Below are 72,089 nucleotides of genomic sequence, written 5' to 3'. Positions count from 1 at the left end.
ATCCTTACATGCTAATGAAGGATTTTTCCTATGAAAGAAAAATTTACTCACTAAATTTGACATTAGTAGAATAAATTTTGATCTTATTGTAGCTGCAACTAAATACAAAGATAATAGTTATGTCTACTATTAATTAACTTAATGTGAAGATAATTAACAGATAGTCAACAGATTTAAGTTTTTTTTAAGATTGTGAACATTTTTAGTATTTTGTATTTGTAATTATTTGTATCTGTACATGCACAACCCCACCAGCTCTGCTGATCAACTTATCGTGTTTAAATAAAGTTATTAATTCATTCATTATGAGCTGGAAAATTATCCATCTATTGAGTTCCCCGACGGGCGGCACGGTGGTGTAGTGGTTAGCGCTGTCGCCTCACAGCAAGAAGGTCCTGGGTTCGAGCCCCGGGGCCGGCGAGGGCCTTTCTGTGTGGAGTTTGCATGTTCTCCCCGTGTCCGCGTGGGTTTCCTCCGGGTGCTCCGGTTTCCCCCACAGTCCAAAGACATGCAGGTTAGGTTAACTGGTGACTCTAAATTGACCGTGAGTGTGAATGGTTGTCTGTGTCTATGTGTTGGCCCTGTGATGACCTGGCGACTTGTCCAGGGTGTACCCCGCCTTTCACCCGTAGTCAGCTGGGATAGGCTCCAGCTTGCCTGCGACCCTGTAGAAGGATAAAGCGGCTAGAGATAATGAGATGAGAATGAGATGAGTTCCCCGACATCTCAAACTACCTGGTGCTGCGGACATCATTCTACACGGAGACACAGATGAAAACCTGGAAGAGTATGGAGGAGGACAACTTTTTATATGTGGCTTGGTTAAAGATCTGGGGACCAAGACACTACAAGATAAATCCTGTATCATTTTTGCCTGGGTAAGGAGGAAATTCTGGGCTTTTTGTACACATCTTTGCGATGGTTGCTAGGATGCTACAAGTTTTAGTATCGGGTGTAAACAAACCACAGCTGCTCGATTATCAATCCTCCCTGCCCTTCTCTTCCAGCAGGCATCACAGATAATTTATAATTAATTTAACCACAAACGGATTTATTTATTCTTTCCACTGCGTGCACACTCTGTGTGTGTGTGTCGTGGGTTAAATGCAAAGGAGGAATGTGACAATAATAAAGACCTGTTCTTCTTAATTTACCCACAAATATATTTATTCCACTTGAAAAGTGTACGGCAAACCAGCTACCAGATTTGGGACACTATGACATCCTGAACTATTTAGTATTTGGCTTCAAACTTGAACAAATTTCACAGCCCACTAGATGGCGCTTCACAGCCCACTAATGGGCCGCGGCCCAGTGGTTGAGAAATAGTGACATATGCCGCTTTTCCACTACAAACGCGGCTGAGTCGGGCTGAGCCGTGCCGTGCTGAGTCGGGCTGAGCGGGGCTGTTGGAGTTGCATTTCGACTACAACCGCGCTGAACCGTGCTGGCTGGAAGTGGGTGGACACATTGGGTGGAGTTAGCAAAAGTGGGTGGACGTCAGGTGATGTCGTTAAGCAGCGCAAACAGTGACATCAGTGAGCTTTTAAGCGGTAGTCTCACGACCCGAATAGTAAACAATAAACATGGAGGGCATGGAGTCGTTAGTGTTGCTGGTCTTGGTGCTGTGGCTTGTTGTCACCGACAACGCGGACAGATACTGGCAAGAGCGTATAGATGAGGCGAGGCGCATAAGGCTTCAGAAATTCTCGTAATTCGTAATTATTCTCCTTCCGGGTTTGCGGTGTTTACAGATCCCAGCGCGCTCGCGGGGCGTGTGTGGGCATGTGAGGACACTCCTCCTCACCAATCAGTGCACAGGGGAGTGTCTGCTCACGCCCCCAGCCTCACTCGGCACGGTTTGGCTCGCTTCAGCCCCACTCCAAAACGGTGCGAGTTTTAGGGGCTAAGCAGGGCTGAAACGAGCTGAGTCGTGCTGGTTTTTGGTAGTCGAAACGCGAGCCGTGTCGGGCTGAAGTGAGCTGAAGCGAGCTGAAGTGAGCTGAAAAAGGGTAGTGGAAAAGGGCCAAAAGATGACCAATGGTCAGTAATAAATCTTACTTTATCAAACAGGCAAAATGCTGCACCCTTAACAAAACACAGTGACAAATTCTGAGCAGGCCAGAAAGAGATTTAATTGTAAAAGCATACTGATTTAATCATGTTCATACTTCTGTGAACCAAGAAACGTTGGTGTGTAGTGTAGTAAAAATTCAGAAAAGTGTGACTCAGTATCATGTCATAAAGGAGGAAAGTGAGTGTAATCTGTTTGCACTTGGAGACCACCTAAAGCTCAAATACACAGCGTTAGCAACCCCCATCTACACACAGGACATCAGTCAGAAGATTTTTTTTTTTTGCCAAGAAGAGGCTGTGTCCAGCAAGGATATTTATTTTAAAAACTTGCGAACAGGACGGCTTTTAGTGTTCAGGAAATTTCCCAGACTGTGTTTGTTCTTTATAATGTAGCCTACACTTTAGTGAACAATCTTTGGTGCATTAGAATTACCTGTAATCATTGCTACCTTACAGCTCAGACTGTTCCAAACTCTGAATAACTTATGATTTGTTCATATCTATTAATGGTGTATTAATAAAGTTATTATAAAATGTTTGACAAAAATCTTCTACTTTATACACCCATGGTTTGATGGACTGCTACCTTCATATCGTAATATTTCCTTGATGGACTGCAACTAGGCAGCACGGTGGTGGAGCGGTTAGCACTGTCACCTCACAGCAAGAAGGTCCTGGGTTCGAGCCCAGTGGCCGAAGGGGGCCTTTCTGTGTGGAGTTTGCATTAGAGGTCTGTGCGGGTCGGATTTTTCAGTCCCGCACGTGCCCGCATTGTGCAGTCCCGCTCGCGCCCGCAAAGAATTATGATTTTCAGTCCCTCTCCCGCCTGCGCCCACAAAAAAATTATGATTTTCAGTACCGCTCCCACCCGTGCCTGCCATATTTTGTCCCGCTCCCGCCCGCAAATCCCGCATGATGCAGACGTTCGCGTTATTTCTCAGGAAAGTTCTTGTCTTGACACAGCGTGATGGTGCCCCGCCCCCTACTTTGAGTGGATTTGAGCATAAATATCTACAGCTCACGTTCACGTTTGTTATTATTTACCTTGTTTCTGAATTCAGCATGTAGTGTCTCTAATAATAATAATTAGTGCTGTCAAGTGATTAAAATATATAATCGCGAATCGCACATTTTTATCACAGGAGAAACCATTGTAATTCTCTGATCAGCATAAAAAAGTGAATGGGCTTGCTTTATACCAATGGTGTTTTTATTTTATTTTTTTTTATTGCAAAGCAGAGCTAGTAAGAGAAGTGAATTAATTTACTGCTTGAGTTAGTCTACAACTATAATCAGAGAGACAGGTTACACAGTGACGTTAGGCTTGACTCAATGCTATCCCAGAAATCCTTCCTGTAATATGCAAATTTGGCCGCCTCTGATTGGACAGCCAAATTTGCATATTACAGGAAGGATTTCTGGGATAGCATTGAGTCAAGCCTACCATCACTGTGTAACCTGTCTCTCTGATTAGAGTTGTAGACTAACGCAAGCAGTAAATCACTTCACTCATGGTTCTCTTGCTAGCTGGGTGTGAACTACGAGTCATTAGAGTGCTCAAAGGATTTCCCGTTAGGGTGATCAATGGTAAATTTAAGATGCCATTCCTCACTCAATCTGGCAATCTGACTCTCTCTGCAAATTTAGGCATCTTAAAATGTTTTTATTAATGCCAAATAAAATATCCAGTACAAATTATATATGATAGACATAAATTAATAATTTATAAAATTTATTTTAAACATGTTTTTAGTTAGCGGGACTGCAGCTTGCCACCGCTCCCGCCCGCGCCGCATATGTGCACTCCCGCCCGCGCGCGCATATGTGCACTTCCGGTCCCGCCCGCGCCGCATATGTGCACTCCCGCTCCCACCCGCACGCGCATATGTGCACTTCCGGTCCCGCCCACGCGCACATATGTGCACTTCCGGTCCCGCCCACATGCACATATGTGCACTTCCGGTCCCGCCCACGCGCACATATGTGCACTTCCGGTCCCGCCCACGTGCGCATATGTGCACTCCCGGTCCCGCCCGCGCCGCATATGTGCACTCCCGCTCCCGCCCGCGCCCGCAATGAGCTTTCAAAATTTGTCCCACGCCGCACTGCTTTGCGGCGGGTCCCGCGGGACTCCCGCGGGAGTGCAGGGCTCTAGTTTGCATGTTCTCCCTGTGTCTGCGTGGGTTTCCTCCGGGTGCTCCGGCTTCCCACACAGTCCAAAGACATGCAGGTTAGGCTAACTGGTGGCTCTAAATTGACCATAGGTGTGAATGTGGGTGTGAATGGTTGTGTGTCTATGTGCTAGCCCTGCGATGACCTGCCGACTTGTCCGGGTGTACCCCGCCTCTCGCCCATAGTCAGCTGGGATAGGCTCCAGCTTGCCTGTGACCCTGTACAGGATAAGCGGCTACAGATGATGGATGGATGGACTGCAACTATAATGTTGTAAAATTTCTTAACAAATTTTGCATTCAGGGTCCCATCCTGGCTGTATTTGTGCATTGCTCCCAGTGTTCCTGGGATACACTTCAGCTCCACGGCCACTCTGAACAGGAGAAAGTGCTTACTGAAGGTAAATTAAAAACAACAATAACAATAAAACATTTTGGCAGAAATTCACAACACTGCAGACCAAATCCAAACTGAGAAGCATGGTGGTGGGAGCATCATGGTTTGGAGTTGCTTATTTTGAGGTTAATAGGATTGATCCAAAACACACAAGTGTATCAAGAACAGCCCAACTAATATAATGTGATGTGACCAACATATGGCTGTTCATGCAAAAAAAAAAAAATTTGTAAACTCAAATAATTTTGCAAGAAGGACTGGTCGAAATTTCTCCTAATCATTGTGCTCTTCTGATCAGCAGCCACAGGAAACATTTTTTGGAAGTCAGTGCTACAAAAGGAAGTTCTGCCAGTTCTCTACCAGTTTCTTGAAACTGTATTAGTATAACGTAACAGTAACTGTATGACTATTTCATATTTCCTTCCTACAGTATAGATCCTGAGTGGAGAGGACATGGCTTTGCTGTGGATATAATACATATCTATAATAATAGCTGTTCGCTGCCATGCTATCAATTCAATCCAAGTCTGAGCTCTGTGGACGTCCATAGGGACTGTGTTGCAGCAGTCTTGACTTCAGAGGTCTATAGAGACTACACTGAGTGAGCTTGGGCTGTGGGAAATATTTTGGTTGGCAAACACAGAGAGACATTTTTACAGCATGTTTAGCGAATGACATTTTAAGAGAGTGAAAAGAGAGTTGAATTTAGTCTAGTGTTGGCTGGTTATTTATTTGGTTTACTTTGGCTTTTAAATTCCCATAGAGAAACTGCAGGCATACAAAGCATGACTCGTTATTATGCAGAATTAATTATTTAATTTGGATTTTAATCCTTGGACCAAAAACATACTGTTACTATCTGTTAGTTTGTTTGGGGGTAGCCATGGAGCTCTTCGTGATCTGTTTCACATTGCCTGAGAAAAAGATTCAGAACCAACTTCAATGAAAGCTGTACTCTTTAGGCGGAATAAATAAATAAATATCCTCATTTACTGAACTAAAATTCAGTAGTGAATTAAAATAAACCATCTAAACAGGAACAAGACCATGAGAATGGCTTCACTGATGTCTGCCGCTCTGGCTGCTGCTGCTTCACACAGAGCACGTCATAAAAGAAAAATAAATGTATTCCAGTGGAATGGTGTCTTAATTGATACCAGTTGTGCTTGTAAACTCACTCACTATGAGGAGATGTTAGTGGAAGGCAAGAGGTGTGCTGGATCTCAACACACCACCCCTTTGGCAAAGCGCAAAGCATGTTCCCTTTCAGACAGCGATCCATGTGAGCAATAAATATAGACCTATAGACCTATATGCTAGAGCTATGGGACAGGAAAAACAGTGAAGCATTGCTGCTGAAGTTGAACAGTGGTTTGTCATTTGGCCCCAAGGAGGAATAACCAAGTTATAATCAGTTGGAAGTAAGACAGATGCTGAGGAAGGGCTTTTTTGTACAGCTTTACACAGGTACAGCTCTAATCAAGAACAGGCTGCCAAGATCAACACAAAGAAATACAGCAACTAACATATGAAGTGAAACAATCAACTTGGCATGCAACTCAAAAATGTGGTATAGGAGAGAGAGTTCTGAAGCATTTATGTGTAATTTAAAAGACGTTGCTTTAAAAAGTGCCTCTGTAACATATGTAAATTTCCCCAGATGACAGATACCCTTATGGTGCCCTTTTGAAAAGAGCCCACTGGCGTCATGGTTAAATTAGGTATCCTTGACTCGTTTATTGTCTTGCAGAAACTCAAAATGAGAGTCTTGTGTGGAATATGTACATGTGGCAGCAGAAGAAAGAATCGAAAACAAAGCAATACAGATTAAATCAAATTTCTGATGAGTCATAACATTTTCTTTTGCTATTTCTGCCTTTTCTGTCTGCTATTTTCTTGGTTATTTCTGACTCACTCGTGGTGACATGGTTTCAAAAAGCAGAATGTAAAAAAGAAACTGCTTTTCACCCACTGCACCAATAATATAGGGCTTAATATATACCACGTATGCGCACACACACACACACACACACACACACACACACACACACACAAAAAAAAAAAATCTAATCGATTTAGAATAGAGCAGTTAGAGCTTTTCTTTAAATGTTATCATTTTAAAAAAATATATTAATTTATACTACTGCTGCTACAACTATTAGTACAAGCACGACTAATGTTACTCCATTCAGGGGAAAAAGGTGAAATAATAATAATAATAATAATAATAAAATCAACGAAACAGACTTCATGTTAAAACTGTTAAAAATGTTATAATCACGTTGTCTGTTATCACCCAAATGAGGATGGGTTCTCTTTTGAGTCTGGTTCCTCTCGAGGTTTCTTCCTCATGTTGTCTGAGGGAGTTTTTCCTTGCCACTGTCACCACAGGCTTGCTAATTGGGGATAGATTAGGGATAAAATTACCTCATGTTTAGTCATTAAAATTCTGTAAAGCTGCTTTGTGACAATGTCTATTGTTAAAAGTGCTATAAAAATAAACTTGACTTGACTAAGAAGACAGAGTCATCTATATCCCCCGCCCTATATACCAACTATATACCAAGTTTCAAGATATTATTTGTCACAATTTTTTCAAGTTCTGCTGCAGGAAATCAGCCCTACCTCTTTACACTGACCTCAGCAGCCCATGGCATAAACCCACCGTACTTTTGGTCCAGGTGAGCTAAAAATGAAAATTTCTCACATTTCTTAGTATCAAAAGGCACATATACATTACTTAATCAACACATACACCAACTTTCAAGACCATACCACTCATAGTTTTCAAGTTCTTTTCCAGAAACAAAACCTACCCCTAAGACTAACCTGAGAGACGAAGTCTGAAATTCTTTCCATGGAAACATGAAAAATTTAAATTTCTCAAATGTCTTAGTATGAAAAGGCACATCTACAATGAAAAGATGAATGGATGGACAGCCGGACGGATGGAACCCATTTCTAAAAGGCACATCTACATCACCTTGTTAACATGTATACCAAGTTTCAAATCGGTATCATGAATAGTTTTGGATATATGCTCTGGAAATGAACACTGCTCTTAAACTAAGTCAAAACCTATTTTTTATGTAACAATTTGAAAAATACTTCTTTTCAAAATGCCAAAATAGCACAAAGCACCAGTTCAAGTGTTGCTCGATATGTATACACAATTTCATGAAGATATCTTCAGTAGTTTTAAAAATATGGCCTTTAAATGAAAACGTGACCGACTGACCGAAACCGTTTCTACAGTGGTGCTTGAAAGTTTGTGAACCCTTTAGAATTTTCTATATTTCTGCATAAATATGACCTAAACCATCATCAGAATTTCACACAAGTCCTAAAAGTAGATAAAGAGAACCCAGTTAAACAAATGAGACAAAAATATTATACTTGGTCATTTATTTATTGAGGAAAATGATCCAATATTACATATCTGTGAGTGGCAAAAGTATGTGAACCTTTGCTTTCAGTATCTGGTGGGACCCCCATGTGCAGCAATAACTGCAACTAAACATTTCTGGTAACTGTTGATCAGTCCTGCACACCAGCTTTGAGGAATTTTAGCCCATTCCTCCGTACAGAACAGCTTCAACTCTGGGATGTTGGTGGGTTTCCTCACATGAACTGCTCGCTTCAGGTCCTTCCAAAATGTTTCAATTGTATTAAGGTCAGGACTTTGACTTGGCCATTCCAAAACATTAACTTTATTTTTCTTTAACCACTCTTTGGTAGAACGACTTGTTTGCTTAGGGTTGTTGTCTTGCTGCATGACCCACCTTCTCTTGAAATTCAGGTCATGGACAGATGTCCTGACATTTTCCTTTAGAATTCACTGGTATAATTCAGAATTCATTGTTCCATCAATGATGGCAAGCTGTCCTGGCCCAGATGCAGCAAAACAGGCCCAAACCATGATATGTTTGATACCATGATACCACCACTATGTTTCACAGATGGGATAAGGTTCTTATGCTGGAATGCAGTGTTTTCTTTTCTCCAAACATAACACTTCTCATTTAGACAAAAAAGTTATATTTTGGTCTCATCCGTCCACAAAACATTTTTCCAATAGCCTTCTGGCTTGTCCACGTGATCTTTAGCAAACTTCAGACGAGCAGCAATGTTCTTTTTGGAGAGGAGTGGCTTCCTCCTTGCAACCCTGCCATGCACACCATTGTTTTTCAGTATTCTCCTGATGGTGGACTCATGAACATTAGCCAATGTGAGAGAGGCCTTCAGTTGCTTAGAAGTTACCCTGGGGTCCTTTGTGACCTTGCTGACTATTACACGCCTTGCTCTTGGAGTGATCTTTGTTGGTCAAACACTCCTGGGGAGAGTAATAATGGTCTTGAATTTCCTCCATTTGTACACAGTCTGTCTGACTGTGGATTGGTGGAGTCCAAACTCTTTAGAGATGGTTTTGTAACCTTTTCCAGCCTGATGAGCATCAACAACGCTTTTTCTGAGGTCCTCAGAAATCTCTTTTGTTCGTGCCATGATACACTTCCACAAACATGTGTTGTGAAGATCAGACTTTGATAGATCCCTGTTCTTTAAATAAAACAGGGTGCCCATTCACACCTGATTGTCATCCCATTGATTGAAAACACCTGACTCTAACTTCACCTTCAAATTAACTGCTAATCCTAGAGGTTCACATACTTTTGCCACTCACAGGTATGTCATATTGGATCATTTTTCTCAATAAATAAATGACCAAGTGTAATATTTTTGTCTCATTTGTTTAACTGGTTTCTCTTTATCTACTTTTAGGACTTGTGTGAAAATCTGATGATGTTTTAGGTCATATTTATGCAGAAATATAGAAAATTCTAAAGGGTTCACAAACTTTCAAGCACCACTGTATGTGAAACCGTCTCTGCTACTGTATTGGACTAACATTACTGCTTGATTGCCCCATTTTAGTGAACAGGCCACAGATAAAAAGCTTGTTCATCGCTCAGCAAGCCTCGCTATCAACAAAGCAATGAACATAGCATGTCACTTAGGCTACGTTTACATTAGACCGTATCTGTCTCGTTTTCTTCGCGGATGCACTGTCCGTTTACATTAAACCGCCTGGAAACTCCGGGAAACGGGAATCCGCCAGCGTCCACGTATTCAATCCAGATCGTGTCAGCTCTGGTGCTGTGTAAACATTCAGAATACGCGGATATGTAGTGCTGAGCTCTAGCTGGTGTCTCATTGGACAACGTCACTGTGACATCCACCTTCCTGATTCGCTGGCGTTGGTCATGTGACGCGACTGCTGAAAAACGGCGCGGACTTCCGCCTTGTATCACCTTTCATTAAAGAGTATAAAAGTATGAAAATACTGCAAATACTGATGCAAATACTGCCCATTGTGTAGTTATGATTGTCTTTAGGCTTGCCATCCTTCCACTTGCAAGTAGTAAGTGATATGCGCTGGGATCACACACACAGCGGCTCAGTCCCGAATCGTGGCTTGTGCACTTCACTCGCGTGCTCTGTGAGCTGCGCAGGGCCAGAGTGCGCACCCTCCAGAGGGCACTCGCTGTTCAGGGTGGAGTGATTTGGAGCGCAGGATGCCTGCGGAGCCGAGCGTATCCGTGTATTGGCGTTGCTGTGTGCACGCGAATCGTGTATTGGTGTTGCTGTGTGCACGCTAATCGTTTTAAAAACGTTAATCTGATGATCCGCTGATACGGTCTAATGTAAACATGGGCTTACTTCTCTGGGTGAAATCTTGCCAAATGATGATTGAAGTTCGAGGTCGTCCCCGTCATCTCCTTGATAGTTCTTCTACATATGGAACACATAGCAGTGCAGTTTTTTCCACTGCACAAGAAGTCTGTATAAGCAAAGCGGACAATCCTAGGGGCTCCTCTCCAGGCATTTTAGCACCATTAACGTTAGTTTGGTCCTGAACATGACGTATGAACAGGTAAATGTGCGTTCTGTTGCACGAAATTAGTATAAAAATTAATGTAGCTATAAATATCTTATGGGGTGGCACGGCGGTGTAGTGGTTAGCGCTGTCGCCTCACAGCAAGAAGGTCCAGGTTCGAGCCCCGTGGCCGGCGAGGGCCTTTCTGTGTGGAGTTTGCATGTTCTCCCCGTGTCCGCGTGGGTTTCCTCTGGGTGCTCCGGTTTCCCCCACAGTCCAAAGACATGCAGGTTAGGTTAACTGGTGACTCTAAATTGAGCGTAGGTGTGAATGTGAGTGTGAATGGTTGTCTGTGTCTATGTGTCAGCCCTGTGATGACCTGGCGACTTGTCCAGGGTGTACCCCGCCTTTCGCCCGTAGTCAGCTGGGATAGGCTCCAGTTTGCCTGCCACCCTGTAGAACAGGATAAAGCGGCTACAGATAATGAGATGAGATATCTTATGCCAAATTATTATGGCATGTTACAAAAAATAAAGAAAGGATCTGAGTCCTCATCTCCAATTTACAAGTCCGAATGCAGTTAATGCACGAGTCTAAGTCTGAGTCATCAGTGCTCAAGTCCAAGTCAAGTCACGATTAAAATTATTTAGAACACAGGTCGGACTTGACTCCGAGTCCTGGACTTAAGTGCTAAAAGCCTGGCCCATATATTAGCAAAATGCAAAGTGATGGCACAAACTGAGTCCAAGAAATGGAGATACGATAAGGTTGCGCAAGTGTTCCATTGGGAATTATGGAATAAATATGGTCTCCCATTCAATGAAAAGTGGTATGAACATCAAGCCAAAGGAGTCCTGGAAAATGAAAAAGTGAAGCTGCTTTGCAATACCAAAATTCAGATGGACAAGGTTTTCGAACGCTCTAAACCAGATATTGTCGTGGTGGAAAAAGAAAACAACATCTGTGCAACATCATAGACATTACCTGCCCTTTGGATACACAGGTAAAAGACAAAGAAAAAGAAAAGCTTGAAAAATATAATGAACTGAAGCATGAAATAAAGAGAATTTGGCACTGCAAGAATGTTCTCATTATTCCTATCATTATGAGGTACTTGGCACAGTGAATACGAACTTCTCAGGTTGGCTGAAGAAAATTGAGTTGAGCACAATCTTTAGCGCTGTGCAGAAAGCTTGTCTTTTGGGATCAGCAAGGATCATAAGAAAGGTGCTGGATACCTAAGGTCATGGGAAATGACTCAATATCCAACAAAAGCAAACTCCAGCAGTTCACATCAAATGCTAAGACATGGAATAATAATAATAATAAATGGATAAAAGTTTGGATAAAGTTAATAACATTCAGAATAATATCCTGTATTTTCTGCGCATAGGGCTCAAAGTCTGTAACTCAATCCTGTTCTTCGTCAAACGTGGGTCAGAGACCTGTGGTAGTACACTAATCCATAAATGACGTTTTGGAATGTAAATGCACCTCCCATTCACACTCAGCAGTTAGTTTATAATGCACACAGCGTTTTTGAAGATTAATCACTTTTTAAACTCTGTAATGAGCCAACAAATACCAAGCTCCACTCACACACATCACTACGGCAGTCTGGAAGAGAATACCTTTAAAAAAAAAAAACCTAATTTGTGAAAATAATACACTAGTTTGATAGCTGATCATTCCACAAAGCTTTCCCTTGTCACTATGTCACCATTACTGTTTACCATCGAAAGAGTTTTGTGATCAGTTGTAGCTGTAAGTCAGATTCCTTTTCATGTGGTCAGTCGAGTCCAGTGGCTTGTTCAAAGACATTTCTGTATACGTCAGTATAATGTTTCACATTCATAACTTATAAATGTACATATACAGTAAGTAGTGAACACAGAGGTTAGTTGACAGCATTAGCTTTACTTAGTGTTCTTATCATTTTACCTTATATTGTAAGGAAATGTTTCTCCTACAAGAAACTACTGTTTCTGGAAATGTCATCTCATCTCATCTCATCTCATTATCTCTAGCCGCTTTATCCTTCTACAGGGTCGCAGGCAAGCTGGAGCCTATCCCAGCTGACTACGGGCGAAAGGCGGGGTACACCCTGGACAAGTCGCCAGGTCATCACAGGGCTGACACATAGACACAGACAACCATTCACACTCACATTCACACCTACGGTCAATTTAGAGTCACCAGTTAACCTAACCTGCATGTCTTTGGACTGTGGGGGAAACCGGAGCACCCGGAGGAAACCCACGCGGACACGGGGAGAACATGCAAACTCCACACAGAAAGGCCCTCGCCAGCCCCGGGGCTTGAACCCAGGACCTTCTTGCTGTGAGGCGACAGCGCTAACCACTACACCACCGTGCCGCCCTTCTGGAAATGTATGTAACTAAATTAATGTTGCCAATAATCTTAAATGTTTGGGAACTTGAATTAAAATAAAATATGTCTGGATATCTTGTCTACATGATGTTTGTTCAGTCCTGGAACTAACACAGAACATTAACCACAGATCCATCACTGTCCTCCTATTAATACAAATTAAATGAAATAAAACAGTATTATTATAGTCAAAGTCCCTCTTATGCCAGGCTCTGGTCTTCCCAGGCAGTCTCCTGTCCCAGTACTAACCAACTCTTTAAGGCAAATGGGTGTGGCACCAATCTCCATAGCCCTCAGCCTCTTGAGGTAGGGTTACAGTGGGGGGCTAGTCCTCTGGTAATTGCAAGAGTTTGACTTCCCCACTCACATCTGTATTGCAGTGTGCCTTGCCAGACGGCAGTAGGTACCATTTTTACGATGGTCTTTGGTATGACCCGACCGCGAGTAGAACTCACAATCTCCCAATTGAGAGGTGGACACACTAACCACTACACCAACTCGTGGTATAATAGTAGTAGTAGTAGAGTCTAAAAAATTTATTTTACAGCAAAATACTGCTTTATTATTTACAAGATTGTTGTGTAAACAGGAATTAGAGCAGTGATTTACAGTAAAGTACTAGAAAAAGCAATGCATGATGGGATATCTAACATTTTTGGTGAGAGTGAAAATGGTAAATATTCTCTTTGTGTCGACGTCTGCAAATTAGTGGATCTTTATTTTTTGCCCTTTATTTTAGCGACTATTTAATAAGAACACAAACCCTCTTTGATGTATGTCTGGATGGTGGTAAAAAGTTTGGTTTAGTAAAGCAATGAAATTCAACTATTCTAACTGCAAACTAATTCAGCAGTAGACGTGATTGAGTCAGTGGACACTATTCGAGGGAAACAGTAACTTAGTGGTAAAGGCTTGGAGCTACAGACCAGGTGGTTGTGAGTTCCAATCCCAACACTGCTATGGTTGGATCCTTCAGGAAGACTTAAAGGATATGGGACATGAAACATAAATGCACGCTATATCAGTTTCTTTCCATTAAAAATATGAATTAATTGCATCAACAAATACAAAATCATCTATTAAATTCAGTAAAATCGTTATATTCGTGATGATTATATGGCATTTCTGCTTGAGCTCTGATATGCATATTTTACAACCGGAAGAGCCGCTGTCACGTGATCATACGTCACAAAAACTTTCGGGCACAGCACAAGCGGGTAGATGAATGGAGAAGTGGATGACAAGAAAAATGTTTTTATAGTCTTTAACGTACATTGAACATCATGATGTATTGTGCTGCTTATGGTTGCAATAATTCCAATGGGAAATGCCCTGGACTAAGTTTTTTTGCATTCCCCAAGGACCCGAAGCTGAGGAAAGTGTTTGCTCACTTGCGCATGCGCAGTAGGCTTCGCGCATGCGCAGTAGGCTTGGTAGGACAAATCCAAGAGGTAGGATAACTTTACAGAACACCTGTTGAAAAAACTTTGCACCTACTGTTTCCCACAAACTGTGTTCGGACCATTTCACTGAGGATTCTTTCAACATTAATACTCAGGTACTGAGCGATATTAATTGCCAAGCCAAATTTAAGAGGCTACTTAAAGATGGAGCCGTTCCCAACGTCCCAATTCAGGAACAAGACGGCGGAGTGAAACCCGAAGTGCTACGGCTACCACTAGGTGCATTTGCTAAGCGACTGAAAGCCGAGGTAAGGATTAGTATTATAATTTTGGGTGTATCAATTATTGATTATCATAATTCTGACTCGTTTCGCCATTTTGAATGTTTTCATCTCGGACTCTGGAAGCATTGTATCTCAATCAATCTCGAAAAATATCAGCAAAAAAAAAAAACTAGCTTGCAACGGACTTTAGCTAGATCTATGATGAACTTTCAATGTATGATACAAAAATAATACTTCTTTCAACAGATCATTAGCCTTTGAGCAGAATTGTTTTTAACTTACCAGGAAGTGTTATTGAGCCGACCGCTTTCAGTTTCATGGGGACTGAATGAACTCTCACTCTCAGAATCATCTGACCCGTCAGAGTAAAGACAAGATCCATGTTCATGTGAATTTCCAGCTATCGGTTCGAATTGATAGGGTCTAACTTCACATCTCTGTGAAACATCGGGAATATAACTGTCGATGGTGTCCATTTCGGTAACCTGTTTACATTAGATACCCAAGCGCTGGCTCCTTGGAAAGTTTTTGTGACGTCACAGGTCACGTGACCACCTAGCTAATTAACGAATCATTGTTTTACGCTGATGTATAAAAAAAGTTGAATAATGTGATGATTTTCACATTTTTGACGCCCTGCAGTGATTTAGATGGCATTTCTTATGTCCTTTATACATAATTATACCCAGAAAAAAATCCATGTCCCATATCCTTTAACCCTCAACTGACACGACAAGAAGCCTTTATTTATCATGTACTGTACACTCAAGCACAGACAAATTCCTCCTCTGCATTTAACCCATCTGAAGCAGTGAACACACACATGCACGCACAAGTGAGAAATGAGCACACACACATACCCAGAGCAGTGGGCAGCTTCAGTCCAACCTTCAGCTCAAGGCTGCCCAATGTTAACCTAACCGCATGTCTTTGGACTGTGGGGGAAACTGGAGCACCCGTAGAAAACCCACGCAGACATGGGGAGAACATGCAAACTCCACACAGAAGGGCCCCCGTCGTGCTAACCACTACACCACCGCAGGATACAACTGCTCACCTGTATCTTGTTCAAGAGGATTTTGAGAGATTAACCTTTAATGAAAGATTACCTTATGTTTGGAGTGGCACGGTGTTACAGTGGTTAACACTGCTGCCTCACTGCAAGAAGGTTCTGGGTTCGAGCCAGGTGGCCAATGGGGGCCTTTCTGTGTGGAGTTTGCATGTTCTCCTGTGTCTGCATGGGTTTCCTCCAGGTGCTCCTGTTTCCCCTACAGTCCAAAGACATGCAGATTAGGCTAATTGGTGGCTCTAAATTGACCATAGGTGTGAATGTGAGAGGTTGTTTGTCTCTACGTGTCAGCCCTGCGATGATCTGGCAACTTGTCCAGGGTGTACCCCACCTCTCACCCATAGTCAACTGGGTGAGCTCCAGCTTGCCCGTGACCCTGCACAGGATAAGCAGCTATGGATAATGGATGGATGGATGGATGGATCTTGTATTTGGAGTGGCACAGTGTTGCAGTGGTTAAAACTGTCACCTCACAGCAAGAAGGTTCCAAGTTTGACCCTCACAGCCAATGGGAGCTGTTTTCCCTGTGTCTGCATGGGTTTCCTCCAGGTGCTCTGGTTTCCCCCACAGTCCAAAGACATGCAGTTTGGTTAACTGACTACTCTAAATTGCCCATAGGTGTGGATGGTTGAGAGGAGAAAACCACTCCTGTAATCCTTCCCTAGAAAATTTGATGGCTGGAGCCATCACTGCAGTAATATGCCAAATAGCTAGACCTTATATTAGTATTTTAAGGATAATCATTAATTAACCTGGGCAGCATGGTGGTGTAGTGGTTAGCACTGTTGCCTCATAGCAAGAAGGTTCTGGGTTCAAGCCCAGTGGCTGATGGGGGCCTTTCTGTGTGGAGTTTGCATGTTCTCCCTGTGTCTGCGTGGGTTTCCTCCAGGTGCTCCAGTTTCCCCCACAGTTCAAAGACATGCAGGTTAGGCTAAATGGTGGCTCTAAATTGCCCATAGGTGTGAGTGTGAATGGTTGTTTGTCTCTATGTGTCAGCCCTGTGATGATCTGATAACTTGTCCACGGTGTACCCCGCCTCTCACCCATAGTCAGTTGGGATAGGCTCCAGCTTGCCTGCGACCCTACACAAGATAAGTGGTTACGCATAATGGATGGATGGATTAATTAATCTGCACATTTCTTGAAGCATTATGGAGAATGAGGTAAGAATATGACAACACTAAATAATATAATCATCTGGATGTTGTCAAAGAACTGCTGACGTCTTTTCCTATGTGCCATATCTAATATGTGACCCCTAGACTAAGTCTTACCAAATGCTGCCATTGCAGCATTTCATTGCATAAGGAATCAAGATACAAGGTGAGATGGATAGTGCTATTTTTACATGGGGCTTCTCCACACTGTTTTGAAGAAACTCTACCTCCAGTGAAATGCTGAGCTCTGACGTAGCAGGTTTACAGTCTGCAGATTCAAGATCACATGGTGCCACTAAATCAGTAAGGAGAGCTGTTTTAAGTCCATGGCTATATCGGTTCAGTGACTGTGAAATGTGGACATCAGAGTAGTTTCTGGTATTATAGTACCACATATAGTACTTTAAACACTCAATTCTTCCTTGTTCCCATAAGGGATTATCAAATTACACGAGCCAGTCTCACACTTACTTTATCAGTGTAAAACAGACTCGTTTCCTTGAACCTACTAGGAAAGATTGTATTTTTTGTCATGTTGTAAATCTACATAATTTGTTGTTAGGATAAAAGAGAAAGTGATTAATTCCTGGGCCTCTGTCTTCAAATGTATGTACAGTGGTGCTTGAAAGTTTGTGAACCTTTTAGAATTTTCTATATTTCTGCATAAATATGACCTAAAACATCATCAGATTTTCACACAAGTCCTAAAAGTAGATAAAGAGAACCCAGTTAAACAAATGAGACAAAAATATTATACTTGGTCATTTATTTATTGAGGAAAATGATCCAATATTACATATCTGTGAGTGGCAAAAGTATGTGAACCTCTAGAATTAGCAGTTAATTTGAAGGTGAAATTAGAGTCAGGTGTTTTCAATCAATGGGATGACAATCAGGTGTGAGTGGGCACCCTGTTTTATTTAAAGAACAGGGATCTATCAAAGTCTGATCTTCACAACACATGTTTGTGGAAGTGCATCATGGCACGAACAAAGGAGATTTCTGAGGACCTCAGAAAAAGTGTTGTTGATGCTCATCAGTCTGGAAAAGGTTACAAAACCATCTCTAAAGAGTTTGGACTCCACCAATCCACAGTCAGACAGATTGTGTACAAATGGAGGAAATTCAAGACCATTGTTACCCTCCCCAGGAGTGGTCTACCAACAAAGATCACTCCAAGACCAAGGCGTGCAATCATCGGCAAGGTCACAAAGGATCCCAGGGTAACTTCTAAGCAACTGAAGGCCTCTCTCACATTGGCTAATGTTATTGTTCATGAGTTCATCACCAGGAGAACACTGAACAACAATGGTGTGCATGACAGGGTTGCAAGGAGAAAGCCACTGCTCTCCAAAAAGAACATTGCTGCTCATCTGCAGTTTGCTAAAGATCACTTGGACAAGCCAGAAGGCTATTGGAAAAATATTTTGTGGACGGATGAGACCAAAATAGAACATTTTGTTTTAAATGAGAAGTGTTATGTTGAGAGAAAGGAAAACACTGCATTCAAGCATAAGAACCTTATCCCATCTGTGAAACATAGTGGTGGTAGTATCATGGTTTGGGCCTGTTTTGCTGCATCTGGGCCAGGACAGCTTGCCATCATTGATAAAACAATGAATTCTGAATTATACCAGCGAATTCTAAAGGAAAATGTCAGGACATCTGTCCATAAACTGAGGCCAAGTTTACATTAGACCGTATCTGTCTTGTTTTCTTCGCGGATGCACTGTCCGTTTACATTAAAACGCCTGGAAACGCCGGGAAACGGGAATCCGTCAGGGTCCACGTATTCAATCCAGATCGTGTCTGGTCCGGTGCTGTGTAAACATTGAGAATACGCGGATACGCTGTGCTGAGCTCTAGCTGGCATCGTCATTGGACAACGTCACTGTGACATCCACCTTCCTGATTCGCTGGCGTTGGTCATGTGACGCAACTGCTGAAAAATGGCGCGGACTTCTGCCTTGTATCACCTTTCATTAAAGAGTATAAAAGTATGAAAATACTGCAAATACTGATGCAAATACTGCCCATTGTGTAGTTATGATTGTCTTTAGGCTTGCCATCCTTCCACTTGCAAGTGGTAAGTGACGCGCATGCCCGACATGCACTGAGATCACACACACAGCGGCTCAGTCCCAAATCACTGCTCGTGCACTCCACTCGCGCACTCTGTGAGCTGCGCAGGGCCGGAGTGCGCACCCTCCAGAGGGCACTCGCTGTTCAGGGCGGAGTGATTTGGAGCGCAGGATGCCTGCGGAGCCGAGCGTATCCGTGTATTGGCGTTGCTGTGTGCACGCAAATCGTGTACTGGCGTTGCTGTGTGTACACTAATCGTTTTAAAAACGTTAATCTGATGATCCGCTGATATGGTCTAATGTAAACCCCACCTGAATCTCAAGAGAAGGTGGGTCATGCAGCAAGGCAACGACCCTAAGCACACAAGTCGTTCTACCAAAGAATGGTTAAAGAAGAATAAAGTTAATGTTTTGGAATGGCCAAGTCAAAGTCCTGACCTTAATCCAATTGAAATGTTGTGGAAGGACCTGAAGCGAGCAGTTCATGTGAGGAAACCCACCAACATCCCAGAGTTGAAGCTGTTCTGTACGGAGGAATGGGCTAAAATTGCTCAAAGCCGGTGTGCAGGACTGATCAACAGTTACTGCAAACATTTAGTTGCAGTTATTGCTGCACAAGGGGGTCACACCAGATACTGAAAGCAAAGGTTCACATACTTTTGCCACTCACAGATATGTAATATTGGATCATTTTCCTCAATAAATAAATGACCAAGTATAATATTTTTATCTCATTTGTTTAACTGGGTTCTCTTTATCTACTTTTAGGACTTGTGTGAAAATCTGATGATGTTTTAGATCATATTTATGCAGAAATATAGAAAATTCTAAAGGGTTCACAAACTTTCAAGCACCACTGTATGGAGTCTTTTGCCACTGTGGCTACAGAAACACTACCTTTTCATTCTATTCATTCTCTACTAACCTCAATTTAATCATCTGGCTCAAATATCTCAGTGCATGTCAATTCTACTCTTAAGGAAGTCAACATGTTCTGATGATTTCTGACCGGATGAAGCACACTGCTCAGAGGATGTGAGATACCCTGGTGGATGTGAGACTGAACTTAGCTTCGTAGTTTATCTTTCAGACCATGTGCAATGCTGACTCACATGTTAAAACCCTCTTCCATCCACATGACACTTAGCCTGACTAAGATGTTAGTTATCAGTAGACATACACAAGCCAATGAAGATGTTACAGAGATGATCGCTTCTCTCTTTCCCTCATTCTGCTCTTTCACTTTTTGTGCTTAAAGTTTGCTTGCAAGTAACATTTTCAAGTTGGTGGAGAATAATAAATGCTGAGTTAGTGTATCTCTGTGTATGAGTGGGAGGTAGAAAGCAGACAGCAGAAGGAATAAGGACTGGTAAAGTGGGTGGGGGGAATACATTTCCGATGGACAAACAAGTTACAGGAGAAGGAAGAAGCAGATTAGATCCTTAGATTAATGCTGTCTGGATCCGCACAAAAATGTCTCTCATGCTTCAGGTTTGGGGTAGGGGGTGGGGAAGGGATACTGGCTGTCTCAGTACATTATGTGAATTTCAGTTCACTTTTATTGTGAACTTTGACAGTAAAGGTCTGTATGACTATATATGTAGTGATGGCATAGCCACATTCCACTGCAAGGTACTGGCTCCATCAGTGCCAAATTTTCATTTATTCATTCATTCAGCTTCAGTAACTGTTTTATTCTGTTCAGGATTCGATCGGATCCGGAGCCTTCCCCATAATACTGAACACAAGATGAAAGAATACAACCCAGTTTGTAGGGCATTTTGGATCATCTCATCTCATCTCATTATCTCTAGCCGCTTTATCCTTCTACAGGGTCGCAGGCAAGCTGGAGCCTATCCCAGCTGACTACGGGCGAAAGGCGGGGTACACCCTGGACAAGTCGCCAGGTCATCACAGGGCTGACACATAGACACAGACAACCATTCACACTCACATTCACACCTATGGTCAATTTAGAGTCACCAGTCAACCTAACCTGCATGTCTTTGGACTGTGGGGGAAACCGGAGTACCCAGAGGAAACCCACGTGGACACGGGGAGAACATGCAAACTCCACACAGAAAGGCCCTCGCCGGCCACGGGGCTCGAACCCAGGACCTTCTTGCTGTGAGGCGACAGCGCTAACCACTACACCACCGTGCCACCAACGACAGACTTATGTGAAATAAAAAAATAACTAGCATAAATCATCTCAGAACTTTTTCCAGCCTCAGTGTGAAATTACAAAGTATAACAAGAGTCATCATGAAATGATGTATCCCCCCCGGCCCCCACATGAAACCCCACTCCAAATTTTCCTAAGTTGAATTGGTTGCCATGGAAATATGGGAATAAATAAAAATCACAGAAATCCCAAAAATGTCAAAAGGCACCACTCCTCTAGTCACTTAAGATAACTGTCAGGTTTCATGAAAAAAAAAAAATTCTTAATAGTTTTTGAGTTATGCTCCAGAAACTAAAATGTTTACAGACGGATGGACAGAGCGATAATTATATCCCCCCCGCATTATAAGCCGGGGGGATAAAAATTAAGTGAAAAACAATCAGAAACATTTAGTGGAAATAGGAAAAATAAAAAAAAGATACAATAACCTGCTTGCATAACTGTGCACACCCTTTACTAACTGGGGATGTGGCTGTATTCAGAATGAACTAATCACATTAAATGTCATGTATTATTATAGCTGTCATCAATGAAAATATTATGATTAACCCAAAATAAAGAGTAGTTGCTTCTGTAGGACTTTCATGACCTTGGCTTAATTGGCTTCATCTGACTGCTGAAGTCATCATCAACAAATGGAGAAAGTGGACCATGGTGACATTACCAAGGACAGGACATCACTCCAAAAGTTACAAAAGGACAAGACGAAAACTTACCAGGGAAGCTGCCAACAGCAACACTGAACCTACAGTGACATTTAAGAAGATGCAGGAATATCTGACAAGTACTGGTCACTCCACTGTGAGTTGGCCTAGTGGTTAGCATGTCTGCCTCTTGATCATGAGTTCTACTCGCAGTCGGGTCATACCAAAGACCATTGTAAAAATGGCACATACTGCTGTCTGGCAAGGCACACTGCAATACAGATGTGAGTGGGGAGTCAAACTCTCGTGGTTACCAGAGAACTAGCCCCTCACTGTAGCCCTAGCTATATAGGCGAGAGGCTGAGGGCTACGGAGATCAGCGCTGCCCAGTGTGCCCGATTGTATGGCACGGGAAAGAGGGAAGGAAGGACTGGTCACTCCCTGCGGGGGACAACAATCTGTCATATTCTTCACATGTCTGGATTATGCGGTAGAGTGGCTAGACATTGGTGCTAGACAAATGGTGCTAACTCTCCAAAAATCCATTTTAATTCCAGCTTGTAATGCGACCAAATAGGACAAACACTAAGGTGGATGAATACTTTTGCAAGGCACTGTACATCCAAATCAAGAAAGGATTGACTGAACTAAAATAAGATCGATGTTTTGGAATGGCCCAGCCAGAGTGCAGACCGGAATCCAACTAAAAATCTCTGGGGTGACCTGAAGTGAGCTGTAAACAGTTTGATGGCACTAGAAAGTTTTTGGAAGAAAGAGTAAGAAAATATTGCTAAGTCAAGATGCACCATTCTGATAGACTCTTACTCAAAAATACTGAGTGGTGTCATAAAATCAAAAGGTGCTTCAGTAAAGTATTAGTTTAGGGGTGTGCACATTTATGCAATGAGGTTATTGTAAGTTTGTGGTTGTTTTTGTATACCTTGCAGTTTGGCATTAAAAAGTGGTATTAAAAGACATTAAAAGTTCTGACATGATTTTCCTAGTTTCATTTTTTGTTCTTCACAAAAGCTTTGTGAAAATAGTTGAATGTTTTGTACTATTTTCAGTCTCATTTTGAAATTCTGTTTCGTTATTTTTTATTTTTTATTTTTTACCTGGCAATGATGGTGCAAATGTGGCCATATAGATGTTTCTCTGTCTAATGCCGTCCTTAACTGGTCACTGGACTGTTGCTGTATGGCATCCTCCAGGAAATGACACAATTGTGATTGAATCGTCGTCTGCAGGATGTTCAACATTTGAAGCATTTAATACCCAAACTCTGATACTTCTCCAGAACATTAACCTGAACTTGTTTTGATAGGTCCTTGGTCTTCTTGATGTTGTTTAAGTGTCTTCTCTTACAAACTTCTGCTGGTTCAGGTATTCATACTGAGATCACATGGCAATTTAATCCCACATTGGTGAACTCCAGTCAACTAATTATGTGACTGCTACTGACAATTTGGACTGTGAGTTGGCCTAGTGGTTAGCGTGCCTGCCTCTCAACTGGTAGATTGCGAGTTCTGCTTACGGTTGGGTCATACCAAAGACCATCATAAAAATGGTACCTACTACTGTCTGGCAAGGCACACTGCAATACAGATGTGAGTGGGGAAGTCAAACTCTTGCAGTTACCAGAGGACTAGCCCCCCACTGTAACTCTACCTGTATAGGCGAGAGGCTGAGGGCTATGGAAACAGAGATCGGCACCGCACCCATACGCCTTAAAGAATTGGTTAGTACTGGGACAGGAGTCTGCCTGGGAAGACCAGATTCTGGCGTGAGACGGACTTTGACTTTGATTGACAATTGGTCACATCAGAAGTAATTTAATGGTTTCACAGCAATGGGGGTGAATACTTATGCAATCAAGTTTTATGTTTTTTTAATTGCATATATCCCCAACATAAATATTACAGGATATTTTATGTATATCATATATAATCCAATTAACCTCATAATTAAACCCATTTTAGTTCCAGGTTGTAACAGTACAAAATACGGAATAGTTCAAAGGGATTTAAATTTGTATGCCCTCTGTGTACACACACACACACACACACACGCACGCACGCACGTAAACATGCACGCAAACACACGATTGTTTATCTTCAATCATTTACACTTAAGACAATGGACTATTTAAAAATGTTCTCTTCTTGTTTATGGTAATGAGGTTCTTATGTAATAACAGTAACAGACTAATTATGGGAAATATGCGTACTGGTGTTATTATGCATTTTGAGTTTATATCACTGTTTTTTCTTTGAATGGGCACCAAATAATTCCTTATATGTTTAACAGGTATTGAAATAATAATTATGCATGATGTATTTATTAACTGTTCTAAAATAATAATAATAATAATAATAATAATAATACTTGTAATATAACCCGTCTTAGACTCCACTGGCATTCTGGGTCAGGCCGATGGCACATAACAGGACCGGGTGTGAACATGACTCTATTTATACGTGCTGACCATTTTCCTCTCAAGCTGCTTCCTGTTTGGAGAAGCCTGATGGATATTGTCCTGCTGTCTTTCTGCCAGCCAGCTTTATATTAATACAAACACATCCCACACCAGCTAATTCCGTCCCTTACACACGCAAATGCATGTACAAACACAGAGGCCTTGAAAATATAGTGCTTTTTAAACACTAATTTTGGCACACCTACATTTGGTTATATTTAATTTTATATTTATAGTTCCACTAATAATCAGTGAGTTTTAACAGTGAAGCATTACAACATTCGAAACATACATATTTACATGTTTACATCTCATTGAAACATACAACATTTATGCAATACATCATTTATTTAACAAACAAAAGAAAAAAGGATGTTCATAAATACATTATTTATATATATATATATATATATGCGCTCATTTGCATTCTTCATACATTTTTTTTAAATTAGAATTCCTTCATAAAGCTTAAATATTTAGTGGAACGAAACAGGAGACTCAACAGAGCAGTGTAGGTTTGTGTATGTGATCACTGCTAGTTTCGGCTGGTGAAGATTGCGTAGGATGTTAAACAAGAAGTGGTAGTGACCATGAAATACATAAGAGGAAATATCTTATCATTACAGCGTCAACAATTGATGAAATGAACTTCTATTTATACCCAAAGAGATGACACGTTCAAACACACAGGGATTTCCTCCTGTCTATTTCAGTCTTGCCAGATCCTGGTATAGACAGCAAGTTTAAACAGCTTCCACCCTGCAATCTATTAATAAAATAAGCTGAATGGATACTGATGCGACCTTAAATCTGATACTCAGATACCTTGAAGGAATAGTATACATCCTTTAGATTTCTGAACATGTAAATAAAATGACTATATTCCATCAGCAAACAGCTACATTTTGGCTAAGTAACAAAAACATCTTATTCGGATTTAGAGTTGTGAAGACCATAACAGGAAAGGTAACTGTGGCAGCCCTAAAGCTGTGAAAACATGCTGCAGGTGTCCGGACAGCAACACTTCCTCTGTTGTGGCTCACACAAATCATATCTCACACACACCCACACTTCACATGGTCTTGTCCCATGACTCCCGTGCCACTACCCTTCAAATCATACCAGAGGGGCATTTTACAAGGCTGGATTTCCTTGTTAGGAAGTCAACTTAATGTGTTAAGTTTATAAGTTCACTAAAGTCATCAATGCCACTAGCCTTAAAGATGATGGCAGAGGTTAGCTGGTTAACATACACTAACTCCAATCAATTCAATCGTGAGTGGCATGGATCTTATTTGGCTGTACCCCTACTGAACTGTAGTAGTAGGTGCATCCTTTATAGTGTTTGATGGGTTTGGTTATGCTTAAGTACAGTATTAAGTACATTGCATTTCACACGTCTTTCATATTTATATATCACAGTCTTTAAAGTGCAAAATAATAGTTGTTAGACAACCCTGGGGAAATGTAGTGACCATCCAAAATTACAGTACTGCCATTAAAATAAGGACGTCTTCAATAGGTCTACAAACCAAAGTCACACTCAGTAATGATGATCCTTCATATCGCCACTGTCTGTCATTGTTACATTAAGTAAGCGTGATGGTTTCTTGCTTAATTTGTGCTGATCTTCATGCTCCTTCCCCTATATAGACACTGTCTTGAGGCAATTAGCTTGGGCTTATGTGTCTGGTCAAATTTGTTTTTCTGTTTTGCTGTAACATTGCACATTTCTGCTTACAGCCTTAGTATAGTGTATAGTGTTTCAACCTGGTAAAACCATTTTAGCCATTTCCCCATCACACATATAACATATTTTCAGTACCTCACTGTGGAGGGCCTTTCTGCTGAACTCATGTGATACCAGTCACATTTTTACCAGTCCATGCTTCCATGTAAGGTCTTGCTTCTCAGTCTTTATAATTAAGCTATTCTACCTGATGGAGGTGAACTGTTTAAGTCATGCAGATGAAGGGTTTTGTCTTGTAGGTCAATACTTGACCTCTGATAAACATACTTTTCTTCTTCTTCTAGAATATTTTAAGCCTTGTAACTGTTGCCGAATCTATAACTTCTTGAATGGCACAACTTTATGGCCACCAGCAAAACAATTGTCAGCCCCAAAACCAGTACAGCAATCATGGCAATTACAAGCACTTTGCTGTTCAGAGTTTCACAGTGTTCAGGTTTCACATCTCTGAGGCTGACTTCCCCATACCCAACATCCCTTGTGTACTGGCACATGGCATTGTCAATGTCTATATGGGCTTGCTGCACCAAGCTGATCAGATGCATGTTTTCACAACAAAAGAGTGGATTTGAAGCAAGATACAGAGTTTTGAGAGTCTTCTCAAGTGCCATTACTGTGGAAGCATCTAGAACCTGGACTTTATTGTTCTGCAGATTCAGAACCTCAATGGCAGAATCTCTGTTGCCCAGAAACAGGCCTTCTAACTGGTTATTGGGTAAATCCAGCACCTTCAAGCTGCGTAGGGCTGAGAGGCTGATGTTAAGCTTTCCAAGCTGGTTTCCTGTCAAGTACAGATGGGCAAGGGATCTCTCTAAGCCTGAGAAGGCCTGTTCACTGATTTTCATGTTAGGATTCAGAGACAGGTCCAGGATGAGCAATGGGCTTCCCTGGAAAGCATATGCAGGCAAGGAAGTCAGTTTATTCTCAGATATGTAAACGTATCGCAGGGTAGGGATAGAGAAGAGAGAGACACAGCCACTGGTTTGGTTTTGACGTGGACCACAGATGCTCAGCTCATTAAACTGAAGATGCAGGTTGGTGATCCTGGGTAGATGAAAGAGTTCAGAGTCCACGATCTTGAGAATGTTGCCTTGCAGGTAGAGTGTCTCCAGTGCGTAAAGTGTGTTTTCCTTAAAGGTCAGGTTCTGCAGGTTGTTGAAGCTCAGGTCGAGGGTCTTCAGTGCTTTCAGAGGACTCTCACTGTCCACCATGAAGTTATCCAGACAGTTATTGCTGATGTTCAGGGTCTCCAGAGCCACCAAGCTGGAGAAGAAATCAGGAGGCACAGCCTTGAGCTGGTTATAGCTTAGGTCTAAGTACAGAAGGCTTGGAAGAATTTGGTGGGTTTTGCTGCTTTGGAGTGGAGAAAGGGTCAATTCTTCTATGTCCCTCAGATACTGAAGCTCATCCTCTGGACCGGTGCTGTTCAAGCTATGCAGCTGGTTCCGTGAAAGGTCTAAATAGATGATCTTGTTCCTCCTTGGCAGGACAGGAAAGTAGTGCATCTTATTCTCCCTCAGGTCCAGATAGAGCAACTCAAATTCTTGGTCCGAATCAATGCTCTGGAAGGAGGTCATGCTATTTTTGCTTAGGTTTAATGATCTGAGCTGGAAAAGGTTAAAGTCAGTAATGCATGAGATTGAATTCACTGATAAATCCAGCTCGGTGAGATTTAGCAGAGAATCAAATGCGCCCTCCTCGATCTCTAGAATGACATTGTTATGTAAATCAATGTTTCTTAGGGACAGGGAACCACTGAATGTACCATTACCTATTTTTGTTATGCTGTTTTCATTTAAAGAGAGGTTGGTAAGAGCAGGAGCATTTCTCAGAAGGTAGTCAATCATGTCTGTATAAAGTCCATTTCCAGACAGGTCAAGATTCTGGAAGGTAGAGAGTGGCCCCACATGCTTTTTCAGAACTGCATCCAGGTGGGTCATGTTCTTGAGATCTGACTGGATAAACTGGAGGAGTTTGCGGGACAGATTGAGTGTATGGCTGCCAGGGATTACATTGAGTGGTACACGGCTCTGATTGCTGGAGTCATCTTCACTCTGGAGCTATGGAGGAAAACAAAGAAAGATCCAATTTAACTCTCATATTCCCAAGTTCCAGAGACGTTAAGAAGTCAGAAACTGATAAATCCTTTAGTCATAGCACTTTTGCAATATCTGTCACCAAAATTTCCACTCTAATGGTGCATGAATCATAAGTCTTCATGTCATGTGTCATGCTCCATTGGCAATTTTCTCAGGAACATCTTTCAACCACTCACACATCAGCATATGTATAATAACTGTCACCATACACAAGAGGTTTCTTTTGACACAAGCATTTAAACATATTTATAGCTTTGGTACTGGCATTCAAGGACACAAATATTTTTCCCAGTCGAGGCCTATCTGTGACATCAAGCAATTATCCCTTTCCTGCAATCCTGAAACATGTATGAGCAATGAAAGGATGCAGGCACTGTTTTACAATCTTTCCACCAGCTCCTTCCCATTAGCCTTATGCTGTGTCATACACATTGGGGAATACTTGTGTCCTCTCACATAGCTCAAGGTGATTTCCTACAATCATGAAGGCCAGTAAACGTTTGTCTCTCCTTTTCCTAACATAAAAACCTAATCCTGAGAAACTTATTTATCCTGGTTAGGGTGGAATCCGAGTCTATCCCAGGAACACTACGACAACCCTTACAAAAAAGAAGTTTATCCAAGTGTGCTTCTAGTATACTTATTTTAAACTAAAAATAAGAGAGTATACTTTCAGTTTACTTTTTATTTACTTATCAGAGATATACTTAATAAAGTTATACATACTGTAAGTATACTTGGCTTATACTGAAAAGCATATTGAAAAGTCTAAGTATATTAAGCTTATACTTAAACTTTTGATCAAGATATACTTAACAAAAGTGTAATAAAGTATTAAAATATTTGTGCCTTATGGTTAAGTGTACTTGCCCTGTAGTTGTGCTTCAGCATTGTTGACTGTTAGGTATGTTTGTGGTTCCATATAAGTTTTTTTTTTTTTTAATTTCTCCTGAGTGGGAAAATTAATTTTTTTTAATTATTTCTTTTTCTTTAGAGCTTTAGTTGTCATTGCCATGTTTTTATACTTTGGCATTTAATACAATGTTGCTTTAAAGTTTGATTTTTAAAGAAAATGAATATGTTCTTAATCCTGAGTATTTGTTGTTATTTTGTGAATTCCTACCTTTAAAACTTCATTGTAACTTAAGGTACAAAACACTTAAGTTGTCTACTGGTAGTGTGCATGAGGTAAGGGTTCGTGCTAGAAAACTAATAGTATACCTAGAAGGGTAACTGCAGTATACTTCAAAACTAAAAAGTGGACTAGATGTATATAACCAGTAACTAATAGTATATTTCCAATATGCTGCAAAGTATCATTTTATAAACTAAAAAGTGGACTAGAAGTGTGTAACGAGTAAACCAATAGTATATTTCCAGTATACTACAAAGTATACTTTAGTAAACTAAAAAGTGGTCTAGAATACGGGCAATTGCTCTAAGACAACGAGGGAGGCTCAGCCTCCTCTAAAAATGACGAACATCGTGTAGGATGAATCGCACTAGGCTTATGTTATAGCCGACCTTATAACATTGCTATTTCAGATCCAGAATCATAGAAATATATGTGCTCAACCCAACTACAGTGCGAAATCATTCCGTTATAACTTTAATGTGTGTGTGAGTTTTTCCCCCTCGTGACAGCGCAATGCAGCCCAGCCTCAGTGGACTTCAATGGCATTTGGGAGCTCTGCGCTTTTCAATATCAAAATGCAAGTCGGTTATTGGACAAATACTGCGAAAACGCCCGCCCACGGACTCCCAGTCTCGGTGGACTTCAATGGCATTTGGGAGCGATTGCGCTTTTCAATCTCAAAATGCAAGATGATTATTGGACAAATACTGCAAAAATGCCCGCCTACGGACTCCGAGCCTCACATGGGAGGGACATGGCAAAGCTTTCCGCGAGGAGACTGGTGATTGGTGAAAGTGGCCGGATATTTTCTTTGATTGACAGCTTGTTTCAAATATAGACAGGCAGCGGTGAATTTCAGTTCAGTCCCATGCGGATTCGCAAGTGCTGTGGTGTATTGTAAGAGATCAGCTTACATTTCGATTTCATTCATTACATACGGTTTCTACCAGCTTTTTTAGTTTGTATATATTTTCATTGTAAATAAAGTGTAAATATAGTGTTGTCAAGTTTGCTATCTTAGTTCCAGAAATTTCGTTTATTTGAGTGACTGAACTTGAACTTGAGGGGGCTAGTCAGCTAGCAAGAAAGCTGCTCACGGATGCCAAGCATTGTTGATTTAATTTTGGCGAAGCCATTTGCCAGTCTTCCTTTCGAGGAAAAAATTAAAATTAAAGAGCAGGGTAGACCAACGCCTCAAATTGACTTGGTGAAAAAGGTAGGGAATAATACTCGTTCCTTTCAGCTCTCCTGGTATGAGAAAGTGAATTGGCTAACAGCAAGTGACCCACATCAACAACAGTAAATAGGCTACTTTAGTAATATGTCATGGATGGACCAAAAATATAGAATCTATTTAAAATGTTTATGCTGAGTATATTATATTGGAATATATATTTTTCTGGATATGAATTAAACACAGCTACAATTTGTAAAACATTTTTAAACAAAAACACAGCCAAGAACATTTCACACTACAGACCTGGATTAAAAGTGAAGGGTTATCAAAATTGTCAATAAAACATTTCTCAGTCAAAATAAGTAAAATATAGGGAAAGTGTCATTGAATGAAATGTGTGGCACCCAGCTCTATGTTTGGCTCCCCAAGTTCAGTGCTTGTGCCTATTCCAGAACACTCTGCTGTTACTGCTGAGGTTCCTGACAAAGAGCTGCTTTCAATAATGATCAATTTTTAAACATGCCACAATTTTAAAATATAAAATGTTAAAATATACCCCCCCCCCCCCAACACCACCATCATGTATATTGGACAGTAGGCTAATGGGCCAAAAGAACCTGTTATTTCACAGTTTGTGACCCTGCCAACAATCAGCCAGATCAGAGGCAAGAGTATGGGCAAAATTGATGTGTTTTTTCTTTTAAAATCTGGAAATATGGTAACCGACCAGCCTCCCCTGTTTGAAAGACTACCAGCTGCCACTGGTCTAGAAGTATAAAACAAGTAAACTCATAGTATATTTCCAGTATGCTTTTGTAAACTGAAGTGTGGACTACAAGTATAAAACTAGTAAACTATGAGTATGTAAGTTTACTTGTGGTCTACTTGCAGTACAAAATAAAAAATACTAGTTGTATACTCAAAGTTTACTTCTCTTAGACTTAAAGTATATTTTCTATAAACTAAAAGTGGGCCAATTTAGTCCCGAGAACTATTAGATTAGTTTACTTACAAGTATGGTACATTGATATCAGTATACTTGGTACACAAAAGTATACCTAAGGAAATATACTTTAACTTTACTTAAGTCTAGTTAATAAAATGAACTTGAAGTATACTTCTTTTTGATAAGGGAAGACAGAGGTACAGTAGCCAGTCTACCTGCTCGCTCAAACCCTGGCACCGTAAGGAAGCAACTCTACATGCTGTGCCAGTGTTTTAATCCTGAGCTCGGTTTACTGTATGTAGGAAGTTTAGTATGTTTTTTCCTGTCTCTGGGGGGATTTTTCTGTGTACTCTAGTTTCCTTCCAAATCCCAAAACCTTGCAGGTGGCTACCATCCACCATGCACCTCCCCAGGATAAAACAGGCACTGAATAGGGATACAGTATGCTCATCTAAAGCAATAACTTTTGCACAGTCAGATTTTCCCTTCCTGTTTGTATACCATTCACACACATTTCCATCTTACTTCCTTTTTTTTTTTTTTAGCTCAGTTGGGTTAAGGCCGGGTGACTGAGAGGCCATGCCATTAAAGATGACATTTCTCTTGAAGGAAGCTTTAAGGTATTTTTCAGGTTGTTGAAAAATGAAAAACAAAAACGGCAAAAAGGCAAGTCCCTAAACATTTGACAGTATCATTTAAAAAAAAAAAAATTTAAAGCTCTATCTACACACCTCCCAAGATCTAAGAACTAAAACTATTTATTAAAAAATATTAAAAACCATGCAGGTTAAATTAAAGGTTAAATTAAAACATAACCTCATGACCTCACGAAGCCATTATTAATGAGGGCAATGCATATAGTCATAAATAAAATATGTGATCCATAGCAACTGACATGAACATGATTCATTTATTGCTTTCAATCAGGATCTTAATTAAATGAACAAATACGTTAAATCCAGTTTTTCTTTTCAGTTGGTGTTTGATTATTATAAGCATTTTAGTTCAGAACAAGTGTCCTGTCAATTGTTATTTAAATCTGTCGAATGAACTCTGATCTCATCTCATCTCATTATCTCTAGCCGCTTTATCCTGTTCTACAGGGTCGCAGGCAAGCTGGAGCCTATCCCAGCTGACTACGGGCGAAAGGCGGGGTACACCCTGGACAAGTCGCCAGGTCATCACAGGGCTGACACATAGACACAGATAACCATTCACACTCACATTCACACCTACGGTCAATTTAGAGTCACCAGTTAACCTAACCTGCATGTCTTTGGACTGTGGGGGAAACCAGAGCACCCGGAGGAAACCCACACGGACACGAGGAGAACATGCAAACTCCACACAGAAAGGCCCTCGCCAGCCGACCACGGGACTCGAACCCGGACCTTCTTGCTGTGAGGCGACAGCGCTAACCACTACATCACCGTGCCGCCCCCGAATGAACTCTAATGAACTAATTTTAGACAAATTCTACAAAGGATTCAGAGACTGAATGAGTCTATTTGCAGAGTTACGAGATGCTCAGAATGTCACATACCTCTTGGCTGAGTGAGAGCTGTAGTGAGAGTAAATTCACAATGAAGAAGCGGAACCACACCTGGGTGCTCATCATGCTGCAGAGATAAAGAGCGGACAGTTTTAGCACACGCATCTACACACACAGAGGAACAGACAGTCTAGCAGTGTGAACAATCTATAGGGAAGTGTGCGCCAGTCGTAATATCCATGACTATTACTACTACTACTACAGACTGCCCCCCCCCCCCCCCCCCACACACACACACACACACACTGTAAGTGATCTCTATTTTGAAACTGATGCTATCAGATCTCTGTTATGACGGATGGGAGTTGAAATGGAGGATAACCCTTAACTTATTCCGTTTTCAAAGAAATCTGTCTGACAAACATGATATGACAGAAGAGAACTCTGCAGGAAAAAATAACAACAACATTTATGTTGTTTCAGTTCTTGTATTCATAATATCATGTCTGACGCAAGAGGAAGCACCCACATGTCATACAAAAGTTGAAAGTTTAGTCATCGCTGAGGGAGGACTTTTGGGAAGGGGGGGGGGCATAAGTTCATGGCATTTTAAACACTAAATGTATATTAATTGTGAGCTCTTTTTTTAGGACTTTACATCACTCATGCTGACAGCATGAATCAGACATTTACATACATCCACACACTGAAAATCCTGACTTCTCAAAAAATCAGTTTCGGACAGATGGCCTGATACAGACAGAATGAGAGGATAATCATCTAACTTCCTGTACAGTTTTTCAGGATACTGTTCCAGCTGTGTTACTCAGTTATAACATGTTTATTGTGTAGATTAAAAAAAAAAAAAAAAGAGGCATCACTCAGACCCTGGGTCCTGTTTTTTTTCTTTTTTTTAAAAAATTGTATTTATTGATTTTTTTTTTAGTATCCAATCTGGTTACAGCAGGGTGCAGAGAGAGAGAGAGAGAGAGAGAGAGAGAGGTTGTCCTTGAGCAGTAATCTTACCTTAGAAGCGACTGCACCTACGCTGCTATCTCTTGAAGAAGGTGTCACTCATACTTATGCTCATGCTGCCTGCAGCTTCTCAGTTCAGCACTGACACAGTGCAGCTGGTCCATTCCCTGTTCTTTCCTCTCCCCTCCCTTCTCTCTCGCTCTTTCCCTCCCTCTCTCTCTCTCTCTCTCTCTCTCTCTCTCTCTCTGTCTTTCACTCTCTCACTTGCAGACATCCTGTGAGAATATCCTGCATTATTGTTATGCCCCTACTTTCCTTCTTTGGTCTTACCTTTTATGGAATTGAGCTCTCTCTCTCTCTCTCTCTCTCTCACACACACACACACACACACACACACAAGGAGAGATAGACTGTATCCAAAGTGAAAAACTGCAGCTGGCCTCTGAGAATGAATTCCTTTAAGGAATGATATGAAGGGTTTTTCACTGCTCCGCATGTCAAGCCCCTAATTAACTGCTATTGTTTTAGGTGAAAGGTAAAATATGTACTTACTGTGGCTTGGACAGCACTTCCATGAACAGTTTTTCATTTAAAGAAGGTCCATCTCATGTAAAAGAAAAGAGAGCATGAGCAGACAGTGATGGGCAGGCAGTATATAAGGACAGCCTGCATCCAAATATAGGCAGCTGTGAGGGATTTCCCTTGTTTAGGAGGCCTGATCATTAGAGGGTTAGGAGCACTAAGTGTACTTTCTTTTTGCTTTTTTTTTCTTATCATATGTTGTAAACTGTCTGTAACCTTGATTTTACTAAGTTATTTTAGAACATGTGTGGACGAACTGGAAGGATAACGTCTCATCTCCTCATCTCATCTCATCTCATCTCATTATCTCTAGCCGCTTTATCCTGTTCTACAGGGTCGCAGGCAAGCTGGAGCCTATCCCAGCTGACTACGGGCGAAAGGCGGGGTACACCCTGGACAAGTCGCCAGGTCATCACAGGGCTGACACATAGACACAGACAACCATTCACACTCACATTCACACCTACGGTCAATTTAGAGTCACCAGTTAACCTAACCTGCATGTCTTTGGACTGTGGGGGAAACCGGAGCACCCGGAGGAAACCCACGCGGACACGGGGAGAACATGCAAACTCCACACAGAAAGGCCCTCGCCGGCCACGGGGCTCAAACCCGGACCTTCTTGCTGTGAGGCGACAGCGCTAACCACTACACCACCGTGCCGCCTGGAAGGATAACGTGTAAATATAAAATATAATAACAAATGAAGAATTATTATTATTATTATTATTATTATTAAGAAAAAAAGAAGAAGCATTTCCTATTTAATAACCACTGGACATTTATTGACCAGGAGCAGAGAAGACTCTGCAGGTAAGACTTGCTCACAGAAAGTAGAGTAACAGCTCCCTCTAATGGTTATCTGTGCAAATTTCTCATATGGTCAAGCCCATCTATCCATTATCCATCCATCCATTGTCTATAACCACTTATCCTGTGCAGGGTCGCAGGCAAGCTGGAGTCTATCCCAGCTGACTATGGGCGAGAGGCGGGGTACACCCTGGACAAGTCGCCAGGTCATCACAGGGCTGACACATAGAGACAAACAACCATTCACACTCACATTCACACCTACGGTCAATTTAGGCCAAGTTTACATTAGACCGTATCTGTCTCGTTTTCTTCGCGGATGCACTGTCCGTTTACATTAAAACGCCTGGAAACGCCGGGAAACGTGAATCCGCCAGGGTCCATGTATTCAATCCAGATCGTGTCTGGTCCGGTGCTGTGTAAACATTGAGAATACGTGGATACGCTGTGCTGAGCTCTAGCTGGCATCGTCATTGGACAACGTCACTGTGACATCCACCTTCCTGATTCGCTGGCGTTGGTCATGTGACGCGACTGCTGAAAAACGGCGCGGACTTCCGCCTTGTATCACCTTTCATTAAAGAGTATAAAAGTATGAAAATACTGCAAATACTGATGCAAATACTGCCCATTGTGTAGTTATGATTATCTTTAGGCTTGCCATCCTTCCACTTGCAAGTGGTAAGTGACGCGCATGCCCGATATGCACTGGGATCACACACACAGCGGCTCAGTCCCGAATCACTGCTCGTGCGCTTCACTCGCGCGCTCTGTGAGCTGCGCAGGGCCGGAGTGCGCACCCTCCAGAGGGCACTCGCTGTTCAGGGCAGAGTGATTTGGAGCGCAGGATGCCTGCGGAACCGAGCGTATCCGTGTATTGGCGTTGCTGTGTGCACGCGAATCGTGTATTGGCGTTGCTGTGTGCACGCTAATCGTTTTAAAAACATTAATATGATGATCTGCTGATACGGTCTAATGTAAACCCCACCTTAGAGCCACCAATTAGCCTAACCTGCATGTCTTTGGACTGTGGAGGAAACCGGAGCACCCAGAGGAAACCCACACAGACATGGGGAAAACATGCAAACTCCACACAGAAAGGCCCCCCGTCAGCCACTGGGCTCGAAGCCATGACCTTCTTGCTGTGAGGCGACAGTGCTAACCACTGCACCACCGTGCCGCCTTGGTCAAGCCCCTAATCTATTATTTCTCCCTGTTGCTTGGGCAAGATATGAAGAGTACATGTTTTATATAACAATTGGAATAAAAGGTACGCTTGGATATACAGTGATTTAAGACTTTCCTTAGATGAGAGGAAGAGATGCAGAAGGAAATTACAGGAATACATGACCAATAAGAATGCACCAAGTTTTATATTTTTATAAATTAATGTTGTTTATGCCCGATGACTGACTGGCATTGCATCCAGGGTCTATTCCCACCTCTCAGACAATGTTTTCAAGATAAACTCTGGATTTATCATTACCAATCAGGATCATGGTCCACAGTACCGGTCAAAAGTTTGGACACCCCTACTTATTCATAGGTTTTTCTGTATTGTGACTATTTCCTACATTGTATCCCAATACTGAAGACATCAGAACTATGAAATCACACATGGAATTGTGTGGTAAACAAAAACAGTGTTAAAAACAAAATATATTTCATATTTTAGTTTCTTCAAAGTAGCCACCGTTTACCTTGATGACGCTTTGCACACTATTGGCATTATCTGAACTAACTTCATGAGGTAGTCACCTGGAATGCTTTTCAATTAACAGGAGTGCCTCATCAAGAGTTAATAAGTGCTTTCTTAATGCATTTGAGATCAAATAGTAAATAATAAAAAAACAGTAAATAGCCCTATTGCACAACTGTAGTAATCCATATTATGTCAAGAACCGCTCAACTAACTAAAGAGAAACAACATCCATCATTACTTTAAGACATGAAGTCTCAGTGTAGCACTGAGTTGGCTATAAGCCATGTATGATGAGATTGAGTGGAATAATTGTTTGATTCTATCCACATTCACTGGATTTTGAGAAACCCCAACGACTCCCCAGTCTGCCCACTGCTGTGGGTGAGTCAGGGTCTTCTTGTACATCACTCTGGGTAAGAGTGTCTGCTAAATATCTGTAATCTTTTTTTAATACTATACACGCACACACTGTGGTGCTTGAAAGTTTGTGAACCCTATAGAATTTTCTATATTTCTGCATAAATATGACCTAAAACATCATCAGATTTTCACACAAGTCCTAAAAGTAGATAAAGAGAACCCAGTTAAACAAATGAGACAAAAATATTATACTTAATAATTTATTTATTGAGGAAAATGATCCAATATTACATATCTGTGAGTGGCAAAAATATGTGAACCTCTAGGATTAGCAGTTAATTTGAAGGTGAAATTAGAGTCAAGTGTTTTCAATCAATGGGATGGCAATCAGGTGTGAGTGGGCACCCTGTTTTATTTAAAGAACATGGATCTATCAAAGTCTGATCTTCACAACACATGTTTGTGGAAGTGTATCATGGCACGAACCAGTGGTGTGCACAGGGGGCGGTCGCCCCTCCTTGTGGCCCAATTGTTGAAAAACACATGCTAAAGTGCCCTCTCGGGAGCCAAAACACGTGCTAAAGTGCCCTCTTGGGAGCCAAAACGTGTGCTAAACTGCCCTCAAGTGTCCTCTCGGGAGCCAAAACACATGCTAAAGTGCCCCCTTGGGAGCCAAAACGCATGCTAGAGTGCCCTCAAGTGTCCCCTTGGGAGCTAAAACGCGTACTAAACTGCCCTCAAGTGCCCTCTCGGGAGCCAAAACATGTGCTAAAGTGCCCCCTTGGGAGCCTTGAGAGGGAGAGAGAGACCAGTGTGATGATCAGCTAAGTAGAACACAGCTGGGTGAGCATTATAAACTGTGAATGTAGCTTTAGTGTATATTATGATACACTTTGCAATAAAAATAGATAATGCAGTCATCTGTGCAAAGCAGATTTCCTGAATTTTGTGAAGGCTAGATACAGTTATATTGGAGGATGTTGTGATGACAGTCCTTGAGGAGAATGGATTAAAAGTGGAAGACATCAGGGGCCAAGGCTACAATGGAGCTGCTAATATGAGTGGAGGATACAGCGGCCTGCAGTCACAAATTCAAAGCCACAATGAGAAAGTTTTATGTACGTGCACTACCACCCCCACTGTCTCAACTTCGTCTTGGTGGAGAGTGCCAAATCAAGTCAGCCCTTTGTTAGTTTTTTCAATCTAGTTGAGAGTCTCTACACCTTCTTAGCCAGATCCCCAAAACGCCATGCTGCATTTGTGACACTCCAACAAACCATGTACCCGGGTCAAAGAATCTGTGAACTGAAAAGGCTGTCTGACACAAGGTGGGCATGCAGAGAAGATGCTCTGAGATCCCTGAAGAAGGTCCTTTCTGCAGTGGTGAAGCTTCTTCAGAACATGGCTGACAGTGATCCAGCAGACTCTGCAGCAGGTGATGCCCAGATGCTCCTCCGCAGTATAGATTTTGAATTTATCCTGTGCATGGAGATCACCACACCCATCTTTAATAAGACTGCCATTGCATTTGCTATGCTTCAGAGAAAGAACCTCGACTTATCAGCATCATACACCATCGTCGAAGGGGTCATACAAAGAGTAAAGGCAATGAGGACAGTTGAGGAGTTCAAGGTCCTTTTTACAAAAGCAAAAAGGCAAGCCAAGGCAGCAGGCATTGAGGTGCCAGAAGAAATACCTGGACAAGCCAGATGCAGGAAGGTACCTCTTGGGTGAAGAAAATACATTAAACTCCAGAAGACTATTAGGACCAAGAAATACTATGACACATTACTGTTGCAATGACTTTTATGTTGGGCCCTTTGTTGATCTATATTGAGCCAGAACTATATCTCACAGAACCAGTTTGGATTATCTGGTGCTAATATGGTGTTAAAATGCACTAGAATACAGGAAATGGCATCTACTTAATTGAAAATGTTCTGGGGGAAGACCCCCAGACCCCCTAGGGATTTATTTCCTTCATACATCCATGTCGCTGTGTGTTCTTCACAGTCCAATGTTGAAATCCACACAGTTCACATGGATGCTGATCCTAACAGCAAACTAACCTGAGTAGTCTGTCTAGTTAGTCTGTTTTAAGGCTATATAATGTGCCATTTGTATAACATATAAAACGTGTCTAAAGTGCCCTCTACAGTGGTGAGGACGTGCTATATGTGCCCTTCAAAAAGTCTGTGCACGCCACTGGCACGAACAAAGGCGGTTTCTGAGGACCTCAGAAAAAGCGCTGTTGATGACCATCAGGCTGGAAAAGGTTACAAAACCATCTCTAAAGAGTTTGGACTCCACCAATCCACAGTCAGACAGATTGTGTACAAATGGAAGAAATTCAAGAGCATTGTCACCCTCCCCAGAAGTGGTCGACCAACAAAGATCACTCCAAGAGCAAGGCATGTAATAGTCGGCAAGGTCACAAAGGACCCCAGGGTAACGTCTAAGCAACTGAAGGCCTCTCTCACATTGGCTAATGTTAATGTTCATGAGTCCATCATCAGGAGAACACTGAACAACAATGGTGTGCATGGCAGGGTTACAAGGAGAAAGCCACTGCTCTCCAAAAAGAACATTGCTGCTCGTCTGCAGTTTGCTAAAGATCATGTGGACAAGCCAGAAGGCTACTGGGAAAATGTATTGTGGCTGGATGAGACCAAAATAGAACTTTTTGGTTTAAATGAGAAGCATTATGTTTGGAGAAAGGAAAACACTGCATTCCAGCATAAGAACCTTATCCCATCTGTGAAACATGGTGGTGGTAGTATCATGGTTTGGGCCTGTTTTGCTGCATCTGGGCCAGGACAGCTTGCCATCATTGACGGAACAATGAATTCTGAATTATACGAGCAAATTCTAAAGGAAAATGTCAGGACATCTGTCCATGAACTGAATCTCAAGAGAAGGTGGGTCATGCAGCAAGACAACGACCCTAAGCACGCAAGTCGTTCTACCAAAGAATGGTTAAAGAAGAATAAAGTTGATGTTTTGGAATGGCCAAGCCAAAGTCCTGACCTTAATCCAATTGAGATGTTGTGGAAGGACCTGAAGCGAAGAGTTTATGTGAGGGAACCCACCAACATCCCAGAGTTGAAGCTGTTCTGCACAGAGGAATGGGTTAAAATTCCTCCAAGCCGGTGTGCAGGACTGATCAACAGTTACTGGAAACGTTTAGTTGCAGTTATTGCTGCACAAGGGGGTCACACCAGATACTGAAAGCAAAGGTTCACATACTTTTGCCACTCACAGATATGTAATATTGGTTCATTTTCCTCAATAAATAAATGACCAAGTATAATATTTTTGTCTCATTTGTTTAACTGGATTCTCTTTATCTACTTTTAGAACTTGTGTGAAAATCTGATGATGTTTTAGATCATATTTATGCAGAAATATAGAAAATTCTAAAGGGTCCACAAACTTCAAGCACCACTGTGTGTGTGTGTGTATATATATATATATATATATATATATATATATATATATATATATATATATATATATATATATGTATATATATATATATATATATATATATATATATATATGTATATATATATATATATATATATATATATATATATATATATTAGTGACAATGCATGAATTATTGTCTCTGGGCTGTGAACACTTTTAATAAAGTAGCGTTTAGAGTTTTTTAAAGTTTTTAAATAATTCTTAGGGCACAAATTTTTTGTTAATTTTATGTTAAGAGTCATATAAAAAATCCCAGTCTAATATATTTAAATTTGATGTTGTCACATAGAAAAAAAATCGTGAGGGGGTATAATCATAAACAGGAACAGAGGGAATATAAACAGAAGTTGGCTCAACACTGTCTTTTCTGTATCCCTCCCACAAGCTGCTTGTTGGCCATCCCTCCTTATGTGTAGCTCAAGAAACAAAACAAGCACAGCAGAATTTACATCGGGCAGCTTGTACACACTGAAAGGAGCACTAAATTAATTTCTGTCCAAATTCTGATGACTGGCATCGAGTTCAGGCTTGGGTACAGCATTTCAGCAAGGTGAGTTGAATATCATAGTTTTTTTTTTTTTTTTAATTTGGCATAACAGAAACAGAACCTTCTAAACAATGTTTATATATTATATAGAAGTACTTCCATAGACTTCTATGGAATAAGAATATCTGTGTAACTGGAATATGGCCAAGAAAATTGTCATTGAAATGTTTTGCATTCATATTCATAATCAGTGTTTATTCTGTTGTCTTTGGCTTCAATGCTTTATTTATAAAAAGCTTTTATATATATATATATATATATATATATATATATATATATATATATATATATATATATATATATATATATATATATATATTTATTTATTTATTTTTCTCAATAGAGTTGAAGTCTGAACTTGTTTTAAGCTTAATGTTAGCCTGCTTTATCCTCCACAATCAGCTCTGATGCGTGTTTGGGTTCATTGTCCTGTTGTAAGTCTCAAGTCGTGTTCAAGTTTCTGATGGTTTATGCTGAAGAATTCTGAGGTAGTCATCCTTCTTCATTATTCCATCCACTTTGTGCAATGAACCAGTTCCAATGGCAGCAAAACAGCCCCAGAGCATGATGATCCTATCACCACTACCAGCTGGTACAGTGTTCCTCTGTACATGGTGGTCATTGTGGCCAAACAACTCAATTTGTGTCTTATCTGACCATACAGCCTTTTTCCAGAAGGCTTTTTTCTTTGTCCGTGTGGTCAGCTTCAAACTTTAGTTAAGCTTGAAGGTGTCAATTTTGGAGCAGGGGATTATTTCTTGGATAGCAGTCTCTTAGTCCATGGTGATCTGAACTGTAGACAATGATCCATCAGCTTCCAGTTCATGGCAGGGCTGTGCCATGGTGGTTCCCAGGTTGTTCCTGACCATCCAAACCAATTTCCTTTCAGCTGAGGGTGACAGTTTGGGTTTTCTTGAACCACAGTGGCTTGGCAAAGTGATTACGCCTCACAATAACTTGCATGCAATTGTTTGAACTGATCTTGGAATTTGCAGTTGTTTAGAAATGGCTCCAAGAGACATTCTGGAGTTGTGTACATCTGCAATCCTCTTTCTGAGATCTGCACTGAGCTCCTTGGAGTTTCCCATTGTATTGTGTTTTGGTCAATCCAATGAGTGCTGTGAACAAACCCTTTTTATGAAGGCACAGAGAAGCTATCTGCTGTAGTCAATCATGATCACTAAAAGGAAGTTAAGATACCTCGGCCTTGGCAAGATAAGAGACATTTTGGAAGTTTTAGCGCCTCTGAATTAATAATCTAAGTGAGCATATGTAAATTTTTGACCCTGTGTTGATTTCAGAAAACCCAAAGAAAATTACAACTTTTGCACCAAATTCTAGTGGATTTTTTTTTATTACAGATGTATGCTGTACAGTCATTCTGGCACAGAAAAAGAACAGTTCAAATAAATTACTGAAAGCCCAAATATTGCCATAACATTCATGTCACTGTGTGTAAATTTCTGACCACAACTGTGTGTTTTGAGTGCTATGGGATTCTGTAGATTCGAACTAATTACTTTTTACAATGCATTGAACTTACTGAAGGTTGACAGTCATAAATCATCTCCAACTTCCATCACTTTTGCCACCTGACAGTGCATATAGCTAAATGATGATAATGTTAAAGTACAGCTAGATCACCTCCCTCCACCTTTCTCTCCTTACTGCTTTGCTTCCTGCCTCTGTTTTGGATGAAGAATTTCCTGATGTCCATCTGCAAAGGGAATTCAGCAATGTTTATATATGGTATAAGACATACAGCTTCACTTAAAAATATATCCTTTTGCTGTGTGAACTTGCATGGTGTCACTGTACCGTCCTTCTCCAATTTCACATGCTTGGCTGCATGCACGTTCCAGACGTTCACATCGACGCGCACAGATGCACAGAATGTCTCATCTCATCTCATCATCTCTAGCCGCTTTATCCTGTTCTACAGGGTCGCAGGCAAGCTGGAACCTATCCCAGCTGACTACGGGCGAAAGGCGGGGTACACCCTGGACAAGTCTCCAGGTCATCACAGGGCTGACACATAGACACAGACAACCATTCACACTCACATTCACACCTACGGTCAATTTAGAGTCACCAGTTAACCTAACCTGCATGTCTTTGGACTGTGGGGGAAACCGGAGCACCCGGAGGAAACCCACGCGGACACGGGGAGAACATCCAAACTCCACACAGAAAGGCCCTTGCCGGCCACTGGGCTCGAACCCAGACCTTCTTGCTGTGAGGCGACAGTGCTAACCACTACACCACCATGCCGCCCATAACTACATAATGTAAGTGATATTAGAATATCAGTCTGAAGTTGGAGAGAAATTGTTGCTGTAATTTGCTGTTGCTGTAATTTCAAAACCAGATTACTTGAGAAAGGCAAAAGGCCCAGATGAATACTTTATACCATCTGAAACGGGAGGGATGGCTGTTTATTTTGATTTATGGTTTGTCGTGTAAACTCAGGAGTTAGTGAAGTATTGCACTGATAAGAACAGGTGTGGAGATGGACGCAGAGCTGTATGCAGAATATGATTAAATTTGATGTGAATTCATTGATGTTAATTTTATCACGAGCCATTTATCACAGCAACTAGTGGGTAGCACCATTGGGAAGCTCAAGTCGTGTGGTTTCACATGATATATGTGTGTTAATTGTGTGATGAGTGTTCCGCCAGCAATTTAATAGAGACGAATGGGTGCGATTTGGATGCATCGGTCATATACGGTTATTCAGCAGTGCTAAAGACATTACTGTTTCTGAAATGTGATCAGGAAATTTTACTGGGGCACAGCAGATATATACTGGGGCATGTGCCCCAGTAAAATGGGTCTGGAGACGCCGATGTACATGTGTGTGTGTGTGTGTGTGTGTGTGTGTGTGTGTGTGTGTGTGTGTGTGTAGTGTAAATATATACAGTCGTGGCCAAAAGTTTTGAGACTGACACAAATTTTGATTTTCACAAAGTTTGCTGCTTCAGTGTTTTTAGATCTTTTTGTCAGATGTTTCTATGGTATACTGAAGTAAAATTATAAGCATTTCATAAGTTTCAAAGGCTTTTATTGACACATACATCAAGTTTATGCACAGAGTCAATATTTACAGTGTTGATCCTTCTTTTTCAAGACTCCTGCAATTCGCCCTGGCATGCTGGATATCAGCTTCTGGGCCAAATCCTGACTGATGGTGACCCATTCTTGCATAATCGGCGCTTGGAGTTTATCACAATTTTTGGGTTTTTGTTTGTTTGTCTGCTTTTTAAGGATTGACCACAGGTTCTCGATGTGATTAAGACCTGGGGAGGTTCCTGACCATGGACCTAAAATTTCAATGTTTTGTTCCCTGAGCCACTTAGTTATCACTTTTGCCTTGTGACATGGTGCTCCATCATGTTGGAAAAAGCATTGTTCAACACTAAATTGCTCCTGGATCATTGGGAGAAGTTGCTCTTGGAGGATGTTTTGATACCATTTTTTATTCATGGCAGTGTTCTTAGGCAAAATTGTGAGTGAGCCCACTCCCTTGGATGAGAAGCAACCCCAAACATGAATAGTCTCAGGATGCTTTACTGTTGGCATGACACAGGACTCATGGTAGCACTCACCTTTTCTTCTCCAGACAATCATTTTTCCAGATGTCCCAAACAGTTTGAAGGGGGCTTCATCAGAGAAAATAACTTTACCCCAGTCCTCTGCATTCCAATCCCTATACTTCCTGCAGAATGTCAGTCTGTCCTTGATGTTTTTCTTGAAGAGAAGTGGCTTCTTTGCTACCCTTCTTGACACCAGGCCATCCTCCGTCTTCGCCTCACTGTGCATGCAGATGCACTCACACCTGCCTGCTGCCATTCCTGAGCAAGATCTGCACTGGTGATGCCCCAATCTCATAACTGAATCCTCTTTAGGAGATGGTCCTGGCACTTGCTGAACTTTTTTGGGTGCCCTGAAGCCTTCTTCACAGCAATTGAACCTCTCTCCTTGAAGTTCTTGATGATCTGATAAATGGTTGATTTAGGTGCAAAAAGTGGTAACTAAGTGGTTTGGGGAACAAAACATTGAAATTTTGGGTCCATGGCCAGGAAATAATAATAATATAAAATGGACACAAACACACACTTCACAGATCCAACCCTAACTCTTACAGTGTAGTTCAATAGTCAAGCTATTTGAAACAACTATTATACTGTGATATTTTTGTGACAGTGTGATGCATTTGTAACATGCATTTTCAGTAAAACATGTTGATTTGTAAACAACTCTTGATTTTCAATTTACTATTCACTACTGGCTCAGCTCCCTCTTCACCACTTCACTTGAAGAGGAAGCTGAGCCGGAAGGCAAAGCTCTCAATTTACCAGTCAATCTATGTTCCAACCCTCACCTATGGTCATGAGCTTTGGGTAGTGACCGAAAGGATAAGATTGCGGATACAAGCAGCTGAAATGAGCTTTCTCCATAGGGTGGCTGGGCTCACCCTTAGAGACAGGGTGAGGAGCTCAGACATCCGGAGAGATCTTGGAATAGAGCCACTGCTCCTTCATGTTGAAAGGAGTCAGCTGAGGTTCGGGCTCATCTGATTAGGATACCTCCTGGGCGTCTTCCTTTGGAGGTTTTCTGGGCACATCCAACTGGGAGGAGACTTCGGGGTAGACCCAGAACATGCTGGAGAGATTATATATCTCATCTGGCCTGGGAGTGCCTTAGGATCACCTAGGAGGAACTGGAAAGCATTGCTGGGGAGAGGAACGCCTGGGATACCCTGCTGCCACCGCAATCCGACTTTGGATAAGCAGAAGAAAATGGATGGATGGATGTTCACCACTGAGTTGACATGTTGTGCTGTGAGTTGGTGTAGCGGCCAAAGTAGAATTCATATAGACGTGAATTACAATTTATGTTAAAAGGTATAAATAATTTCATTTGAGTGTGTAATTTCATATAAGTAATTTATTTCATGATTAAAATGATGAATAACATGTGGCAAGGTTAGAAGAATTAGAATTAGAATTAGAATTCATATGTGAAGAATTAGAACTGTCTCACGCTTCTTAAGAATTCATATGTGAAGAATTAGAACTGTCTCACGCTTCTTAAGAATTCATATGTGAAGAATTAGAACTAGAACGATCTCCCGCTTTCTCAAGGCAGATCTCGAGAAGCCGTGGAAGCGAACAGTTTTTCTTACCTGACTCACTGACTCACTGACTCTCTGCATCTTAGAACCTTTGTAATTGTTAAACCGAGGATTAAAGTTCAACTTTCAAGACGTTTTGAGTGGATTTATTGCCAGGCACATGGACACTAAGAGTGGAAACAGTTACCTTGGGTCAGAGACTTCGTCAGTGTAAGCTATAGCACTTTTCTCAAGGTCTCACTAAGAACAAGCCTCTACAGTTGGCATTATGTGTTGGGAGTTAACATGTTGCTGTGCAGTGAGTTGGCGTGTTGTGTTGTGAGTTGATTTGAAGTGCACTGAGTTTGTGTGCAGTGAGTTGGCAATGCAGTGAGTTGATCTGCTCCTGATTAAAGTGGGTTATATTGACAATTAAATGCAAAGCATAGGGGTGGTAGATTACCGAGCCAACAAATCCACTGGGTTTTTTTTTCTAAATTGCACCCTATTCACTATATCAGGGCTTTTCAAAGTGTGGGGCGCGCCTCCCCTAGGGGGCACCAGAGTTCTTCGGGGGGGCGCAATGTGAGGAAAAATAAACCAGAATAAGTTACTATTGCGGACATTTAGCGAACTTCAGCTAGCCTTTGCCAGAGACAAAATGGATCGATTTTTAGTACCTAAAGCTACAGTGAGTGAGGAGACAGAGTCTGGGCCAAGCAAAAAAAGAAGGAAGTATGACCACGATTATTTAAAGTTTGGATTTTCATGGACTGGATCTGAAGATACTCCACTGCCACAGTGTGTTGTCTGCCAAGAGGTGCTAGCTAACGATGCTATGAGATGTTTAAAATGTGTAAAACAAGATGTTTAAAAAAAAAGCACAGATGTTTAAAATGTGTTTAAAAAAAGATGTTTTAAAAAAGCACAAATGTTTAAAATGTGTGAAAAAGATGTTTTAAAAAGCACAGATGTTTAAAATGTGTAAAAAAAAGATGTTTTAAAAAAGCACAGATGTTTAAAATGTGTAAAAAAAAATAGATGTTTTTAAAAAAGCACAGGTGTTTAAAATGTGTAAAAAAGATGTTTTAATAAAGCTCATATGTTTTAAATGTGTAAAAAATATTTTTCAAAAAGCACAGATGTTTAAAATGTGTAAAAGAAGAAAAATAAAAATGTGTACAACAACCATTTTTTTTAAATACGAATGGAACATTAAGTATAGCAACAACAAAAATTGTGGTGGGGGGGCGCTGTTGTTTATTTGCTCTCTGAGGGGGGGCTGACTCTCCCACACTTTGAAAACCCCTGCACTATATAATGCACTATTTTGTTTCTTTTACCATTTACATATGCATTATAACCATGTCTGAAAACAAATTGGAAAATGTGGAATCTCACAATGCAATGCAATATCTTGGTGTCCAAATGAACCTTGGGGTAGTGAATACCCATAACACATTTTGCCTTCTGTAATGAACACACTTTATAGCTTTTTTTATATATGGAACAAGACATGAGGTGAACAAAAACCAAAAACATATTTATTATATATTTTCAGATCTCCATTCATGGGTTTTGGGACTGATGTCAACCTGGAGGCGAGCTTCAGCACCAGCTCGTACCAACCTGAGCACATTCTTCAGGCCCTGAATTTCTTCAGGAAAAATGGCACCTTCACTGATGTTGTCCTGCAGGTAGCGGAACAAGAATTTCCCTGTCACCGTGCAGTGCTGTGTGCCTCCAGTCATTACTTCCGCAGCATGTTTATGGGCCAGTTGCGTGAGAGCAGTCAGTCTGTGGTGCAGCTGAAGGAGGTCTCAGAAGTCGCCCTAGAGCACTTGCTCAACTTCATATATGAAGGTCGGGCTCACCTCCAGGAAGAGAATGTGGAGATCATTTTTCAAGCTGCTGACCTGCTGGATGTGCCTGCACTGTCAAGAGCCTGTGTGGACTTCCTGGAGAAGTGCGTGTCTCACTCGAACTGCCTGGGGCTGATGGAATTTGCCAAGCACTATTCGCTGCAGCTGCTGCTGGAACAGTGCGAGAATCTGCTGTATCAGAACTTTGACATTGTTGCCAAGCAGGATGAGTTCCTTGAGCTGCCAGTGGAGAGAGTGCTGGACCTTTTGGATTCTGAAAAGCTACAGGTGCAGGAGGAAGTCCTGGTGGAGGCAGCACTGTTATGGGTGCACCACCAGGCCAGCCAGCGCAAAGCAGCTCTAGGAAAGTTACTGGAGAGGCTTCGATTGCCCTTGCTCGACCCTGTGTTCTTTACCAACATGCTGGAGGCTGATGAACTCATCCAGGATTCCTATGACTGCAGGAAGCTTTTACAGGAGGCGAGACTTTATCGCACATATGGCAGAGAGATCAGCTCGGAGAGAACCAAACCAAGAAGGTCAGTCAAATCACAAGAGTGGGGTGATAGTACTCAGTTGGTTCCCTATCAGGATCTAGGTTTAGTCATAAATGGTCACAACAGATGTTTTTACTTGAAGGCAACTATGCTGCTATTATACTGGCAAAACTCCAGACCAATAGTTTAATCAGTGAACATGATTTCTTCTGGTATCACTGTCTTGTTGATCCTGCACTTTTCTTGCTTTTGCAAAGTTTACACTTACGCCCGTGTCTATCAGGTGAGCTTGAAGACTCAAATTTCCTTCTTCATGCTCAAAGAATATGTGCAAAAGTTTCCAACAGGCGAAAAGGAGAGATCACAGATATGAGAACGCTAGATACGTCTGTTGCTAGCTATGGCATTTTAGCAATGTTGCAAGTTTAATTAACGTTTATTTTTGTTAAACTGAAACTAAGGACTAAAAATGGCAAAACCATAAAGACAGAGCCATCTTATGTGCATTTAAATTATATTGTATAGGAGCCCTGCATGTACACATATTTGTCTCATGAAAAATAATATTCACAATTTATAAGAGAGTTGGACATCCAAACAGGGTCTGGATGTAATTTACAGTGGTGCTTGAAAGTTTGTGAACCCTTTAGAATTTTCTATATTTATATATAAATATGACCTAAAACAGCGGCACGGTGGTGTAGTGGTTAATGCTGTCACCTCACAGCAAGAAGGTCCGGGTTTGAGCCCCATGGCCAGCGAGGGCCTTTCTGTGTGGAGTTTGTATGTTCTCCCCATGTCCGCGTGGGTTTCCTCTGGGTGCTCCGGTTTCCCCTACAGTCCAAAGACATGCAGGTTAGGTTAACTGGTGATTTCTAAATTGACCGTAGGTGTGAATGTGAGTGTGAATGGTTGTCTGTGTCTATGTGTCAGCCCTGTGATGACCTGGTGACTTGTCCAGGGTGTACCCCGCCTTTCGCCCGTAGTCAGCTGGGATAGGCTCCAGCTTGCCTGTGACCCTGTAGAACAGGATAAAGCGGCTAGAGATAATGAGATGAGATGACCTACAACATCATCAGATTTTCACACAAGTCCTAAAAGTAGATAAAGAGAACCCACTTAAACAAATGAGACAAAAATATTATACTTGGTAATTTATTTATTGAGGAAAATGATACAATATTACATATCTGTGAGTGGTAAAAGTATGTGAAGCTTTGCTTTCACTATCTGGTGTGACCCCCCTTGTGCAGCAATAACTGCAACTAAATGTTTCCGGTAACTGTTGATCAGTCCTGCACACCGGCTTGGAAGAATTTTAACCCATTCCTCCATATGGAACAGCTTCAACTCTGGGATGTTGGTGGGTTTCCTCCCATGAACTGCTCGCTTCAGGTCCTTCCACAACATTTTGATTGGATTAAGGTCAGGACTTTGACTTGGCCATTCCAAAACATTAACTTTATTCTTCTTTAACCATTCTTTGGTAGAACGACTTGTGTGCTTAGGGTCGTTGTCTTGCTGCATGACCCACCTTCTCTTGAGATTCAGTTCATGGACAGATGTCCTGACATTTTCCTTTAGAATTCGCTGGTATAATTCAGAATTCATTGTTCCATCAATGATGGCAAGCCGTCCTGGCCCAGATGCAGCAAAACAGGCCCAAACCATGTTACAACCACCACCATGTTTCACAGATGGGATAAGGTTCTTATGCTTGAATGCAGTGTTTTCCTTTCTCCAAACATAACACTTCTCATTTAAACCAAAAGTTCTATTTTGGTCTCATCCAGCCACAATACATTTTTCCAGTAGCCTTCTGGCTTGTCCACGTGATCTTTAGCAAACTGCAGATGAGCAGCAATGTTCTTTTTGGAGACTAGTGGCTTTCTCCTTGTAACCCTGCCATGCACACCATTGTTGTTCAGTGTTCTCCTGATGATGAACTCATGAACATTAACATTAGCCAATGTGAGAGAGGCCTTCAGTTGCTTAGAAGTTACCCTGGGGACCTTTGTAACCTAGCCGACTATTACATGCCTTGCTCTTGGAGTGATCTTTGTTGGTCGACCACTCCTGGGGAGGGTAACAATGGTCTTGAATTTCCTCCATTTGTACACAATCTGTCTGACTGTGGATTGATGGAGTCCAAACTCTTTAGAGATGGTTTTGTAACCTTTTCCAGCCTGATGAGCATCAACAGCGCTTTTTCTGAGGCCCTCAGAAATCTCCTTTGTTTATGCCATGATACACTTCCACAAAAGTGTTGGGAAGATCAGACTTTGATAGATCCCTGTTCTTTAAATAAAACAGGGTACCCACTCACACCTGATTGTCATCCCATTGATTGAAAACACCTGATTCTAATTTCACCTTCAAATTAACTGCTAATCCTAGAGGTTCACATACTTTTGCCACTCACAGATATGTAATATTGGATCATTTTCCTCAATAAATAAATTATTAAGTATAATATTTTTGACTCATTTGTTTGACTGGGTTCTCTTTACTTTTAGGACTTGTGTGAAAATCTGATGATGTTTTAGGTCATATTTATGCAGAAATATAGAAAATTCTAAAGGGTTCACAAACTTTCAAGCACTGCTGTAGGTGAACTAATGTGTGCTGAGCACTCTCTCTCTCTCTCTCTGTGATATATAGGCAGTCTGGCTGGGCTGAGGTGATTGTGGTTATCAGAGGTTGTGACAGAAACGGGATTTTAAGATTCTCCAGCACTGAGAAGCTGGACTCCACCTCAGGGAAATGGCTCATTTCAGCCAGCGTGCCAGGATTCAAATACGAATTTGCTGTCTGTGAACTTCACAATGACATTTATTTATCAGGTATGCTATATGAATCTTTCCCACTTTGCCCAATTTACTAGCTGTAGTAAATCTGCCTATGTAATTATTTTCCATTTTGACCACGTTCAAAATTTACTTGCTAATTTCAGATGTTGACTATGTTGGATGGGCGGCATGGTGGTGTAGTGGTTAGCGCTGTCACCTCACAGCAAGAAGGTCTGGGTTCGAGCCCCGTGGCCGGCGAGGGCCTTTCTGTGTGGAGTTTGCATGTTCTGGGCGGCACGGTGGTGTAGTGGTTAGCGCTGTCGCCTCACAGCAAGAAGGTCTGGGTTTGAGCCCCGGGGCCGGCGAGGGCCTTTCTGTGTGGAGTTTGCATGTTCTCCCCGTGTCCGCGTGGGTTTCCTCTGGGTACTCCGGTTTCCCCCACAGTCCAAAGACATGCAGGTTAGGTTAACTGGTGACTCTAAATTGACCGTAGGTGTGAATGTGAGTGTGAATGGTTGTCTGTGTCTATGTGTCAGCCCTGTGATGACCTGGCGACTTGTCCAGGGTGTACCCCGCCTTTCGCCCGTAGTCAGCTGGGATAGGCTCCAGCTTGCCTGCGACCCTGTAGAAGGATAAAGCGGCTAGAGATAATGAGATGAGATGAAAAAAAAACAATTAATGTATTTAGAGCCATGTGGCCCTAAATTTTCTGCTATTTTTTCTTGCTTCACCATGACGCAATATAAGATACCATATCATGAATCACGTGGTGGGCTTTCCCTGTTTGCGCAAGGCATTGTGGGATACAAATTTGAAACAGGAGAGAAAATGGAGGATGTGAATGAAACGTGAAAGACTCACTACAGTAACGGAAAGCAAGAAGAAAAGACGTTATGTTGCGAAGAAAGGAAATGCAGGACCAAACTAATAAATATCGGCGGTCAGCGAGCACCTCGGTGTGATCAGCTGTTCGTTTAGCGACAGAATGATGGAACTGTCAGTGCACGGTCAAGGTAAACCTGTAGATGGCAGTAATGCAACACTGGATGTCAGCTGCCGTAAAACTCAAAAGATAAAGAAAAAGAAGACAAAGGTAAGCGTGCATATGCGTATGCGCACATGGACTTCCTCTGTCTGCTTGACTGCGTGAAGCAAGTGATTTCATGCACATTATTTGCAAGGGAATCCCCTCAAATTAAAGAACTTCCCAGCCACAGAATGGCCTGTTTTTTTTTTTTGTTTGTTTTTTTAATATATAGATATTACAGAAATAAACATCTCACAATGACCAAATTTCCGATTTTATGAAATTGAAAGGCCGTCTAGTTTTAAGTATGTCTCTATTTTTTTATTTACACCTTCAAAATACTTACTGTAATTTAGTATCTAATCATCATCAATGTAAAAAAATATTGAGAACCATGCCAGTTCTTTGTCTACAGTGACATTTTCATGTTCTACAATAACATTAGCGCTATAGCTATCTGTGTGCATCTGAAGATGGATAAACTTCAGGACTGCATTGTCAAAAATATAGATGAGCACCACTGGCCCTACCTCAGTAATATGCTGGTGTAAGACTAGTATAAAATCAGTTGTTTCCTTTTCCTCCCTAGAACACATGAACTCCAACAAATGAAAAAGAACATTAATTGTATATTTTTAACTGAGTTAGCCAGATTTATTTCCTAGCATTCTTTGACTAGCACTGATTCAAATAGCTAATGTAATTAGCTAAATCACAGCAATCTCTTGCTAATGATAAATACTGGTGATTTACGTGATATTTTACTTCTGATTAATTCATTAGCAAACTATGTAGCATTAATTATTCATATGACCAGCAAACTAACCAGAGATTGAGCGATGTTTTCAGGCAAAATCGTGTAGTTGTTTATAACTGTTTTAGATAAATTACTTTTCACATGAAAACATGACATAAATTAAAAGCCATTTAATTTTTTAACTATATTTCCCGGTCTTCTCCTTAATTTAGCCAATTCCCATCTACCAGTAGAAGTTTTTTGACTTTCCCCTGAGCACATTTTATAGCTGGATGCTTATCCTTTCAATTAAGATTATCTATACACATTATCTATTCTTTCACTTAAATACTGTATAATTTATCAGTACTTTTTCCAGCCTTGTTGTCTGCACAAATGTAGCATCAGTGAAAAAGTGTGCAGACTACTATTGTTCCGTGTTAAATGTACATGTGCATGTGCATGTCCATTTCCAAAAAAGTTGGGAAGCTAGGCAAAATGTAAATAAAAACAGAATGCAATGATGTGCAAATCCTTTTTGGGTTATATTCAACTGAATAAAATACAATGACAAGATATTTAATGTTCAAACTGGTAACCTTTATTATTTTTTGTAAACATACATTCATTCTGAATTTGATGCCTGAGACACATTCCAAAAAATGTCAGAACAGGGGCACGTTTACTACTGTGTTATATCACCTTTTCTTTTAACAATACTCAGTAACCATTTGGGAACTGAGGACAGTAATTGTTGAAGATTTGAACGTGAAATAATTTCCCATTATTGCTTGATACACGACTTCCATTGCCCAACAGTCTGGGGTCTTTGACATGCTTCATAATGTGCCACACATTTTCAATGGGAGGCAGGCCGGCCAGTTTAGCACCTACACTCTTTTACTACGAGGCTATGCATGTGCAGAATGTGGCCTGGTATTGTCTTGCCAGAATAAGCAGGGACATGCCTGAAAAAGACATTGTCTGGATGGCAGCATATGCTGCTTCAAAAACTGTAATTAATTGCATTAATTGTGCTTTCACAGATGTGCAAGTTACCCATGTCATGGGCACTAACACACCTCCATACCATCACAGATGCTGGCTTTTGAACTTTGTGCTGGCAACAACCTGGATGGTCCTTTTCCTCTTTAGCCTGGAGGATATGATGTCCATAATTTCCAAAAGCAATTTGAAATGTGGACTTGTCAGACCACAGCACACTTTCTTTTTGTGTCAGTTCATTTTAGATGAGCTCAGGCCCAGAGAATTTGGCAGAGTTTCTGGATGTTGTTGATCTATGGCTTGCATGTGTTTACCGACAACGGTGTTCTGAAGTGTTTCTGAGCCCATCCTTTATACAAATCATGTTGGTTTTTTTTAATGCAGTGCCACCTGAGGGATTGAAGATCATGGGTGTTCAATGTTGGTTTTTGGTCTTGCCCCATACATGTAGAGATTTCTCCAGATTCTCTGAATCTATTGATCTTTTAATCTTTTTTTGATGGTGAAATCCCTAAATTCCTTGAAATTACACATTGAGCAATGTTCTTAAACTGTTGGACTATTTGCCTATGCAGTTTTTCACAAAGTAGTGAACCTTGCCCCATCCTTGCTGATGAATGACTGAGCCTTTCCAATGACCAATTAACCTGTTTACTTGTAGAATGTTCCAAACAGGTGTTTTATGAGCAATCAACAACTTTCTCAGTCTTTTGTTGCCCCTGTCCCAACTTTTTGGGAACCTGTTGCAGGCATCAAATTCAGAATGAAAATATATTTACCAAAAACCAATAAAATTTATCAGCTTGAACATTAAATATCTTGTCTTTGTATTGTATTCAACTGAATACAAGTTGAAAAGGATTTACAAATCATTGAATTCTGTTTTTATTTCTGTTTTACACAGCATCCCAACTTTTTTGAAATTGGGGTTGTATATTATGAGTTTGTGGACACGTCCTATGTAGGCTTTTCTGAACCTGTTGCCACAAAATGGGAAGCACTTAATTGTCCAGCATGTATGCTGTAGCATTATTTCTCTTCACTGGAACTAAGGGCCCCAAACAGTGGTGAACTTCATGAAGAAATGGTTTGCCAAAGGTGGTGTGGAAGAACTTGAGTGACCTGTACAGAGCCCTGATCTTAACCCCATTGAACACCTTTAGGATGAACTAGAACACTAACTGCATCCCAGGTCTCCTCAGCAACATCAGTGCCTGACTTCATTAATGCTCTTGTGGATGAATGATCACAAATCCCTACAACCACGCTCCAAAATCTAGTGGAAAGCCTTCACTGAAGAGTGAAGGTTGTTATAACAACAAAGTGGACTAAATCGGGAACGGGATGTTCAACAAGCACATATGGGTTTGATGGTCAGGTGGCCACATACATTTGGCTGTATAGTCTATATAGCAGTAAGAATGTAGTATGACATGGACAGTAATTTTTGTGAAATAATACACAGATGAATTTTCAGAAGAATTTTAAAGACTTTTGCAAAGATTCAGTGAAGTTTATCAAAAAGATGTGACATATAAAACATCTGCACTTACAGATACTTAATTGTTGATTGAAACAACTAAAAATTAAAACTAAAAAAGTGAATTTTACAGGTTAAAGGTGGCATTTATATCAACTGAGTTATTGTGCTTCCACTGACATAGTTTCACATAATGTTTAAGTATGTATGTGGTATTGGTCTTTTCTTATCTGTTTCATCTACAGTATACACATGTAGACTTGTATGAAGTGACCCGCATGGGTTTGCTGTCATGTGTGTACATGCAGGTGGGCAACTGAACAGCTCACAAGTGTGGCGCTTCATGACTCAGCTGAACCAGTGGGTTCCTGTTGGTAATCTACTGAAAGGAAGATGGCAACACAAGATGGCCGCTCTGTGCGGAAAGGTTGGCTCCGTGTCACACACATTTCTTGCTTTGTGTTCTTCCCAGATCAGCACTCTTATTTATACTGTCATATGTGTGTGTTTGTGAGTGCAGCTGTATGCTGTAGGAGGATATGATGGACAGAAAAGGCTGAGCAGCGTGGAGTGTTTCAGCGTGTTTGAGAATGAATGGAAACCTGTGGCTCCTCTGTTGTTGCCTGTCAGTTCTGCCGCTCTGGCCAGCTGCTCTGGAAAGCTTTATGTAATCGGTGGAGCTGTGAGGGAAGACTGCAACACCAAGATGGTGAGACTTTCAGCCAAGTATATACATGTGAGGTGTAGGTACTTAGGTTATTTTTTAACAAAGCTTGCAGAAAAAAAACGTCTCAAACTTCATGGCTAACATTTCTATTATTTAACGACAATCCAAATTTGTATGAAAAATGCAAATGAAAGAGAAAGCAGTGATTTCTAAATTTACTTTGACTTGTATTTCACCGCAGACAGTATGAACCCAAGATATTTCATGCTTGGCCAACTTCATTTCATTTGTTAATATACGGCAAACATATATATATATATATATATATATATATATATATATACAACCCCAATTCCAAAAAAGTTGGGACAAAGTACAAATTGTAAATAAAAACAGAATGCAATGATGTGGAAGTTTCAAAATTCCATATTTTATTCAGAATAGAACATAGATGACATATCAAATGTTTAAACTGAGAAAATGTATCATTTAAAGAGAAAAATTAGGTGATTAAATTTCATGACAACACCACATCTCAAAAAAGTTGAGACAAGGACATGTTTACCACTGTGAGACATCCCCTTTTCTCTTTACAACAGTCTGTAAACGTCTGGGGACTGAGGAGACAAGTTGCTCAAGTTTAGGGATAGGAATGTTAACCCATTCTTGTGTAATGTAGGATTCTAGTTGCTCAACTGTCTTAGGTCTTTTTTGTCGTATCTTCCGTTTTATGATGCGCCAAATGTTTTCTATGGGTGAAAGATCTGGACTGCAGGCTGGCCAGTTCAGTACCCGGACCCTTCTTCTATGCAGCCATAATGCTGTAATTGATGCAGTATGTGGTTTGGCATTGTCATGCTGGAAAATGCAAGGTCTTCCCTGAAAGAGACGTCGTCTGGATGGGAGCATATGTTGCTCTAGAACCTGGATATACCTTTCAGCATTGATGGTGTCTTTCCAGATTTGTAAGCTGCCCATGCCACAAGCACTAATGCAACCCCATGCCATCAGAGATGCAGGCTTCTGAACTGAGTGCTGATAACAACTTGGGTCGTCCTTCTCCTCTTTAGTCCGAATGACACGGCATCCCTGATTTCCATAAAGAACTTCAAATTTTGATTCGTCTGACCACAGAACAGTTTTCCACTTTGCCACAGTCCATTTTAAATGAGCCTTGGCCCAGAGAAGACGTCTGCGCTTCTGGATCATGTTTAGATACGGCTTCTTCTTTGAACTATAGAGTTTTAGCTGGCAACGGCGGATGGCATGGTGAATTGTGTTCACAGATAATGTTCTCTGGAAATATTCCTGAGCCCATTTTGTGATTTCCAATACAGAAGCATGCCTGTATGTGATGCAGTGCCGTCTAAGGGCCTGAAGATCACAGGCACCCAGTATGGTTTTCCGGCCTTGACCCTTACGCACAGAGATTCTTCCAGATTCTCTGAATCTTTTGATGATATTATGCACTGTAGATGATGATATGTTCAAACTCTTTGCAATTTAACACTGTCGAACTCCTTTCTGATATTGTGCCACTATTTGTCGGCGCAGAATTAGGGGGATTGGTGATCCTCTTCCCATCTTTACTTCTGAGAGCCGCTGCCACTCCAAGATGCTCTTTTTATACCCAGTCATGTTAATGACCTATTGCCAATTGACCTAATGAGTTGCAATTTGGTCCTCCAGCTGTTCCTTTTTTGTACCTTTAACTTTTCCAGCCTCTTATTGCCCCTGTCCCAACTTTTTTGAGATGTGTTGCTGTCATGAAATTTCAAATGAGCCAATATTTGGCATGAAATTTCAAAATGTCTCACTTTCGACATTTGATATGTTGTCTATGTTCTATTGTGAATACAATATCAGTTTTTGAGATTTGTAAATTATTGCATTCTGTTTTTATTTACAATTTGTACTTTGTCCCAACTTTTTTGGAATCGGGGTTGTGTGTGTGTGTATATATATATGGAAAACCTTTGTTCCTGAGTTTCAGGCCTGCAACATATTCCAAAAAAAAGTTGGGAAGGGGCAATTTAGGGTTAGTAACGAAGTCAAACAATTAAATCATGATGTCATTTGAAACAGGTAATGTCAACAGGTGACTGTAATCATGATTTGGTACAAAATCAATATTCAGGAAAGTCCTACCCTTTAAGGAGTAAAGATGGACTGAGGTTCTCCAGTTTGTCAATAAATGCGTGAGAAAATTATTGAAATGTTTGAAAACAATGGTCCTCAAAGAAAGATACAAAGGGATTTGGATATTTCACCCTTTACGGTGCATAATAGCATTAAACGATTCAAGGAATTTGGAGGAATCTCTGTTTGTAAAGGGCAAGGGCACAAGCCTAATCTGAACACCCATGATTTCCAGTCCTTCAGACGGCACTGCATCAAGAACCGTCATTCATCTATACCTGATATAACCACATGGGCTTGGGATTATTTTGGCAAACCTTTATCAAGCATTACAATACATCCATAAGAGTTACATCCACAAATACCAGTTAAAATTTTCCTGGTCAAAAAGGAAGCCTTATGTTAACTGTGTCCAGAAGCACTGCCAACTTCTCTGGGCTTGGAGTCATCTGGGATGGACCATCACACAGTGGAAATGTGTATTGTCGTCAGACAAATCAGTATTGTGGGTTGTTGTTGTCGTTGTTTTTTTTCTGGAAGAAATAGACACTGTGTCCTCCAGACCAAAGATGAAAAGGACCATCCAGACTGTTAACAGCAACAAGTTCAAAAGCCAGGTTCTGTCATGGTATAGGGTTGTGTCAGTGCCTTTGGCAAAAGTAACTTACACTTTTGTGATGACAGCATTAATGCGGAAAAGCACAGTGAAACTTTGGAGCAACATATGCTGCCTTTAAGACGACATCTTTTCCAGGGAATTTCAAGAAGACCATGCAAAACCACATTCTTCACATTGCTGTGGAAGAAGAGGGTGCCTGTTCCCTCTGTCACCAATACAGAACGTGTGGCGAATTTTGAAGTGAAAAGTATGACAATGACGAGCCTAGACTGTTGCACAACTTAAGATCTGTTTGCAGGAAGAATGGGACAAAAATAACACCTGAAACACTTCATCACTTGGGGTTTTCAGTCCCTAAACTTCTTTTAAGTGTCGTGAGAAGTAATGGCAACATTATAAAGTGGTAAATGTGTTACTGTCCCAACGTTTTGGAAATATTTTGCAAGAATCAGTGTTTAGTTATACTGAGTATTGTTGCTTTGTCATTGTAGTATTACCTTATGTATAGTATAATAGCTTTATGGAAACAAGTAGATTTTGTATCTCTTGCAATTCACACACCCAGACCTCACTAAAGGCAGGATAGAACTTGGAATATGGTCTGCGAGATGGAACTGAAATACATATGTTAGGAGTTTGTTATCAACAAACAGTGAAGGATATCTTAACAAGGGAAACCTACAGTGGTGCTTGAAAGTTTGTGAACCCCTTAGAATTTTCCATGTTTCTGCATAAATATAACCTAAAACATCATCAGATTTTCACACAAGTCCTAAAAGTAGATAAAGAGACCCCAGTTAAACAATTGAGACAAAATTATTACACTTGGTCATTTATTTATTGAGGAAAATGATCCAATATTACATATCTGTGAGTGGCAAAAGTATGTGAACCTCTAGGATTAGCAGTTAATTTGAAGGTGAAAATTAGAATAAGGTGTTTTCAATCAATGGGATGACAATCAGGTGAGAGTGGGCGCCCTGTTTTATTTAAAGAACAGGGATCTATCAAAGTCTGATCTTCACAACACATGCTTGTGGAAGTGTATCATGGCATGAACAAAGGAGATTTCTGAGGACCTCAGAAAAAGCGTTATTGATGCTCATCAGGCTGGAAAAGGTTACAAAGCCATCTCTAAAGAGTTTGGACTCCACCAATCCACAGTCAGACAGATTGTGTACAAATGGAGGAAATTCAAGACCATTGTTACCCTCCCCAGGAGTGGTTGACTAACAAAGATCACTCCAAGAGCAAGGCGTGTAATTGTCGGCGAGGTCACAAAGGACCCCAGGGTAACTTCTAAGCAACTGAAGGCCTCTCTCACATTGGCTAATGTTAGTGTTCATGAGTCCACCATCAGGAGAGCACTGAACAACAATGGTGTGCATGGCAGGGATGCAAGGAGAAAGCCACTGCTCTCCAAAAGAACATTGCTGCTCATCTGCAGTTTACTAAAGATCACGTGGACAAACCAGAAGGCTATTGGAAAAATGTTTTGTGGACAGATGAGACCAAAATAGAACTTTTTGGTTTAAATGAGATGCGTTATGTTTGGAGAAAGGAAAACACTGCATTACAGCATAAGAACCTTATCCCATCTGTGAAACATGGTGGTGGTAGCATCATGGTTTGGGCCTGTTTTGCTGCATCTGGGCCAGGATGGCTTGCCATCATTGATGGAACAATGAATTCTGAATTATACCAGCCAATTCTAAAGGAATATCTCAAGACATCTGTCCATGAACTGAATCTCAAGAGAAGGTGGGTCATGCAGCAAGACAACGACCCTAAGCACACAAGTCGTTCTACCAAAGAATGGTTAAAGAAGAATAAAGTTAATGTTTTGGAATGGCCACGTCAAAGTCCTGACCTTAATCCAATTGAAATGTTGTGGAAGGACCTGAAGCGAGCAGTTCATGTGAGGAAACCCACCAACATCCCAGAGTTGAAGCTGTTCTGTATGGAGGAACGGGCTAAAATTCCTCTGAGCTGGTGTGCAGGACTGATCAACAGCTACCGGAAACGTTTAGTTGCAGTTATTGCTGCACAAGGGGGTCACACCAGATACTGACAGCAAAGGTTCACATACTTTTGCCACTCACAGATATGTAATATTGGATCATTTTCCTCAATAAATAAATGATGAAGTATAATATTTTTTGTCTCATTTGTTTAACTGGGTTCTCTTTATCTACTTTTAGGACTTGTGTGAAAATCTGATGATGTTTTAGATCATATTTATGCAGAAATGTAGAAAATTCTAAAGGGTTCACAAACTTTCAAGCACCACTGTATATAGGCAAACCCTTTAGAAGGGTTTTCAATTTATACGTACACATTTCTAGTTTACATATGTACACATGGAAGTAATAAGGAAATTATCATGCTGTAGTGGCTCATCATTCTTGCTTCAAAGAGTAATCATATAATATTGCACAGGCTTTCTAATAAGAGCTTATTTTTGAAGTACAAATGCAGACAGAGTTTAATTGATTGAAACTACAGTGTCTTGCAAAAGTATTCATTCCCCTTGGTGTTTGTCCTGTTTTGTCGCATTACAAGCTGAAATTAAAATGGATTTTTGGTGGGTTAGCACCATTTGATTTACACATGTCTACCACTTTAAAGTTGCAAATTGTTGTTTTATTGTGACACAAACAACAAGATGAAAAACCAGAAATCTAGAATGTGCATAGGTATTCACCCCCCCCCCCCGAAGTCAGTACTTTGTAGCACCACCTTTTGCTGCACTTACAGCTGCAAGTCTCTTGCAGAACTGCTCCAACTCCTTCAAGTTAGATGGATTGCGTTGGTGTACAGCAATCTTCAATTTATGCCACAGATTCTCAATTGGATTGAGGTCTGGGCTTTGATTAGGCCATTCCAAGACATTTAAATGTTTCCCTTTAAACCACTCCAGTGTAGCTTTAGCAGTATGTTTATGGTCATTGTCCTGCTGGAACGTGAACCTTCGTCTTAGGTGGTGTTTACATTTGACCATATCGGTCTCGTTTTCATCGCGGATGCACTGTCCGTTCACATTAAAATGTCGGGAAACGACTCCACAGGCGGAACAACTTGAATCCGCCAGGGCCCACGTATTCAACCCAGTTCGTATCTGATCCGGTGCTGTGTAAACATTGAGATACGAGGAAACGCAGTACTGAGCTCTAGCTGACGTCGTCATTGGACAACATCACTGTGACATCCACCTTCCTGATTCGCTGGCGTTGTTCATGCCATGTTGGTCATGTGACGCGACTGCTGAAAAACGGTGCGGACTTCACTTCCTGCTATTGTTTCCGCCTTGTATCACCTTTTTGTTTTTCATTAAAGAGTATAAAAGTATGAATATAATGCTTTGCTTTGTCATTCTTAATGTTGTTCATGGTAAGATGCAAATACTGCCCATTGTGTAGTTATGATTGTCTTTAGGCTTGCCATCCTTCCACTTGCCAGTGGTGAGTGACTTGCGCATGCCCGATATGCACTGGGATCACACACACAGCGGCTCAGTCCCGAATCACTGCTCGTGTGCTTCACTCGCGCGCTCTGTGAGCTGCACAGGGCCGGAGTGCGCACCCTCCAGAGGGCACTCGCTGTTCAGGGCGGAGTGATTTGGAGCGCAGCCTCTGAGGAGGAAGCACTGAGCCGCACTGACACATTTCAACTTATGTGCCGTCTTAGTCATGTGATTAGCATATCCGTGTATTGGCGTTGCTGTGTGCACGCGAATCGTGTATTGGCGTTGCTGTGTGCACGCGAATCGTTTTAAAAACGTTAAACTGATGATCTGCTGATACGGTCTAATGTAAACACCACCCCAGTCTCAAACCTCTGGCCGACTCAAACAGGTTTTCCTCCAGAATTGCCCTGTATTTAGTGCCATCCATTTTTCCTTCAGTCCTGATCAGCTTTCTTGTCCCTGCAGATGAAAAATATTCCCACAGCATGATGCTGCCACCACCATGCTTCACTGTAGGAATGGTGTTCTCAGGGTGTTGGGTTTGTGCCACACATGGCATTTCCCATGATGGCCAAAAAGATCAATTTTAGTCTCATATGGCCAGAGAATCTTCTTTCGTGTGTTTGGGGAGTCTGCCACATGCTGTTGGGCAAACTCCAAATGTGATTTTTTTAAGCAATGGTTTTTTTCTGTCCACTCTTCCATAAAGCCCCACTCTGTGGAGTGTACGACTTAAAGTAGTCCTATGAACAGAAACTCCCATCTCCACTGTGGATCTTTGCAGCTCCTTCAGTGTTATCTTTGGTGTCTTTGTTGCATCTCTGATTAATGCCCTCCTTGCCTCCTTGCCTGCTTTTGGTAGGCGGCCTTCTCTTGTAAGGTTTGTAGTGGTGACATATTCTTTCCATCTTTCCATCAATCTTTGCTATAATGGATTTAATGGTGCTCCATGGGATATTCAAAGTTTGGGGTATTTTTTATTACCCAACCCTGATCTATACTTCTCCACAACTTTGTCTCTGACCTATTTGGAGGCTCCTTGGTTTTCATGTTGCTTGCTTAGTAGTGTTGCAGAGTCAGGGTCCTTCCAGAACAGGTTGAGTTATACAGACATCATGTGACAGATCATGTGACACTTTGATTATACACAGATGGATCTACTAATTATCAACTATTGATGTGACTTATGAATAACAATAAAACAACAATTTGCACATTTAAAGTGATAGGCATGTTATGTAAATCAAATGGTGCTAACCCTCCAAAAATCCATTTTAATGCCAGCTTGTAATGCAACAAAATAGGACAAACACCAAGGGGGATGAATACTTTTGCAAGACACTGTATACAAAAGTAAGCTATGTATTGAAATATTGATTTGATTTTGACAATGTGCATGGGATAAATCCATATTAACATCACTGTCTGGTTTTTAATCCAGTGCAATGTATAGCTACGTGTGTGTGTGTGTGTGTGTGTGTGTGTGTGTGTTTGTGTGTGTTCAGTGCCATGTTCCATTTTAGAAGCGGTTGTTTGCATGTGTATGTTCCAGGTGCAGTGTTATGACCCTGTGAAGGATCAGTGGATGTACACGTTGTCCTGTCCTTTCTCTGAGAAGAACTTAAATGCAGTGTCACTGAATGGCTCCATCTATGTAGCTGGAGGTCTGCTGGATGTGCTGTACTGTTACAATCCCAAGGTGAAATCCTGGAGCAAAGTAGCTGAACTTCCCATAAAATTGGTAGGGGAAAAAAAAAAAAAATATATATATATATATACATATATATATACACACACACACACAAGACTCTAACACACATTTGACGTACTGCTCAGATGATCACCTGTTCATTTTTGTTACTAAGGAAGTCATTTTGGCCCTGATTTCAATTCCATCTAAATACTACTAAGTCATGAGTTATAAAGATATAAAATCATTCGTGAATTATAAACAGTACTTTGACTTCAGTCATCCCAGAGTATTCTATCCCGTCTCTGCTTTTTTACACAGATTAGCACCATGTATTCATCCTGACCCGATTATGTGTTTCAGAAAAACTGTGGGCTGACTGTTTGCGATGGGAAGGTGTATATCTTGGGTGGCTGTAATGAACGTGAAGCTATGACTGCCCGAACATGGGCATTTGATCCACTGAGCGGCCAGCTGACTGAGGAGACACCGTTAACACACAACATGAGCCACCACGGATGTGCGACTATCACCCAGCACTTACACTACAAATAATGTGGTTTTTTTATCTTCAGCAAAAATCCCAAGGTCACCTACTGAATCGTTTACTTTATATTAATTCATTCTTTTGGCTCTGCTGCTCATAACAAAACTAGAACAAGCCATAGGTATTATTATTTCATTTTATTATCTCCAGGAAATCCCTAACAATTGTGAAAATATCAAACTGTGACACCATGAATTTATGAAGGAGTATTTCTCTATGCATTATATCTGTCACCGTTAAAATGCCTTGCTGTTAACATTGCCTTTTTTATTCTATTTCTTTTATGTTACCCTGAAGTTATCATTTATTTTTATTTGTAATTGTTAACCTGACACTTGTCAAAGGATTATTTTAAGGTTTAAAATAAACTGATTATAATTACTGTAATTCTAAATCAATAAAGATAACCAGATATAAATAAACTGTCTAATATTTTTTTAATGCCTACAAATCTACTTAAATGGAGATGCTCAGACCCAGTCATCTAGCCAGCACAATTTGGCCCCTCAGATCCTTATGTTTGCCCATTTTTCCTGCTTCCAACAATGTTAACTTCAATAACTTACTGTTCACTTGCTGCCTAATATATCCCACCCTATTGCAGGTGCCATTGTAACAACATAGTGTTATTCTATCTACTTTCACTGAATTTGAGCAATCACATGCTCTGATTGGCTACTCTACTACTAGGCATTCAGCTCATATACCGTGAGTAGAGTAAAACAAAATGGCGGAGTGTTTTGCTGAACCAACCAAGGATGAAATAAAAACTCTACTCAAAAACAAAACCCCCCAAAATACAAAAAGCAGCAAAATATGGAATGAAAGTACAACCGCGATTTCAAAAAAGTTGGGACAAAGTACAAATTGTAAATAAAAACGGAATGCAATAATTTACAAATCTCAAAAACTGATATTGTATTCACAATAGAACATAGACAACATATCAAATGTCGAAAGTGAGACATTTTGAAATTTCATGCCAAATATTGGCTCATTTGAAATTTCATGACAGCAACACATCTCAAAAAAGTTGGGACAGGGGCAATAAGAGGCTGGAAAAGTTAAAGGTACAAAAAAGGAACAGCTGGAGGACCAAATTGCAACTCATTAGGTCAATTGGCAATAGGTCATTAACATGACTGGGTATAAAAAGAGCATCTTGGAGACTGGAAATCATGGGTGTTCAGATTAGGCTTGTGCCCTTGCCCTTTACAAACAGAGATTCCTCCAAATTCCTTGAATCATTTAATGCTATTATGCACCGTAAAGGGTGAAATATCCAAATTCCTTTGTATCTTTCTCTGAGGACCATTGTTTTCAAACATTTCAATAATTTTCTCACGCATTTATTGACAAACTGGAGAACCTCAGTCCATCTTTACTCCTTAAAGGGTAGGACTTTCCTGAATATTGATTTTGTACCAAATCATGATTACAGTCACCTGTTGACATCACCTGTTTCAAATGACATCATGATTTAATTGTTTGACTTCGTTACTAACCCTAAATTGCCCCTTCCCAACTTTTTTTTGGAATATGTTGCAGGCCTGAAACTCAGGAACAAAGGTTTTCCATATATATATATATATATATATATATATATATATATATATATATATATATATATATACACACATCCCCGATTCCAAAAAAGTTGGGACAAAGTACAAATTGTAAATAAAAACAGAATGCAATAATTTACAAATCTCAAAAACTGATATTGTATTCACAATAGAACATAGACAACATATCAAATGTCGAAAGTGAGACATTTTGAAATTTCATGCCAAATATTGGCTCATTTGAAATTTCATGACAGCAACACATCTCAAAAAAGTTGGGATAGGGGCAATAAGAGGCTGGAAAAGTTAAAGGTACAAAAAAGGAACAGCTGGAGGACCAAATTGCAACTCATTAGGTCAATTGGCAATAGGTCATTAACATGACTGGGTATAAAAAGAGCATCTTGGAGTGGCAGCGGCTCTCAGAAGTAAAGATGGGAAGAGGATCACCAATCCCCCTAATTCTGTGCCGACAAATAGTGGAGCAATATCAGAAAGGAGTTCGACAGTGTAAAATTGCAAAGAGTTTGAACATATCATCATCTACAGTGCATAATATCATCAAAAGATTCAGAGAATCTGGAAGAATCTCTGTGCGTAAGGGTCAAGGCCGGAAAACCATACTGGGTGCCCGTGATCTTCGGGCCCTTAGACGGCACTGCATCACATACAGGCATGCTTCTGTATTGGAAATCACAAAATGGGCTCAGGAATATTTCCAGATGACATTATCTGTGAACACAATTCACCGTGCCATCCGCCGTTGCCAGCTAAAACTCTATAGTTCAAAGAAGAAGCCGTATCTAAACATGATCCAGAAGCGCAGACGTCTTCTCTGGGCCAAGTCTCATTTAAAACGGACTGTGGCAAAGTGGAAAACTGTTCTGTGGTCAGACGAATCAAAATTGGAAGTTCTTCATGGAAATCAGAGACACCGTGTCATTTGGACTAAAGAGGAGAAGGACGACCCAAGTTGTTATCAGCGCTCAGTTCAGAAGCCTGCATCTCTGATGGTATGGGGTTGCAGTAGTGCGTGTGACATGGGCAGCTTACACATCTGGAAAGACACCATCAATGCTGAAAGGTATATCCAGGTTCTAGAGCAACCTATGCTCCCATCCAGATGAGGTCTCTTTCAGGGAAGACCTTGCATTTTCCAACATGACAATGCCAAACCACATACTGCATCAATTACAGCATCATGGCTACGTAGAAGAAGGGTCCGGGTACTGAACTGGCCAGCCTGCAGTCCAGATCTTTCACCCATAGAAAACATTTGGTGCATCATAAAACGAAAGCTACAACAGAAAAGACCTAAGACAGTTGAGCAACTAGAATCCTACATTAGAGAAGAATGGGTTAACATTCCTATCCCTAAACTTGAGCAACTTGTCTCCTCAGTCCCCAGACATTTACAGACTGTTGTAAAGAGAAAAGGGGATGTCTCACAGTGGGAAACATGGCCTTGTCCCAACTTTTTTGAGATGTGGTGTTGTCATGAAATTTAAAATCACCTATTTTTTCTCTTTAAATGATACATTTTCTCAGTTTAAACATTTGATATGTCATCTATGTTCTATTCTGAATAAAATATGGAATTTTGAAACTTCCACATCATTGCATTCCGTTTTTATTTACAATTTGTACTTTGTCCCAACTTTTTTGGAATCGGGGTTGTATTTGATGGAAAGAACATATTTCTATTTTTATTTTTCAAGAATTATTGACGCATTTTTCACATGCTATTTCACCGATTTGTTTACATTCTAAGTGGAAATTATTTTGCTGGACATTTTGTATAAAGTTTTTGTTTATCAAATTTGCAAAAAAAAAAAATGCTCTGTTTATCAAAATCCAGTAAATGTAGATATAATAAAACAGTTATTCCACTCAATCTCGTCATACATGGCTTATAGCTAACTCGGCACTACGTGCCTCATCAGCTATCAACTCGTGTACAACTCGATTTCGTGGGACAATTGTTAATTATTCACTTCAACTGTCAGTAGTTTTAATGTTATGGCTGATCGGTGTATGTCTATTTTTTTCTTTTTTCCACCCTGAAACACAACTGTATATCACAGACATTAAAACTTCCAAAAACGCCATATCATGATTTTGTTCATCACTAAATTACTTAACTGAAAGATTCTGACTAGCATTTAATCCTCTTATTTCTTTGGTTCGGGCGGCACGGTGGTGTAGTGGTTAGCGCTGTCGCCTCACAGCAAGAAGGTCCTGGGTTCGAGCCCCGGGGCCGGCGAGGGCCTTTCTGTGTGGAGTTTGCATGTTCTCCCCGTGTCCGCGTGGGTTTCCTCCGGGTGCTCCGGTTTCCCCCACAGTCCAAAGACATGCAGGTTAGGTTAACTGGTGACTCTAAATTGACCGTAGGTGTGAATGTGAGTGTGAATGGTTGTCTGTGTCTATGTGTTAGCCCTGTGATGACCTGGCGACTTGTCCAGGGTGTACCCCGCCTTTCGCCCGTAGTCAGCTGGGATAGGCTCCAGCTTGCCTGCGACCCTGTAGAAGGATAAAGCGGCTAGAGATAATGAGATGAGATGAGATTTCTTTGGTTCCAGTCAACTAGTTTCTACAACACTGTAGTTTAAATTGTGGTTTTGTCCAAAGGTAAATGCTGCCACCACCATGCTTCACCGTGGGTATGGTGTTCTTTTGGTGATGCGCAGTGTTGTTTTTGCGCCAAACATACCTTTTGGAATTGTGGCCAAAAAGTTCAACCTTGGTTTCATCAGACCATAATGCATTTTCCCTGCATGCTTTTGGGAGAGTTGATGTATTTTTTTTTTGCAAAATTTAGCCGGGCCTGGATGTTTTTCTTTGACCCTACCTCATAGTCCAGACATATGGAGAATACGGGAGATTGTTGTCACATGTAGTACACAACCAGTACTTGCCAGAAATTTCTGCAACTCCTTCAGTGTTGCTGTAGGCCTCTTGGCAGCCTCCCTGACCAGTTTTCATCAATTTTGGAGGGACGTCCAGTTCTCGGTAATGTCACTGTTGCCCCAAATTTTCTCCACTTCTTGATGACTTTCTTCACTGTGCTCCATGGTATATCTAATGCCATGGAAATTTTTTGTACCCTTCTCCTGACTGATACCTTTCAACAATGAGATCCCTTTGATGCTTTATAAGCTCTCGGTGAACGCTGGCTTTTGCTGGAAGAGGCAACTGAGTAAATGTCTGAACTTTATTTGGGGTTAATCAGAGTCATTTTAATTGATGGCAGGTGTGAACCCAAAAAGACTGAATGCTGTAATTAAATCAAAAGGTGCTTCAACAAAGTATTAGTTTAAGGGTGTGCACACTTATGCAACCAGCTTATTGTATGTTTTTTTAAATTTTTTATTTTTTATGTTTTTCCCCGGCACGGTGGTGTAGTGGTTAGCACTGTCGCCTCACAGCAAGAAGGTCCGGGTTCGAGCCCCGTGGCCGGCGAGGGCCTTTCTGTGCGGAGTTTGCATGTTGTCCATGTGGGTTTCCTCCGGGTGCTCCGGTTTCCCCCACAGTCCAAAGACATGCAGGTTAGGTTAACTGGTGACTCTAAATTGACCATAGGTGTGAATGTGAGTGTGAATGGTTGTCTGTGTCTATGTGTCAGCCCTGTGATGACCTGGCGACTTGTTCAGGGTGTACCCCGCTTTTCGCCCGTAGTCAGCTGGGATAGGCTCCATCTTGCCTGCGACCCTGTAGAACAGGATAAAGTGGCTAGAGATAATGAGATGAGATTTGTTTCTTTGCAATTGAATTTACAGGTTATAGGTCACATTAAAGGTGGGAAAAGTTTTGAAATTATTTATTGTGGTCTCATTTTTTTTATAATCAGAAAAACCTAGCATTTTAACGGGGTGGGTGACACTTTTTATATCCACTGTAAGTGCTACCAGGCGAGGTTTGTTTTGCATCCATCCATTATCTGTAGCCACTTATCCTGTTCTACAGGGTCGCAGGCAAGCTGGAGCCTGTCCCAGCTGACTACGGGTGAAAGGCGGGGTACACCCTGGACAAGTCGCCAGGTCATCACAGGGCTGACACATAGACGCAGACAACCATTCACACTCACATTCACACCTACGGTCAATTTAGAGTCACCAGTTAACCTAACTTGCATGTCTTTGGACTGTAGGGGAAACCAGAGCACCCAGAGGAAACCCACGCAGAGAACATGCAAACTCCATACAGAAAGGCTTTCGCCAGCCACTGGGCTTGAACCCAGGACCTTCTTGCTGTGAGGCAACAGCGCTATCCACTACACCACCCCACTTGTTTCTTATGTTATGTTATTAAATATTACTGACATCGGTAAGTTACATGCAATGTGCTTCATAAAGCAGGGACTGAAGTGAGCGAGCAGATCTCCATGACATGATTGTGTGGTTGCACAGACACACGAATTGTCTGTTCTAATTTGTTTTAATATTCTTTAATGTTTTACAGTGACATCTCAAGGTACAATATTGTGTTTACAAACAGCAGATTTGAAAAGAAAAAAGAAATACTGTACATTTTTGAGAATATTTTCAGAAAAAAGTATAATAACTTGAAAAGCATATACAATAATAATGTGGTCCATTTGTTAATTATTCGATGAGCTTACAAAATTTGACATTTTAAAGATTTTTGATATAACTTTAGAGCGTGACATGTAGAGCTTGTTGAACTGCAGATCAAATGTCAAGTGCAGGAATTGTCAGAATTTGCTCACTGGAATGTTAAAACTTCAGTGTCTCATGTTTCCAAGTGGTTCTTCACCCAGATGGAATCTTACAATGCCACGGTTCACGTAAGCTTGACATTCACCAGCATCACCCTCATCATGCCTATGGCATTGCAAGGATTCTAACTCAGCACCTCACTGTCATTAAGGTGAATGTTTCATCCTTTACTCTGTGATGCCTGAATTCCTTCCTATTTTTTTCCAAAGATGGTTTATAGTTTTATTTGATAATCAGAGGCTTCTGTATATCTATAAAGCTCAAATATCTTTGTGTAGGATTCTTTTGTAAGATACAGATTCATTTATAATGTTTTAAGTAATATCTCAGAATTAAGAGTAAATTATACTTCTAATGGGCAGCACAATGGGGAAGTGGTTAGCACTGTTGCCTCACAGTAAGCAGGTTCTGGGTTCGAACCTCACGGCTGATTTTGGCCTTTCTGTATGGAGTTTGCATGTTCTTTTCGTGCCTGTGTGGGTTTCCTCTGGGTGCTCCAGTTTCTTCCCACAACAACATAATCAGTGTTATTCTATTTACAATCAGTGGATATGAGCAATCGCATGCTCTGATTGGCTACTCTACTACTAGGATATCAGCTCATATACCATGAGTAGAGAAAAACAAAATGGCGAAGCGTGTTGCTGAACCAAGCGAGGATGAAATAAAAACTACTCGAAAACAAAACCCCAAAAGTACAAAAAAGCAATGAAATAAAAGTATTTGATGCTAAAAATGTATCTTTTTTATTTTTCAAGAATTATTATTATTATTATTATTATTATTATTATTATTATAGCATTTTTTCACAAATTGCTACTGTCATTTCGCCGGTTTTTAATTGCTTCGTTCACACATTGGTGTTTCAGCCTTGT

At 40.9% G+C, this 72,089-nt stretch overlaps 2 protein-coding genes across 2 annotated transcripts; one reads left to right on the top strand and one right to left on the bottom strand.

The window, feature by feature from the left end:
* Positions 1–24,480: 24,480 nt before the first annotated feature.
* On the bottom strand, positions 24,481–34,077 carry lrrc32 (leucine rich repeat containing 32). The gene is made up of 4 exons (XM_060909618.1): positions 34,048–34,077; positions 33,835–33,851; positions 32,860–32,935; positions 24,481–28,019 (listed from the first exon to the last, which is right to left on the bottom strand). Exons 1-4 carry the CDS (start codon positions 34,075–34,077, stop codon positions 26,250–26,252), a joined length of 1,893 nt encoding a protein of 630 aa, XP_060765601.1. The 3' UTR covers positions 24,481–26,249.
* Positions 34,078–41,200: 7,123 nt separating this feature from the next.
* On the top strand, positions 41,201–65,199 carry klhl35 (kelch-like family member 35). The gene is made up of 7 exons (XM_060909381.1): positions 41,201–41,276; positions 47,951–48,790; positions 51,410–51,591; positions 56,094–56,212; positions 56,306–56,494; positions 64,229–64,417; positions 64,730–65,199. The coding sequence occupies exons 1-7, from the start codon at positions 41,233–41,235 to the stop codon at positions 64,919–64,921; spliced, it is 1,755 nt and encodes a 584-aa protein (XP_060765364.1). The 5' UTR covers positions 41,201–41,232; the 3' UTR covers positions 64,922–65,199.
* The last annotated feature ends 6,890 nt before the right edge of the window (positions 65,200–72,089 follow it).

This window comes from Neoarius graeffei, chromosome 25 (assembly GCF_027579695.1).
Source record: "Neoarius graeffei isolate fNeoGra1 chromosome 25, fNeoGra1.pri, whole genome shotgun sequence".
In the NCBI taxonomy this organism is placed as follows: domain Eukaryota; kingdom Metazoa; phylum Chordata; class Actinopteri; order Siluriformes; family Ariidae; genus Neoarius; species Neoarius graeffei.
Note: the sequence above shows the minus strand (reverse complement) of the source record. Positions and strands in the feature narration are given on the sequence as shown.

Excerpts from the sequence above, each read along its gene's own strand:
- klhl35 (XM_060909381.1), top strand. The coding sequence starts at position 41,233 with ATGACTGGCATCGAGTTCAGGCTTGGGTACAGCATTTCAGCAAG. Across the intron at positions 48,791-51,409 it reads GAGAGAACCAAACCAAGAAG|GCAGTCTGGCTGGGCTGAGG; the intron begins GTCAGTCAAATC and ends TGTGATATATAG. Across the intron at positions 51,592-56,093 it reads CAATGACATTTATTTATCAG|GTGGGCAACTGAACAGCTCA; the intron begins GTATGCTATATG and ends GTGTACATGCAG.
- lrrc32 (XM_060909618.1), bottom strand. The coding sequence starts at position 34,077 with ATGCAGGATATTCTCACAGGATGTCTGCAA. Across the intron at positions 28,020-32,859 it reads AGCTCTCACTCAGCCAAGAG|CTCCAGAGTGAAGATGACTC; the intron begins GTATGTGACATT and ends TTTCCTCCATAG.